This window comes from Photinus pyralis, unplaced genomic scaffold (genome assembly GCF_008802855.1).
Source record: "Photinus pyralis isolate 1611_PpyrPB1 unplaced genomic scaffold, Ppyr1.3 Ppyr1.4_LG7, whole genome shotgun sequence".
Taxonomy (NCBI): Eukaryota; Metazoa; Arthropoda; class Insecta; order Coleoptera; family Lampyridae; genus Photinus; species Photinus pyralis.
In genome coordinates, this window is record NW_022170738.1 from 861,630 (window position 1) to 932,110 (window position 70,481).

At 36.3% G+C, this 70,481-nt stretch overlaps 6 protein-coding genes and 1 long non-coding RNA gene across 12 annotated transcripts; 4 read left to right on the forward strand and 3 right to left on the reverse strand.

Annotated features, from left to right (window-relative positions):
* The first annotated feature begins 9,919 nt into the window (after window positions 1-9,919).
* LOC116176319 (juvenile hormone acid O-methyltransferase-like) lies at window positions 9,920-12,348 on the forward strand. Its single transcript, XM_031494818.1, has 4 exons — window positions 9,920-9,960; window positions 11,266-11,645; window positions 11,694-11,974; window positions 12,023-12,348. The coding sequence occupies exons 2-4, from the start codon at window positions 11,272-11,274 to the stop codon at window positions 12,193-12,195; spliced, it is 828 nt and encodes a 275-aa protein (XP_031350678.1). The 5' UTR covers window positions 9,920-9,960; window positions 11,266-11,271; the 3' UTR covers window positions 12,196-12,348.
* Window positions 12,349-22,731: 10,383 nt separating this feature from the next.
* On the forward strand, window positions 22,732-34,690 carry LOC116175439 (double-stranded RNA-specific editase Adar; the record flags this gene model as incomplete). Its single annotated transcript, XM_031493566.1, has 7 exons — window positions 22,732-23,317; window positions 23,369-23,519; window positions 31,852-32,114; window positions 32,171-32,430; window positions 33,175-33,326; window positions 33,399-33,711; window positions 34,105-34,690. Coding segments are annotated over 7 exons (1,830 nt in total), but the record flags the coding sequence as incomplete, so codon positions are not given.
* Window positions 34,691-38,362: 3,672 nt separating this feature from the next.
* On the reverse strand, window positions 38,363-42,136 carry LOC116176822 (inhibitor of growth protein 3). The gene is made up of 8 exons (XM_031495611.1): window positions 41,995-42,136; window positions 41,869-41,940; window positions 41,668-41,813; window positions 41,418-41,620; window positions 41,132-41,366; window positions 39,074-39,234; window positions 38,791-39,028; window positions 38,363-38,730 (listed from the first exon to the last, which is right to left on the reverse strand). Exons 1-8 carry the CDS (start codon window positions 42,020-42,022, stop codon window positions 38,614-38,616), a joined length of 1,200 nt encoding a protein of 399 aa, XP_031351471.1. The 5' UTR covers window positions 42,023-42,136; the 3' UTR covers window positions 38,363-38,613.
* LOC116176823 (peptidyl-prolyl cis-trans isomerase E-like) lies at window positions 42,027-45,824 on the reverse strand. Of its 2 annotated transcripts, none has more exons than XM_031495614.1 (5): window positions 45,410-45,824; window positions 45,259-45,354; window positions 44,997-45,172; window positions 44,674-44,948; window positions 42,027-42,461 (listed from the first exon to the last, which is right to left on the reverse strand). In XM_031495614.1, exons 1-5 carry the CDS (start codon window positions 45,689-45,691, stop codon window positions 42,211-42,213), a joined length of 1,080 nt encoding a protein of 359 aa, XP_031351474.1. In that variant the 5' UTR covers window positions 45,692-45,824; the 3' UTR covers window positions 42,027-42,210. The 2 variants fall into 2 exon arrangements, with proteins under 2 accessions (XP_031351474.1, XP_031351472.1); XM_031495612.1 differs by having other exon boundaries at window positions 45,232-45,354; window positions 45,410-45,821.
* A 2,630-nt stretch (window positions 45,825-48,454) lies between these two features.
* Window positions 48,455-58,472, forward strand: LOC116176949 (interaptin-like). Of its 2 annotated transcripts, none has more exons than XM_031495793.1 (11): window positions 48,455-48,587; window positions 49,267-49,355; window positions 49,411-49,695; window positions 49,755-49,855; window positions 51,121-52,571; window positions 52,626-52,965; window positions 53,011-53,072; window positions 54,104-54,167; window positions 54,218-54,264; window positions 55,679-55,793; window positions 58,339-58,472. In XM_031495793.1, the coding sequence occupies exons 1-11, from the start codon at window positions 48,539-48,541 to the stop codon at window positions 58,427-58,429; spliced, it is 2,694 nt and encodes an 897-aa protein (XP_031351653.1). In that variant the 5' UTR covers window positions 48,455-48,538; the 3' UTR covers window positions 58,430-58,472. The 2 variants fall into 2 exon arrangements, with proteins under 2 accessions (XP_031351653.1, XP_031351654.1); XM_031495794.1 differs by having other exon boundaries at window positions 52,626-52,944.
* Window positions 58,473-59,140: 668 nt separating this feature from the next.
* On the reverse strand, window positions 59,141-60,379 carry LOC116176950. 3 transcript variants are annotated; one of them, XM_031495796.1, is made up of 5 exons: window positions 60,294-60,379; window positions 60,159-60,242; window positions 60,039-60,111; window positions 59,853-59,969; window positions 59,141-59,809 (listed from the first exon to the last, which is right to left on the reverse strand). In XM_031495796.1, the coding sequence occupies exons 2-5, from the start codon at window positions 60,225-60,227 to the stop codon at window positions 59,586-59,588; spliced, it is 483 nt and encodes a 160-aa protein (XP_031351656.1). In that variant the 5' UTR covers window positions 60,228-60,242; window positions 60,294-60,379; the 3' UTR covers window positions 59,141-59,585. The 3 variants fall into 3 exon arrangements, with proteins under 3 accessions (XP_031351656.1, XP_031351657.1, XP_031351655.1); XM_031495797.1 differs by having other exon boundaries at window positions 60,304-60,350; XM_031495795.1 differs by having other exon boundaries at window positions 60,159-60,359.
* Window positions 60,380-66,477: 6,098 nt separating this feature from the next.
* LOC116177195 lies at window positions 66,478-67,677 on the forward strand. 2 transcript variants are annotated; one of them, XR_004146622.1, is made up of 5 exons: window positions 66,478-66,552; window positions 66,808-66,931; window positions 66,988-67,195; window positions 67,250-67,409; window positions 67,462-67,677. It is a non-coding gene; the product is annotated as an uncharacterized LOC116177195 (long non-coding RNA). The 2 variants fall into 2 exon arrangements; XR_004146621.1 differs by lacking the exon at window positions 66,478-66,552 and having other exon boundaries at window positions 66,559-66,931.
* Window positions 67,678-70,481: the final 2,804 nt, after the last annotated feature.

Here is a 70,481-nt window from a genome sequence, read left to right on the forward strand (position 1 = left end):
CTCAGCTCGCATTCGAAAACACGACTTTTAATTCGGCTCATAATTCAATAGCACTGATCCTTGAACTCATAGAAATCGATTGGCAATGGTTTGACATCGTTGTCTCTTTTCGTTTCTCGAGTTGGACGTCAAAGGACCCGTTTTTAAAAGGCTGCTGTAATACCAACCACTGTTTGTCGATCTGTGTTAATTGTTTTGTTCTCTCTTGTGAATACGAAAAACATTTCCCTTATGTCATGGTTTTGTCTGCCAGTCTGTCCATCAGTCTGTCACTGATTAGCGTAACTAGCATGAGTGGAGCAGCACCTCAAAAATAATCTACAAATACTTCGACCACGAATGGTCCTCGAAAGACTATTCAATGAATCAAAAGAAAAATTAAGCGTAACTACCCATGCGAATGTATATTTATACGTAATAATCCCGAAGTCCATGACATTTATTTCCAATAAATGTCAAAATAAATTAAGGAAGTTGCTTTTGATTTTCGTATTGATTCTATTCGATCTTTTGTGCTCCAAGCTAATTCGTTATGAGTGATCAAATTAAAAGATGTTGATAAGTCGGGAGAACAAATTGATTAACAAATTAAGAGGAATATTACGGTTAAAATACGAAAAAATTTCGCGAAATTTCACTGGTCGAAATGTGACAAATGTTAGATGAATTGAATAGTTATGCAAATTCGCAGGAAATCCTAGATTTTTTTAAAAAACGCAAAATTTCCTTCTCCACATGTTCGTAGGAAGCAAAATACCTTTTGTTTAATTTACCGATAGAGCGGACGCGCTTAATCAATAGCCTGAAGGATTTTCCATGCCTCTCACACGCTAAACAGCTGGTTTAATCGCGATTTCTTCCAATGGTAATTCCAACTCGGTAAACAATCCTTAAAGGATTCTTGGATGATTTTAATTTGTTGGATTGGAGAATGGACACATAATAAAGTAAAACACAATGGTGATCATGATATTAAACAATAACTCAAAACTTTCCTGCTGAGTTTTTAAATGAAGGTTTGTAACAGTTTTATTTTCTCAAGTACCTACACATAAATTATTATTCGTTGAGTATCACTGTAATTTTTGATTGAGGACTACGGCTATCGCAACTAATTTCGTTTAAAGCGAGGTTTAAAGAATGGGGCATCATTTTCAATGTGAATCTTTTATTTATTTATTTATTTATTTATTTATTTATTTATTTATTTATTTATTTATTTATTTATTTATTTATTTATTTATTTATTTATTTATTTATTGATTATCCCTCTCTTGTTCTGGGCCCTCAACAGGCATGCGCCCAATTACAGAGTGACCCGCATAATGCTATTTACTATCTTTACGCACTTCGTTTTCTTTTCCTTAAGACTTCACTTAAAACGCATCGTTTAACAGTTGTTGTATCCATTTTTGAAAAATTAAATGCCGGTTTAATTTAAGTATTATTTCTAGCGATTAACCGTATTTTTTGTGATCTCGAATTTGGTTTCAATCGAGCTACTCTTTTCTCCAGTGTTGGAGGCTATAATTTGAATACGGCCATCTTCTCTAACCACCTTGTTATCTTGTGTGTCATTTTTAGGATTTTAGCATTTGAACTTTGAACCGAATAAAATTTCAACCGTCGCCGTATTAGTATTATTTTCTAAACAATATTCCTATTAACTGGAGGTGGGTTAAATTTTTGTGCTCGAGGGGATTTGACATGTGATTTCCTTACAGGATTTTTGTTTTTGGTTTCAATTTTTAGTTTCAATTCTACGCTAATCAACCTTGATACCTGTCCAGTTGCACTTTGATTTGTCCGACGTATATCAATTCGAGTATATTAATATAGTCGTGTGTACGAAGACAACTCTTTATCTGAGATAACGGAAACAAACAGCGTTTGAAGCGGAGATATTAAAATTGGGTTAACTTATTTGTTATTCAATTAATCAAGTGTTTAATTATTGGATAATTCCTCTTCAAGGGATGATTACTTGGTTGCCGTTCAATGAATTGTTGGAGGAACTTATTTTTGAGCCGTCAAACACAACTCTAGTTCTAGTAGTTGTTAGGCCATAATGACGTATCACCTTATAGCTCTTTGCAATAAAATTGTGAAGAAAATTGTGGTACAGGTCTTTGAAGCATTCATTTCTCTGACAACGACGTTGAATAGCATACAACCTCTTTATAGCAATTGAATAGGTTGAACCCAGTTGGCTAGGAGATATTTTGAATTGAACCGTGAATCGTCCACTGGGAGAATAAAATTGGGCAAAAAATGTTGTTAACAATTGAAATCATGCGATTACGGAGATAATGACGAATCAAGAGCTTCCAAAATACTTGAGCTCCAAAGTATCAAATCGATTTTTCCTGATTGATGGAATGTTGTATCGGCCAATTGGATATTTTCTGGAATATTCAGCTGCTAGATTGCGATTGATCTAATTGGAAGCTAGATGAGTTAATAGCTTTTACTGTAACATTGCATCGGCTTTTAATAATGGAGGTGATGCCAAAAAGAGAAACATTTATCGGATATATGGACACTTTCAATTGGTCATCGGATTAGTCACCGACAATAGGAAACGAAAGCGAATGTGACGCATTCTTTCCGGGAAATACGATGTGCTTTGTGTTTCGTTTTCCGTTAACCGCACAAAATTTCTTATTTCCCAATCCATTTAAAATTTTGCGGGATCCGACAAATACCGGGATCCTGCGGGATTAACATATCACGATCCCGCAACTTCCGCGATTGAAATTTTGCTGCGGGATTGCTTTCCCTAAATCTTACTAATCATCGGTAGCGTTGCTGGGTGCTTCAAATAAATCTACGATATTCATTTCGATTTTCCACAAACGCCACTGGACATTAAACTCGTAACTCACTCTACAATATCCGACATAAATGTTGAGTTTGTGACAATAATATGTTCTTTTCCAATATATTAAATTTTTTCGCAATATGTTTAAGTTTTTCGCAATATATTCAATTTTTTTCCAATATTCTGGAAAAAATAATTTTATTATAAATTTGTGACCCTTAGGCGCTTTCGTATAAAACAATTGAGCATAAGATAACAAAAGAGAACATTTAAGCAAACATTAAAGAGAAACAAGAAGAGAGATTTCAAAAAAATCTTTATTAACATCCAACTCGTTGATTTATCATGTCAAAAACCGGGTATATCTCAAAACTGTTTTTCCAGTTTTTGGCGACTTTCTCGAATTTTTACTATAGGAATAATATTTTTTTTATTTTTGTTTATTAAAATATAAGTCTTCCCGTCTTTGCTACCCTCTGTACGATGAAAATAATTAGATTTTTCATCCCCTTGAAAAAGAGGTGGTTTTTTCAGAAATCGTGAGATCTTGAAAACGGTCAACTTTACGGGCCCAAAAAATTATCTCCTTTTTTATCATAAAACAGGCTGTTTCCTCCAAATTTCAAAACCCTATGAATTTTTTTCGCAAAAATAAGAACAAAAAACAAAAAAAAACGTTTTTCCAGTTTTTCTAGGAAAATTGGAGGTTATGTGAAAATAGTGCAGATACAAAAGTTGCTCATTTTTTAAATCTCTATAACTTTTAAATTGAACATTTTCGTCTAAAATTACTATTTTTGCCACATTTTGCAAAACACCACTTTCCACCCCTTTCAACTCGCCGAAAAATTCAGCTGTTTTAATTATTTTTTTCCAATTTCTAATCATTTCACCCGGTTTCGCCCGGTAACTTATTTTTTTTTTAAATAAATTATTTTATTAAAAGCGTGTTCCCTTAGAATATTTGCAGGTAACAATTTTACTACGGGCACGACTCACTCAGGTTTTACGCTCCTAGTTACGCAATAGGCATGTACAAACAAAAGCATCGCTCGTAAAAGTTTGTTGTTATTTTTGTATTATTTAATGCAGGTAGTACCTAATCTTTGCATTTCTTTATAATGTATTTGTGTTTTGTGTGCGGCATTTTATAGTTACAATCTTTGATTTTGAAATGGACTTGATTTAACCTTAATGGAGATTGATGTGTTTAATACAGTCACCTTCTGTTTGAGATCGCGTTCATTTTTGGTGCAATGTTTGCTACATTTTTGTTTGTGTTACGATTGGCCACCACCCTGGCCCCCAATTACATTTATATTTTTGATCACATTCTCTTAAACATGCGGGAATTATCGAATTGTTTGATGTCTGTACGTGTACTGACTTGTTTATAAACTAACATTTTCGCGACGGCCACGGGGGTGGCAAAAACTGCAACCAAATGAGTGAGACTGATCTTGACAATCAACTGTAGACTCTAAATCCCGAACGAGGGGCGCGTTACCTATTTCGGGGGCGAGATTCTGCTAATAAAACTCTTCGGTTTAGAATATATCGGTGATATATGAGTTGCAATTCACCGATTTCCACACATTTTGTTGTAATATTGAATTTGCCCTACAAGGGCATTTTGCTCTTAACAGAAGGATGAGGATAAGTCCCTTCCTGTGTATTGCACCCTTTCTCAAAATCTTGGTACCTGCTTACCTAGCCCATTGTTCCCAACACTTGTTTCTTTTACCTATATGTCACCTCTGGAAGCCTATTCACTACATATTTTGTTATCTATGTTATGCATTCACATCATTACAAATATTAAATGTTGCTAAACAATTGAACATTAATTTGTCGGCGGGTTTTTTTTCTGGGCGAGTTCTTTTTTTCCCAGCCTATTTCTATGTACACTATGGATAGAGAATTTAAGGAATTAATCTGTACTTTTTTTGTGACGCTATGTGTAGAAAACCAGTAGAGAGAAATAAAGGTATTGCCCATCCGAATAGAGGAAATGAAAATTCATCACTCATTCATATGGAGGTAAGCACCCAGAGTGGAACCACTTGATATACCTTGTTGAAAGGATATAAAAAGCATAAACTTGTTTCAGTTTGGTTTAAGTTTTCCCTTGGAAAAACACTTTCCATGGCTAATAATGGTCTGAGTAATAAGTAAACTTGATGTAGATACGTAAACTTTCTTTTCTAGTTCTCCACGTAACCTACTTCTTGTTGGTAGAAACTATAAAATCAATAACAATCTTTATGTTCACATTCACCGTTACTTTCCATTCTGTTTTTGTTTGTCAATTATGATAGCAATTTACAAGTAGATACACACACAAGCAGAATTCTTGTTTAAAACGAGAAGAAAACGAAAACATTTCCAACGTCTGACAAAGTTACAGAAATAGTTAACAAAGTAAGTCTTCAAAGTATCAAAAACCTAAATTATTCCAAGTCCAGAAGTTACGATCTGTAAAAGTTTTAAACTGTTGCTGAAAGTATAACAAATAGGGCTAAGAGTTGAAAAACTATGTGGGGGTATAACAGAAAGTACTTTTACACTCTTTTGCAGCAACTTAACCTGATTAATAAAACAAATAAAAAAGTTTTTGATTTGATTTATCTTCCAAACTAACAAATTATTAACTCGTTTAAACTTAACACTTACACCGCAGTAGGTAGGTAGTGCGATTACTACCTACTTACATATTTTATTGAAATTTTCTGTTTTATTACGGCGGGAGACTTTGCCGCAAAGTTCGATACGCCCGAATTACAAAAATATAGGTCGTACGATAGGTCTTCCAAATAAAGGCCATAAAACGAATATGGCGAATAATTTACGTCTGCGAAAGACAAACGAGAAACAATAAAAAGCTCCACAAAATAAAATAGATTGGAACACACAAACAGGTTAACAATAAATGTTTGCCAACATTTCAATGCGCGTTTGCCAATGGAAAACCGTCGCAATAATCCCTCGGAAACAATCGATGTAAACATAGACACAAAGTGTAATTTAATATCGTTGGGGTTAAAAGTCTTAGGTATTTAATTATCATTTTCGTCTACCTATTGTGGGCCGAAGGTAAATTTGAAAAGAATGAAAAACATTAAAGTGTAATTACGAAAATGGTCCATAAACCCGTACCGTAAAGCCTTTCTGCGTTCGTATTAAGTTGAAATTCCGCTATTATGCAAACACCTCTCACCTGTCCATCGAAACGAGGTCAGCGTCGGCTTTTTTTCTAGTTCAGAAAGTCGCGTGCGTCGACGTGAAACGCCCAGGACTTGAAGCGTCGGTAGCGCCATTGGCGTCGCGCAGCCCGCCTCCGAGACGCCGGACCAGCAAATATTTCTCGAAATAACCGTGGGAGTGAGTCTGATCAAGATACCGCCTTCCTTACTAGTCATACACACATTTTTCTACTTGTTTTAATCATTTTTAGCGCAAATAAAAAAAATATAGCATAACTTAACATCCATTCACGACTCCAAAGTTCAAATTTCGAGCGGGAAACTGTTTGGTACAGTTTCTGTTGGGTTTACTCCAAGTTAATCGACCCCTCGAAAAGTTTGCCAAACTTTTTCAACATTGAAATTTGTGGGGAAAGTTGCTTAAATGAAACGAAACGTTGAAAATTTGTACCGGTACAATTGAAATGACACTTTCAAAGTGTAATTTTAATAAAAAAAAAACGTTATTTTTGATTTTATTTAGAGATAATTACATGTATGAAAAATTTTGGACGAAATTAATTAAAGCCTTTGGAGAATTTCGCGTGGCATCCAATGTAAGTCAAAAGTTAGATTCTGCCGTTGACTTTTTTAATTAAAATTAGTATGTTATTCGATACTTACCTATACCGCTGCAAATAAGCGATATTCAGAACACATTTGCAGATATCAAATTTTAAAACTTTCTACCTACTTCATTTGCACGAGCTTACGGTGATCCAATTTTCTTCCAGCGCAAAATAAATATTGGGCATAAAAAAGATGTATTTAATTGATCGCAGCAACAGACTGAGAAGGAATAAAGTTCTGAAGCGAGAACTTGGAAGTTGCGCAACTTTTTCTTATTGATCGAGCCCCGAGTTCGATGAATAAGAAACTGACGAGTTTAATGTATCGAAAATTTACGCACATGTTGACGTATTTATTTTTGAAGACGATAATTGTAATTGGAAAACGCCTCGTTTCATTTCTTTTTCCATCTAAAAGTTTTAATTCGAGACGTAAACATTTAATTAAATGCCTTTGCTAGAAAATATTTTGTAATTCTCTCAAATGCCTTTTGACTAGCTTTTACTGGAATGGTAATAGCAACGTGCTAAATTACACTTAAATTCTGAAGTTTTAGAAGGTTGAAAGACACAGAAAAGCAGCATATCATCATTGCCTTCAAGCAATGCGAGTAGTTATTTACGGTAGTCTGTTTTTGAAATGCGAGAGGAAGGTGAGGCTGTTATTAATGAACGAAGCCGGGAACTTCCGAGTTCTCCAAATTAATAAACGACGCTATATTAGCTGTTATAAGCAACAGACAGCGTCGATTCGTCATTATTTTCCGCTACATTAAACACATACTTCATGCCGTTTCCTGTTCATTTTACCCAATCGAAAGTTTCTGAAGTCGGTCGCGGATCGATCGTCGTTAATACAAACTCTTATATGCTCTTGAATAACTTTGCTTCGTTTGTTGTTTAGTTCACTCTATCTTTTATATAAAAGATCCCCGATCATGGCTCGTCGGGAGGAAAAACTTCGGCTCGACCGTTTCGATACAAATTGAAAGCTCATTATCAGTACCCAGCTCGCTTAAAGCACAAAAATCAGATATTACTATATACTAAAAATTAAAGAAAGTTCGCGCTTTATATTGGGCAATTGGATAACACTATCATGGGTTAAAGACAAAATGACTGTTTAGCAAATACAATTTTGAATAATGGGCTGGCAGTTTTTCTTTCCAAATCCGAATCTGCTCATTGATAAACCGAAATTACCGTCTGGCCGCTGGGAGAACAGAGTTACTGGTTCATAATAATTAGTGATGTTAAATTACACGTTTTTTTTAAAGTGCGTAATATTACGTGTAAAATTACCAATTGTTTATGTTTTTTATGTATTTTATGTAATTTATGTAACTTACCATTTTTTTAAAAAAACCGTAATTTTACAGTAAAATTACCAGTAATTTATGTTTTTTACGTAATTTACAAATATTTTTGTAAAATTACCTGTCATTTATATTTTTATGTTTTTTTTAATATTCCATAAACCTTTTTGAATTTTGTGAGTGTTTGAAAACAAAAACACTTGTTAAATTATATATTTTGGTGTATTAAATAAAATACCCAAGCAGTAGGTATTTCGCCATCACGCGTCGTTTGGAGGAAGAAGTTCCAGATCGCGAATTAGATGCTGTATCATCTTCATTAAACCAAACTAGATTCAACGGTGAATCGTTTACGTTGGTAGTACCGTTGATGGTCTGTGGTAGTACCGATCAAAATGTATCAAATAGGTATTACATTTATGTAACTTACAAAAATTACGGTTTTTTAAATAAAAAACGTAAGTTACGTAAGTTTCATAAAAGACATAAATTACATAAAAAAACCGACCTCTTGTAAGTTACGCGTAATATAACCGTTTTTTATGTAACTTACAAATCGTTATTTTACAATCCACATCACTATTTCTGGATAAACCGTTTTCGTTCCAACTTCCGGAGGGAGTGTCTCTTTCGCATGGCACATTTATGGTTAATGTTTAACGTGGATCATAAATGAAAAGACTCCATTTTCAAAATGCTAATTAAGGAATTAACCTAATTATCTTTTTCATGTCTTGAATTTCCATTGTCTCTGTGTTACCTGAAATAACGAAACTTCGTAAACGATAATCATTAAAATTTTATTTCAAAATTCTTCACAATACACAATCTACTAGGGTCCTTAAGTACATGTTTTCTTGTAAGAAGTCCGAGACTAGGGGAAGGTGAGCAGTAAAATAATCAGTGCATTATGTCGGTATTCGGCAAGGTAATGAAACAAATTGAATTGAATTCATTATGGTTTACCACAGTATCTATGTATGATGATAAGCGACAATGTAGCAATCTTTTCTTGAGACATGTGACCTAGAAATCTCCTAAGCAACGGTTATCGTTAGGAACCTTTGGCATTTTATTGCAAGCAGCATAATTATGTGTATAAACATTTTGTAACATGGGGTAGCTTTTGCAAAGTTTGTCTTTTTTCCTCTTATAAGTAGTCGTATTAGATAAAGGTTGAAAGTTACGGTTCTTTGATGTTTCTTTCAAAATGATAAGATGTGCATACGCCTGATAGTACGCAATCTTGCTTTATATGTTACATCGGTTGTAAACTTTATAATTTTGCAGTCGTTAACTTCTTTATATGTATATTTCAATGTCCTCATTTCGATAAGAAATTTAACCTTTTGAAAACAACACACAAATGGTTTTACAGAATTACAATTAATACCTACTGTTTCTACTACCCTTTACATTACTAGTATTACACCTTTTTTATAGTTGAATAACGGTTTTGTTTTTTAAAATATAGCTAAACTGAAGTACAAACAATAAAATTGAATTCTTTTAACGAAATTGTTTTTTTTCCGTAACACAATTTTTATGAAATGTGCGCCTGATCTGGATTTATATGTACCTACCATGAATTTTTTTATGCGATTTGATCTTGCCAAAGCTGATTTATTGAGCGAAAACCATGATTTTTAGGGAATTTCTCTTTTATATTTTGAATAATCGTAAGTTCAACAAATTTGAAATTTTAGTACCTACGTAAGTGTTAGTTTGCCTTACTAGAAATTAACGTTTCAAGAATTCGTATGGTGCGATAGGTATTCTAAAAGCGCAATGTACGGAAGTTATTAATCAAAAAAATTAGCGATTATGAAGCGATAGTTGGACCCATATTCTTTAAATTTTGATTGGAATGCGTTCTGATAGTGTAATCATTTATTTTGAGTAAACTATTTCATAATGATTACATAAATTTTCGCTTCTATAAATGTATTTCCATACAAAAATCCCATAAATGTGTTAAAAGTGATCGATAACAGTAAGGAATACACTGTCTGGTAAGATTCCTAAGTTGAATAAGCGGTTGGGGTGGAATCGTTGGGTGGATATTCAATGGTTGGGTGAAGGAACTCACTCAACGGTTGAATTCTATTAGGGAATCGCAATCGTATGGCCATGTTTTTTTACCATGCCCTTTTTCCAAATTGAAATGATTAGATAATTTAGACTTGCCATTTGTATGCCAAAAACAATGATTGATGAATAATGGGGGCAGATTAGGAAATGTACTTTTGTAGTGATTTTCAGAAGTATGAAAAAATGATCGAATTTCAACTTAGAACTGACATTTGAGTAGCTTAAGTTTTCTAATGGCCTGAAGTGGGTGAAGATGGAAGGAAAATTGCAATTTTATTTGGTCAAAAGAGTTATTTGGAGAGGTTTAATCGACTTAATCTTGAGTAAAGACTTTGTAAAGAAGTAGAGTAGAGTCATATTCGTCCGTTTAAGTGGACCACTTCAAACAATTAGAGAATTTAGACAACTAGAGTATTTATCAACAGATGTTGAAAAGGAAGAAAAAAGGTTAATGGCAAACTGGGAAACGGTTCAATAAATGTACGTGAAGTGTATATGTGCGTTTTGAAAAAGAGATACCTCGACCATTTACGTGACAGTAAGGAATGTATTAAAATCTACCCTTTTTTATATGAATAACAGTAATTTTATATAAAAGACGGTAAAGAAATATTTTAACCATCGAGTAAAAGACGGTTAACGAGATGGTTAGTGTCTTTTTATCGTCGTGTATAATACAAAACTTTATTGTATAGCATAAGCCATATAAAGTATTATTAAATTTCTGAAAATTCTGTAGGTATTTAATTTAGACGTCAAATTGTGAGCTTATTTTCTCCCGTCGTTTCCATGGGGACAATATTGAATTTTGCTCTGAACTTCATTCTATATTATGCTCCGCTTCTCATTCATAATAAAATGACAGATGTCATTGCAATGCACAATGATATGGCTTTACTTATATAAAGATTTGAATTTAATTTAGTATTACTGCATACGGTACAGCCTATACTCATTCAAACCTACTAAAATGTCAATTTAACATCTGCTATAAAATAAAGTTTTATTTTGTAAACCTACCGTTTCAATGCGCGCTCGTGTTTAATTCAGAGATTGCAACAAAATAAGTGCCCAAATTTCTAAATTTTGGAACGCATTGGTTGCTAAGATCCAATTTCTAAATTAGTGCCATAAGAAATACATTGTCTATCTATATCTATATTGGTTTTCATATGATCTGTGCAATTTTTAAGGTATATTCCAGTAGTAATTCATTGTGATTTCAGGGCAAGATGAATAAACCGGCACTATATTCAAAACATGCAAGTCCTGCTATTTTCGACTATTACCAAAATGTGATGGAAAATTATTTTCCTCTTATTCGACATGGTACCAATGGCACAAGTGACAAGTTTATACTGGACATCGGGTGCGGCCCGGGTGAAACTACACATGACGTTATTCTACCTTATGTGGATAAAGAGATTAACACAATTATCGGTGTTGATATTTCTGCATCAATGATAGATTTTGCACAAAAAACTTATGGAAACGAACGGATTAGGTTTCAGGAGGTCGATGTAGCTGGATCTCTGCCCGAAGAGTTCGTAGAACGCTTCGATTACATAGTCTCCTTTATGGCATTCCATTGGATACCGGATCAAAGGTTTAATTAATTTTCAAAATGAATTTTTAATTAGGTTTGTTATTACAGAAAGTTATATTCCAATATCTTAAAAATGTTAAAACCTAACGGAGGCTTTCTTTCCATATACGTAGCTAAGAGCAAAGTAGTTGATATATATGAAGAAATTTCTAAGAATGCAGAGTATGTCCCTTACATCTCCAAGGCCAAATATAATCCTCCACCGTTTCAAAAGTCAAATGATCCTGAAAAAGAACTCCGTAGCATATTGAACGAAATTGGATTTGAAAATAGTTACTGCAAAATGGAAGAAGTTGGCTTACCTCATAAGACTAGAGAAGACTCGGAAGGTGAGGAATAATATAATTGGATTATTGATAACGTAAAGCAATTTTCAGGATATTTTGTTTCTCTAAGTCCGTATCATGACTACATCCCAAAACATATGCAAAAGAAATTTATTAGTGACCATGTGGATCTACTTGATACAGTGACGGGTGCGAATGGCGAAAAGGAGTATTACGTATCTCACAACCTGTTTTTAACACATGGTAGGAAAGCGAGTAGTTAAAAAGCGATTCAAGGACTACCCTAAAACCATTGCAGGGAGGTTTTTGAGATACCAACATGTTGATGAAGCTGTGTAGCTAACAAAACGTTAAAACTTTTATTACTTTTTATATTATGTTTGCGAGAATAAATATTGCACTGCATACAACCCTTACGAAGCATATTTGTTAACAGTGTCGAAATATAGGTTTTACGTACTGAGATACCTGATTCCGGCTCCACTGGGGTCTTTGCTGGTGTACAGTGGTGAGTTCAACAAGGAGGAACGGAGCTGAGAGGGAATTGTAATCCAATATTCGCCTTGTAGCATTCAACATAATGCTAAGTGTAACAGAGTTTCCCTATATTCAAATTTAAAAGAAGGTGGAATCTAAATTTAGGTATGCATGTCACCTTGAGCGTAGGAATCTCGGTGTATCTTAGGATTGGAAGAAATTTATAATTGCTTCATTTATTTGAACCCAAGTTGGTATTTTATTTAACCACGAGGAAGCAAAAGGAACTTAGAAACATAAAGTATTAATCGCGGTTAGAAATGCACTTTTATTTCACATGTAAATAGGATCATAAATACTGCTTTATGTATGTATATTCGGAAATATTCGGAATAAGGTAAATGTGTGAATCATTGCCTATTATTTTTATCTAACACTAACTTCAAATGATTTTAACACTCTCCCTTGTTTGATAAAGATTAATAATTATACGAGTCCCATCTTTACAGAAAGGATAATTATGTAATTTTGCTTGAGCAAGAGGCTTGGTCATAATGTCAGATACCGGATGTTCAGATGAAACCTTTTCTACGACCAATGTACCCTCACTAACGTGCTCACGAATATAGAAGTGATTCCTCTGAATGTGCTTGGTTCTGCGATGATTTTCGGCATTCTCAGAAAGTCTAACGACTGCTGCGTTGTCAATCTGGATAACTGGAATTTCCTTTAAAAATGTAATTTCTTGTAAAAGTCGTGTAAACCAAATCACTTCCTTTGCGGCTTCACTTGCAGCTACGATTTCTGCTTCAGCTGTAGACTCTGCTACGGAACTTTGTCGCTGACTAATCCATAAACCGCTCCATTGGCATACTTGACCAGTACTCCTGATGTTGTACGACCTGTTTTAGTACAGCCCCCGAAATCAAAATCGCTGTATTCGAACACTCCTTTCTTAGCGTTACTATGATATACTATACCAAGATCAATATAGTTCCATCTATATACCGAAGGACTCTTTTAGCTCTCGTGACATCGTTAACAGTAGAGTTTTCTAATGAACAGGATAAAAACCCACCATTGCAAGGCTAAATCTGGTCTCGAGCCTAACATAAGGTGCATGGTGGCACAAACGACTTGTCGGTATGGAAATGTGGCTTCTTTTTCGGAAGCTTTCCCTGAATTCGAACTTCCTGAACTTGAAAGTATTGGTGTAGAAACCGACTTGCATTCAACAAAATTGAAACGCTCAAGTAGTTTCTGAGCATACGACTTCTGGCTAATCTTGATATTTCCATTCTGCGATTTTTCAATTTCAAGATCCAAGAAATAGGTTGCTTCATTTGAGGTAATCTCGAACTCGGTTCTAAGTTGGTCGATAAATTCTTCAAGATCTTCTTTACGAGTAGCAATAATAAGACCATCATCTGCATATAATGCTAAAACTATCTTGGCACCATTTTTCTCTTTAACAAACATACATGGTTCTTCTTTACTTTCTTTACTGGCTCTAAACCGTAATTTTTGTAAATATTTTCCAATACGATGATTCCAACATCTAGGCGACTGCTTTAGTCCATATAAACTCCTCTTGAGTAAGCAGACTCTACCAGACCCATCATCGTATCCATCTGGTTGCTTCATAAAGATCTTTTCTTCCAGCTCTCCATATAAAAATGCAGTTGAAACATCAAATTGGGCCAAATGCATTTTCTCTGTTGCAGCAATACCAAGTATCAAACGAATAGTTTGCAACTTTGCAACTGGACTGAAAGTATTATTGTAATCAATACCTTTCTTTTGATTGTATCTGTGTAACTGGGCTCTACCACTCAATAAAGTAATGGGGTTTGTGTAGTCCTACCATTTAATAAAAGTGTATGCCTTTTACAGATGTGATAAGATTTGTTGAATCTATGTCAACTGCGTTAAGTTTCTTACATTAAACTTACAAAGTATCAATTACTGCATGTTATCAATACAAATATTTAAAGATACATAAAATATGTAAGTAAAAAAATTATCAAAGTCCTCGTTTGAGATCGAAGGGACTTCAGCGCATTTTTGTGTGGCAGATCAGTATTCTATTAGCCACTTTCGACTCAACCATCAATAACAGATCTTGTCGAAGGCTACTACATTCACTAACCGCTTCCCACTTTCCTCGTGCACCCGCAATTCGCTTTTAAAGATTTGACTCCACCATCAGTAAGATCGTGTCGGGGGCTACCACATTCCCTTTGACGGTACCCCCTTCCGACGTCCCGTTTACCCGCAATTCGTGTTTGAAGATTTGACTCCACCATCAGGAAGATCGTGTCGGGGGCTACCACATTCCCTTTGACGGTACCCACTTCCGACGTTCGGTTCACCCGCAATTCGCGTTTGAAGATTTGACTCCACCATCAGGAAGATCGTGTCGGGGGCTACCACATTTCCTTTGACGGTACCCCCTTCCGACGTCCCGTTCACCCGCAATTCGCGATTGAAGATTTGACTCCACCATCAGTGAGATCGTGTCGCAGGCTACCACATTCCCTTTTACGGTACCCACTTCCGACGTCCCGTTCACCCGCAATTCGCGTTTGAAGGTTTGACTCCACCATCAGGAAGATCGTGTCGGGGGCTACCACATTCCCTTTGACGGTACCTCCTTCCGACGTCCCGTTCCCCAGCAATTCGCGTTTGAAGATTTGACTCCACCATCAGTGAGATCGTGTCGCGGGCTACCACATTCCCTTTTACGGTACCCACTTCCGACGTCCCGTTCACCCGCAATTCGCGTTTGAAGATTTGACTCCACCATCAGGAAGATCGTGTCGGGGGCTACCACATTCCCTTTGACGGTACCTCCTTCCGACGTCCCGTTCACCAGCAATTCGCGTTTGAAGATTTGACTCCACCATCAGTGAGATCGTGTCGCGGGCTACCACATTCCCTTTTACGGTACCCACTTCCGACGTCCCGTTCACCCGCAATTCGCGTTTGAAGATTTGACTCCACCATCAGGAAGATCGTGTCGGGGGCTACCACATTCCCTTTGACGGTACCCCTTCCGACGTCCCGTTCACCCGCAATTCGCGTTTGAAGATTTGACTCCACCATCAGGAAGATCGTGTCGGGGGCTACCACATTCCCTTTGACGGTACCCACTTCCGACGTCCCGTTCACCCGCAATTCGCGTTTGAAGATTTGACCCCACCATCAGGAAGATCGTGTCGGGGGCTACCACATTTCCGTTGACGGTACCCCCTTCCGACGTCCCGTTCGCCCGCAATTCGCGATTGAAGATTTGACACCACCATCAGTGAGATCGTGTCGCGGGCTACCACATTCCCTTTTACGGTACCCACTTCCGCCGTCCCGTTCACCCGCAATTCGCGTTTGAAGATTTGACTCCACCATCAGGAAGATCGTGTCGGGGGCTACCACATTCCCTTTGACGGTACCCACTTCCGACGTCCCGTTCACTCGCAATTCACTTCTATTGGCGACACGAGAAAGAGAGACAGCGATTCGAGATTCACGAAACTTTAAACCGCGTGAGTTCGCAACGGAGGGTAAAAGGCGCCTGACTACTTCTCGAAGACGCGCGCGCCGCCTCGCAAAAGGTCGTTAATTTCGCCCCTATGGCAAAAAACAAAATTCCGCCACGCAGGAGTTGTGCGCGTTTACAACATCTTTCCGACGACACCAATTTCAAAAGAATCGGACCAAAACTGTAGTAGAAGATAGGAAAAAACTGAAAAACCTTCACGTTAGTATACTACGCTCGAGGATGACGCTCAGATGTCGCCAACCCCACATCATGTAGCCATGTCCCTAAGGTTGACAAATTTCACGGCCCTGTACGTGCACGTACACCCGTTGCCTTTCTACAAGAGTTCTTCTACGCGCCCACATTTGCTGCCCGCCAGCCAGCCAGCCAAAGTGAGATTAAAAGCTACTTTTTACAAATAAATTTGCAAAAATGCGTTAAAAAGGCCGGAGATTCTTATATGAGTATTGGTTCCGAGATTGGTTCTATGGAAGCGTTGAAGTAAAACAAAAAAAGTTCTCTACTTACATATAACGTTTGTTATTGTTAAAAATCCTTATTTTGTAAATTGAGTAATTCACACGCGAAGTTGATACAGTAATAATAATAATACGTTAATGTTAACCCGCGTGCACACAATTGGCGATTGTTTTGTAAATGGTTAATATTTTCAAATAAAAACAAATGATCACGTAGCTTATAGTACAGATCTTTAAAAACATGTGTGAAACGTAAGACTGTACATAAGGAGCATTTCCGCGTATTGGCATTCTGTACTATTATTCAGAGCAGGTCTGGTCTGATTCGCAGTATACTATGGCTTCACGTTATGCGTAATTTGATAATACATTATATACTGCGATTCAGAGCACCGATATGGTTTAAACTTTTGAGTTCTGAAACACTGTGTATAATGGGTTTCTATAAAGCACATCATACACTTACAAAAAGTGTGTTTTTATTGTTACCTTTGCCAGAATAGTTATTTGTGTACCAAGGCCGTAAAAGTGATCTTTTTTGGCCGAAGCTGCTGTTTGTGGCCGAGGCGGTAGCCGAGGCCGCAATTCAGATGAGGCCTAACAAATCACTTTTGGCCAAGGTGCACACAACATTTTTTAGGCGATCATCAAAAAAGAATTCAAAAATTTGCTCATAAACATATTTTTTCTGAAAATCATAGTTATCTTATACAATTAAAAACAAAGCATTTCCTGTCATATGTAATTATAATTAGCATCTTTGCGTGTGTTTTGTGCGTATCAAAATGGGTGATAGCGACAGTTCAGATACCCCAAATGAAATTTTGGAAGCTGCAAGCGTTGCGACCCTAAGTCATATATGATATAAGAGCATGCGTTTGAGAGTAAAAGTACAATCGCAACTTCCTCCGTTGCACAAGATTTTAATAATGTCAAATGCAATAGGTCCTTCGTAACTGTGGCTTCCAAGACCTTATAGTTAACATGCTGTACAATTATTAGAAACCTGATTACCTACTTTGATGGTAGGTATAGGCAGCTACTTGTGTTCTCGGTTAATTGCTGCTGATTCTTCGTATAATAATGTAAGCAATAACATCTTCCTCATGTTTTGGTTCTACACTTCAAAAAGGTCTGCAAGCAGCAAAGATTGAAACGTCAAACTATAATTTTAAATGTGAACATTGTGATTATGCAAAATAGTGTGAAACATTCTTACAAGTCCGAAAATGAAAAAAACGCACGTGGATGGCCCAATCCTTGATGGAGCTAGACCAGATAGACGCTTTGTATCAAACAGATTACTGTTTCTCACACATCAGTTTCAAATAAGTAGGTACAGTTTGACAGATGTGTACAATAAAGTAAAGTTTGACAGAAGCGTACAATAAAGTTAAACTTTATGGCCGCAAAAGCGACCACAAAATCAACGTTTTTGTGATGATAGCCTAAAAAAGTATATTTTTTGTTGTTTGTGTGTAATCAAGGTTCTCAAACTGCACTAAAATGATCTATAAACAGGTATTGGTTGAAATGTGCCACGAGAATAAGTTTTCAATGATCGTATATTTGGAACTAGTAGAACATGGATTTAAAACGAAATTTAAAAAAAAACGGGTGTTTGGTGCGACAAGTGCTTAGCTGATTTTAGTAATAAAACAAACACGAAAGCGAGCACTAAACCATATCGGTGCTCTGAATCGCAGTATATAATGTATTATCAAATTGCGCATAACGTGAAGCCATAGTATACTGCGAATCAAACCAGAGCTGCTCTGAATAATAGTACAGAATGCCAATACGCAGCATTTCCCCACTTATACAAAAAAAACTTGTACAATAAGTAAAGTAAATAGAAATATTGTTGCTGAAAACCCATTTTTTTGAGAAAAGCCCTTTTGGCATCCTATAACGCTATCTGCTAAGGTGCTCATTTGACGACCTTGCACCACTCATTGCACCACAACCTTCTATGTTGAAAAAATGCATTTGTCATTCGTACAAAAAAGGTTTCAAATTCTAATTCTATCCATAAGTTTATTCCGTAACGCGTACTCAGATCGAAGCGGCGTGCTCATCAGCTGACACTTTGTATGACGCACAGTTCATTGACAAAGACAAAATTTTATTTCGCAAAGCATAAAGGAAATCAAAGCAGCAATGCTGGAAGAAAGAAAGGCATTTAGATGTTACACATGCCACGTACACAGGCGTTGGACAGACAATTAAATAAAGAAATTTTGATAATCCAATAAATCTGGTCGTAAAAATGATGCGATATTCAGGCGCACTTAGAATTGACACAAACAACTCTCTGACAGCTTCAGCAAACTTTACTCCTTTTTAGCGCATTTTTGCAAAAAATTTTTTTTGTAAAAAGTAGCTTTTAATCTCACTTTGGCTGGCTGGCTGGCTGGCTGGCTGGCTGGTCTGGCTGGCTGGCTGGCAGTAAATGCGCGCCCGTAGAAAAACGCTTGTAAAAAGACAAGGAGTGTACATGTAACTATCGGGGCCGTGTAATTAAGAACGTTAGGGATGGGGCTACAAGATTTGGAGTCGACGACATCTGGACGCCATCCCCGAGCGTATTATACTAACCTGGAGATTTTTCAGTTTTTATCTATCTTCTTCTACAGTTTTTCTCCGATTGTTTTCAAATTGGTGTCGTCGGGAAGATCTTGTCAACGCGCACAACTCCTGCGTGGCGGAATTTTGTGTTTTTTCCTAGGGGCGAAATAAACCACCTTTTGCGCGGCGCGCTTCGAGGGGTAGTCGACTTTGGGCGCCCAAAAGTTTCTTACAGCGCGAATCGCGGTCTCTCTTTCTCGTGTCACTAATAGAAGGTCGAGCTATGTGAAGTACCCAAAAGTTGAATACGATTTTATGCCGGCATTTTAGCGAAATCTACCAAAACGTGAATTACGAATGAACGGGACGTCGGAACTGTGTATCGACAAAGGGAATGTGGTAACCCCCGACGAGATCTTACTGATTCAAATCCGAATTGTTGCGGGTGATCAGAAGTGGGTGTCGACAAAGGGAATATGGTAACCCCCAAAGGATTTTACTGATGGTGGAGTCAAAACTTCAAACGCGAATTGCAAGTGCACGGTAAGTGAGAAAATGGTACCGACAAAGTGAACGTGGTAGCTTTCGGCAAGATCTTATTGATGGTGGAGTCAATATTGGCTAATAAAACACTGATCTGCCACACAAAAATGCGCTGAAGTCCCTTCGATCTCACACGAGGACTTTGATCATTTTTTATTAAACAGGATGTTGATGACAAAACAAAACTGGCTTGTTGAATGAAATGATCAAATTTGGAGGACAGTAGAGCGCTTTTACTTTTAATAAAAGGCAAACCTTGTACAAAGGGATGACTATGCAACAACACCTTGGTTGACTCTCACTCGCATGCGTTCTCCCAAACCTTACTAAATCACATTACAAGAACTTGAATCTCTCAGCACGATTACGCGAGCGATTACTTAACTTCATCTGCAAACTTTATGATCACGACAAATATAACACTGTAACAAATATCACGCAACCAAACTGTCACCAAACTCCGTTTTAAACATAGTCTCCAGTATTTAAAGGATTCACCACTTCCACTATAAAATAATCTCCTTTAAGAATTTCCAATAAACCGCCAATTACAATTAGAATAGAATAACGCAAACTTCGACGGAACGCGTCTAACGTCCCCACTTATAATATATGAACGCACACATGCAACCGAACGACCAAATAGGTATAACCTTTTATAATCACATAAATTCGACCTTATCTAAATTGACCAATTTACAAAAGCGATAAAATTAAAACGAAAAATTACGCATCTAAACAAATTTCTAAAAGGAAAACCAAATACTGCAATACAAATCTAAACGAAACGAACACACTTTTTGTTTATTCATATAAACAACTACTTTTAGCGGAATGGTCCCAGAGTGGAATTTTTTTGCAATATGTAGCCTATACCTTGAAGGTGTGCCAGATGGCCATCAAATTTGGCTGTCTCAAAGGGGGGCTCCCCCATGAATTATTTCCTGAGATGCTGTTTCACATTCGACAACCAAGTGTGGTCTCAGAATTTGCATAATACCCTTCATGGTATTTTAATGAATTAATTTCAACCAAACATATCCTCTTCCATGACTTCTTATCATGATCGGACATAAATAATATTCCTTCTATCTCAAGAATGGATTGTCGGAGGAAGGTACTCACAAAGGACGATTGGGACGTCTGGAAGAAATATATCTATCAGTGATGTCAACACTTTACGAGCATATATCTCGAAAACTCTATCGGCGGAAAGGACCCACAAAGGCAAAATGAATTGTTTGGACGACATGCTACTACCTTATAACGCAACCATTTACTAAGTTGTTTTAATTTTAAAAAATGCGCTTTATCTGCGCAATTTATTATAAGTTTAGTCTGGAAGACACAACATCTATGGTTAAAAATTGTTGAAAGTCAAGTTGATGTCAACTTTGGCCACTGACGGCCAAATAGGCCATTAAATAATTATAAAGTTTGCATCTAATAGAAATTGATGAAACAAGATTCCAAAATAAAAAAAAAATGCGCTAAGTGGCCACCACTTTGTCCGTCCGTCTGTCTGTCCGTCCGGGCAGCGTATTGGCATTCTATACTATTATTCAGAGCAGCTCTGGTCTGATTCGCAGTATACTTTGGCTTCACGTTATGCGCAATTTGATAATACATTATATACTGCGATTCAGAGCGCCGATATGGTTTAGTGCTCGGTGTCGTGTTTGTTTTATTACTAAAATCAGCTAAGCACTTGTCGCACCAAACACTGTTAATATCTTCACCCGTTTTTTTAAATTTCGCTTTAAATCCATGTTCTACTAGTTCCAAATATACGATCATTGAAAACTTATTCTCGTGGCACATTTCAACCAATGCCTCTTTATAGATCATTTTAGTGCAGTTTGAGAACCTTGATTACACACAAACAACAAAAAATATGCTTTTTTCTTGCAAAGGGAACACTTTTTGTAAGTGTATGATGTGTTTTATAGAAACCCATTATATACAGTGTTTCAGAACTCTAAACCATATCGGTGCTCTGAATCGCAGTATATAATGTATTATCAAATTGCGCATAATGTGAAGCCATAGTATACTGCGAATCAGGCCAGAGCTGCTCTGAATAATAGTACAGAATGCCAATACGCGTCCGGGCATTCGTTGGGACGCTACTAGTTCTTGATCTTAAGAGCTATTGTTCTACTTTTTTCGCTATTTGGTTCGTTATGGTGTTGAGGCTTGCACCAAGGAAGGAATTTTGTCTGCGTTTATTGCTAAAAAAGTTATTGTAAAAAAACCAAAAAGCCATTTTTTACATGTTCCAGAATTTTACACTTTTGCCGTTTGTAGGATCGTTCATAATTTTGTATTGCTGTATGTCGTCCGTCTGTTGGTCTGTCCGTCTGTTCCTTTGTGTGTCTGTCCGTGTGAACGATAACTTTGTTTAGAAATGTCCGATCGCTTTGACATCTCCGTTAGTTATGAACTGAATTGCATGAAATTCAATATGGGCTTAGATTTAGCCATATAATACGCAATGCCAAAAGTTGGGTCGAATCGATTCAAAATTCACAGTGCCCTTTTCGCATCTCGACTATTTATAAACCGAATTGCAAACTTTTTTATTTATAAAAGTATTTAAATGAAATTTGATACATAAGCACTTGGAATAAAGGAAAATCTAACGCCAGTTTCAAAATTTGCTTTTGTGCATGCGCAGTGCCAACTTTTTTATCTATGGAACCATTTAAATGAAATTTGATCAATAGGTGCTTGCATGGTACAATAAGACAAGGTATGCCTATGCGTGACGTCATTGGGATAACTGGGCTCTGGGTGCTTGGAACAAAGGAAAATCTAACGTTAGTTTCAAAATTTAGGTTTGCGCATGCGCAGTGTCAACTGTCTTATTTATGAAAGCATTGAAATGAAATTCTTCTTATAAACTGAAATTGAAGTAGGACGTCAAAAATTGATTGCACCTATGCAACGCTATCTTTCATATTTGTGGCCCGATGTTATACGATTTTAATAGAAGCTGCATCTTACAATAATGGGAAATGAATGCAAGTGGAAATGTGCTTTTTGTAAATAGTTTACGATTCCTTTTTTAACTTGTTGTTCTTTTTTTGTAGAACTTGTGAATTTGTCATAGCAAAACAGGATTAAAGTGGACTTCAGTAATAAGATTTTGCATAAATACTATAAATGTCGCCCAGAATTAACGTCTCTGTTCTCATTTCTTCCATGTGTTTTCACTAACGTTTTACGTTTTAATTACAGACACGGCAAATATAATACCTATATCAAAGAAATTGAAAAGTGAACTAAATTACAGCAGTCCGCAGAATAACCCCGTGTCTACCCTGAACCAACTGAAACCAGGCCTTACATATGAGACTGTTGAACAGATTGGTCCTGCGCATTCGCCTATCTTTCGTATTGCGGTGACCGTTAATGGACGTACATATTTAGGAAGCGGAAGCAGTAAAAAGTTAGCGAAAAATAAAGCTGCCGAGCAGGCGTTACAATCTTTTATACAATTTCCAAACAATGTCAACCACTTCCCATCTGCAAATGTTACCAATGTTGACTTCACTAGGGATCATTTTGAACAAAAGAAAGTTGTTAAAGAACCTGTAAAGGAGTTATCACCCACGCAACCAAATCTAGTGAATAATACTGGACAACCAAAAAGCTCTGTTATGGTTCTAAATATGTTATACCCACATGTGAAATACGAGTGTGTAGAAAATGGAAATGACGCAAGTTCACGTTTTAAGGTGATCGTTACTATAGGAGAAGATTTGTTCACTGGGACAGGTACGTGGACCGATTTTTTAATTTGGTTATTTATCGTCGTTACCAATTTAGGTCCCAATAAGAAAGCTGCCAAGAATGCTGCCACGACTATTGCTCTATCGAAATTGTTGGGTGACACTGGAGCTGTGTTGGGTACAACGTCTCCATATCGGAAACAAAGTGTAACATCTGAACAACAGCATCTTGCAGATTGCATTTCTAGGTAAAGTGTTTTTACATAAGAGAAAAAAAAAGGTCAAATTGTCATCCATGTTCTATACTTCTAGTTCTATAACATTTATTACATTAATGGAAGGAAGCATTGTTGTTGTATTCCACAACTTGAATTGCTTATGTTGCTGGCATCCAAAAATTTGTATTTTGAAAGCGTCAAGTATCCTCACCTGGAGTAATTACCGTTACATCACTTACTTATCACCCTCTAAATTGAGTATTTGAGATCTGCTCGGTAACTCAGTAACGCACTGTACGTTTTTGTATGGGAGTAAAATCATCTGATCCGTCACGCTCGGATAATGCCGTGAGAAAGATTAAATGCGAGGTTAATGTAACAGTTTTTCGCAATCGCTTATCGCACAAATTCCAGTTAAAACAAGTGAAAAGTTCAATTTACCTTTTATCCAAGTATGGAGTTTTTTTGCAACACCGCCCGTGTTACAAGTATCATCGATAAGTCGCCAGTAATAATTTCCCTGCAAAATCACACATGCGCAATAGACAACTTCTTTTTTGTGGAACAATTTGATCGAAAGGTTTAGGGTAGGTTCCGCTAATAAAAGCAAACAAAATGGACTTGCCAAAAAGCGTACCGCGCATGCGTTATTTGTGGATCAATTTGATCAAAATGTTATGTTCTTCATTTTAATTAAAAGTTAACTGTTAATCTTTATAGCTACGTGAAAGATTTAATCAACTAGTTATGTGTTCTGGTTAGTGAAATTGAACCACCAATCTTCACCAATACACGGAATGAAAATGTTCGCACTCAAGTAGTACTCTTTTAAAGTTCAACCTCGTCTGCCAGGCGGCCCTTGACTTTTAACCGTTAAATTTTCATCAATACGAGGAATTAACAATTTCCTGCACACAAAGTGGCCCTCGCCTGCTCTTATAACTTCACCGAAAATGTAATTTTCGCACAAAAATTAATCCACAATGGTTCGCGAAAAACAATGTATAGTAAATCTTCGACAGAAAGAAACCCAGCCACAGTGTATGCAGTCGCTCGCAAATTCGTCTTCGAATCTAATTTTTAATGCAACCAAACAGGTATGTTCGGGCTCTCGAAGTCGAGCAAGAATCTTTCTTTCTCCCGCCTCCTTCACTATTTTAACCTCGTTCGGTAAAAATGCGGCAACGGGCCCTATTTCCTGAACGAAACAATGTCAGGGGCTCGACTTTCCGCACAACGGACGAAAATGATACCTCCTAAGCAATTGCGGCAACCGTGCTCGCTTACTGCAATACATTTCTTGATATGGCTCGTTATCGCCAGACATATCTTTGTTCAAGTTCACTATAGAGTGGTACATGTGCTTACCAAAATATAAATTCGAGAAATTACTTTTCTACTTCAAAAGCGACTACCGGGACAGTGTTCACAGAAATCTAGACGGTTATTCATTCAATTTATTCTTAGTTTGGCATAAACATTTAAACCTATTACATAGTTTCTTATTATATTGTAATATTATTACCTACAGTTACTAACATTTATAAGTGAATATTGCTAACTCATTTTGCTAGAATTATTATGTTGATAGTTTGCGGATGACAAATAAGTGTTAAATAATGCAGGAGTTCGCTCCCATAAAAGTTACTAATCCGCTTTGACAGTTTTCATTTATATATGGCAATAGTTGTTAACCCTTTTCACCAAGAAAATTAATTGAGCAACTAATAAAACATCAATTTTAAACACACATGCTACATACGCTTCACTGTGTGCCCTTTCTATGTTTGGAGCATTCCAACCCTATCTTATCCCACAATTAAACATAACTTGAGGATGGAAGGAGGGAGTATATTTTCTTACTATGTTTGACTAAAATTCTGCCATCATGGGTTTCGATTTGTTCAGAGGGCACAGAATGCGATGAGCCATCTCCATATCCGTCAGATGTTTTTATATGACTCATACGTTCCCACTGTACAATAGTCATGTACAAGCGTTGTTGTATGGTTTTTTACATGATCGCGTCAGACGTCAGACACTGAGTTAGTCCCATGATGGTATCTTTCACATGAAAACATGTTAACTGCTAGTTTTATTTGACTTTGTGTTCATCTAATGTAAAATGTACAGCTGACACACGGAGAAACAACGTTTCAGGTCGCGCAAGTGACGTCACGCGGTCGGCAATGATCGCGTACTTTAATAGCTTATTAAATACCCGCTTTAGTGTAAATGGTTTATTGCTCTTTTAACTAATTATGCAAAATTCACGTTAGTTTGACAACACTAACAACTGTTTACTAATGTATCTATGATTCAGCTACTCAATACACAACACTCCTCCCCTTCTAGTAGACACCACGAAATCTCGAAAACGACAGGGCATTCCGGCGTTCCTTTGTGGTCTTTGCATACCGGTTGTTACTGTCATATTTTCTTTTGTATCTCCTAATGCGGTCTCTACTGGTTCCTCCTCCTGAAGTCTGTTGTCATCAGTACGTAGATTGTCCGTTATGACTTCATCGGTCTCTGATGGTCCATTCATAACGTTTCTACGTAGATGGTCTACATGTCGCTTCTGTGTTTTTCCAATTTCATCCACCGTTTCGTAAGTCACTGGACCCAACTGCCTCACTATCTTCTCAGGTTGCCATCTTGAACCTTCCCCTCCACCGAATTTTCGGGCCATCACAGATGCTGACTGTTCAAACACTCTGGTACTTTTAGATCCAGCTTCCATCATCTTCTCCTGCGTTTCTCGCACTTTTTTTGTAAAACTAGGCCGAAGCAGGTCAAGACAAGTGCGTATTTTTCTTTTGAACATTAATTCAGACGGTGATGCTCCTGTTGTGGTTGTAGGCGTAATATGTTGGGTTATCAAAAATCGAGCGATTTTTACTTCCCAATCTCCCGTGCTCAGTTTCTTTAAAGTTCTTTTGGTTTCTTGTACCATTCTTTCCGCTTGGCCATATGACGCTGGGTGGTATGGTGAAACTCGAGTATGTCGGATTCCATTCTTTTTAGCCCAACATTCGAACTCTTCTGACGTAAACGAACTTCCATTGTCACTTACAATTACCTCTGGAATTCCATGAGTTGCGAAAATTCCACGTAATGCTTGAATGGTGCATTTAGATGATGTAGACGGAACTCTTTTTACCTCTAACCATTTACTATAAGAGTCAACAATAATTAAAAATTGTTGTCCACAAAATGGTCCTGCGTGGTCTATATGTATTCGACTCCAAGGAATCTCACTCCATTCCCATGGGTGTATAGCTGCTTTAGCAGGCATCTTCATTTGTAATTGGCACTCTTGGCATTGTCTTACAGCACTTTCAATGGCTTGATCTATTGACGGCCACCAAACATAGGATCTTGCCAGTGCCTTCATTCTTACTACTCCTATGTGTGCCCCATGAAGAACTCTCAGCACTCGTTCCTGGATTTTCGGCGGAATCACTACTCTCGTACCCCATAGTATGCAATTCTTGTAAATTGATAACTCATTCTTTCTAACCTTGAAAGGACGTACTTCATCTTCCGCTAATCCCTCTTCCAACTTATTCGGCCAGCCCAATTGTATAAACTCCCGAATCCTGCTATGAACTGGATCGCTTCCTGTTAATTCTGCAACTTTCTCGTCGTTTAAAGGTATTTCGGGCATATTCTCCATCATGAGTACGTCGCCAATATGTTCTACGCCGCCGAGATCAACTTCTGTAGACAATGGTATGCGGCTCAGAGCATCCGCGTGACTTATGTCTTTACCTGGCCTATGTATTAGCGAATAATTATAATTACTAAGAAATAATGCCCAGCGCACTAATCTCGGAGATGACATCTGTGGAACCTGAATGTTCTCGCTCAATATTCCTAGAAGCGGCTTGTGGTCCGTAATGATGTCAAATTTCCGTCCATAGCAATAATTATGAAACTTTTTAACTCCCGCAATTATTGCCAGAGCTTCCTTGTCCAATTGGCTGTACCTGCGCTCTGTCTGGTTTAATGTTTTTGAATGAAACGCGATGGGAGCTTCCCTACCATCTTCTTCCACATGACTCAGTACTACTCCAATTGCCCAAGGAGAAGCATCGCACGAAAGTCTTAAAGTTTTCTTTGGGTCATAGTGAACCAGCAATTGTTCCGACGAGAGCAACTCCTTGACCTTTTCAAATGCTTGTTGGTGTCTTCTTGTCCACTTCCACGGAACGTTCTTGTCCAGAAGTCGATGCAAGCATTCAGCAACATTCGCTTTATTTTTTAGGAATCCGTGGTAGAAATTTAACAATCCCAGAAATGATTGTAATTCCCGTTTGCAAGATGGTATAGGCGCATTTTTAATATCTTGAACTTTGTCAACCGTAGGACGTACTCCCTTTGCGTTGATGAAAAACCCCAAAAATTCAATGCCCGTAGTCCTAAAAACACATTTAGATTTCTTTAGTTTCAGTCCATCTTCTGCAAATCGGCGTAAAATTTCTTCGATCCTTTCACACAGTTCCTCATCGTTTTCCGCGGCAACCAAAATGTCATCGAAGTATGGAAAACATCCCGGAATTTCTGCCAAACGATTGTTAATGAAACGTTGAAAGATCTGCGGTGCCACCTTGATTCCGAAACAGAGTCTGTGGACCGTATAGGTACCTCTCTGAGTGATTATGGTCTGTAACTTTGCTGAATCCTCATCCACCTTTAATTGTTGATATGCCTGAGCCATATCCAATTTTGCGAATACCTTAGCTCCATTCAACGCAGTTAAGATTTCTTGAGTAGACGTCATCGGGTATGGATCATCCTGAAGAGCCCGATTAAGTGTACATTTATAGTCGGCACAAATCCTAATAGTTCCATGTCCCTTTACTACCGGCACTATCGGTGTCGTCCATGTAGGGTTATCACACGGTTTCAAAATCCCCTGTCCTATTAGTCTTTCAATTTCCTCATCAATTTTGGGCCGTAGTGCAAAAGCCACATTACGCGCCTTTAAACGAATGGGTCGTATTGAAGGATCTACTTGGAGTTTTACCGGTAGCCCTCGAAAAGTACCGAGACTGTTATTGACCACCTCACTATACTTTTGTAAAACCTTCTCTAGTTTAATGTCCACCATCGATACAGAGTTCATTGACAGTCTGATACCTAACTCTGCGAACCAATTTCGTCCTAATAAACTAATGTTATCGCCCTTCGTCACTACTAATGGCAAATTCTTAACATGTTTATTAAATACTACGCGCACCAAGCATTCGCCCAGAATCCCAATGTCCTTCTTTTGCCAGTCCCGTAAAGTTAATTTAGTATCCTTTAATCGCGGTTTGTTATGGGGGAATAGTTTTTCAAAACATGATTGTGCCATCACTGTAAAACTAGCACCCGAATCTACTTCAAATTCACATTCCCTGTCATTAACAGATAAGAAAACCCGATATGGCACTTCACCTCGACCGATATTGTGAAGTCCTGGAACAGTATCGTCGTCGGATACATCGCTGTCAGTACTAACATTTGATTTTACTAAATATTGTCCGCTCTTATTTGCTTTCTTGATTTTACCTACCCTTTTATTTCCGCTTGTTTCGTTATCTTTAGCACGATTCTTCTTCATCAAGCAAGCACGCTCTAAATGCCCCTTCTTTGAACAGAATCTGCACTCAGCATCCTTCCAACGACACGTCAATGGGTCATGATTAGCTATGCACCTCCAACATTTTGTGGTATTCAACTCCTTAGAATGTTCCATTTTGTTAATAGTAGCACTATCTGGAGCTCTTCGCAATTCCACTAGCTGGCAGGCTGCATTTTCGGCCGCTATCGCTTTATCAAATGCCATTTGAAACGTCAATTTTGCTTCCGTCAATAAGCGTCGCTGAAGCGATTCATCTCGCGCACCACACACGATACGGTCTCGAATTTGGTTTTCAAGATCATTGCCATAATTGCACAAACCACCAATTTTGCGAAGTTCGGCAACCCACGCGGAAATTGATTCAGCCTCTTTTTGATGCCTTCGATTAAATAAAAACCTCTGTACGATTTCCGATTGTTTAGGATTAAAATGGGTAGTCAACAAATCAATAATGCGGTCGAAAGTAGTGTCGGCCAATTCATTTGGTATGCACAAACTTCGCGCTATCTGAAAAGTTTGGTCACCACAAATGCTTAAAAAAACCGCACGCTTCTTATTCGCATCCGTTATTCCATTTGCTTCCAAATAAAAATTGACCCGTTGTATGTACACAGTCCATGTTTCCGGCGCTGCTACATTAAATTGTTCAATACTTCCCAAGCCTAAGGAAGCCATTGGTGTTTGATCCTCGTCGCCAATATTAAATACCCGCTTTAGTGTAAATGGTTTATTGCTCTTTTAACTAATTATGCAAAATTCACGTTAGTTTGACAACACTAACAACTGTTTACTAATGTATCTATGATTCAGCGACTCAATACACAACATAGCTTCAGATTACTTACCAGCGGCGGCGTAAATTATAAAAAAAAACGAAAATATTTGTACTTATGTTATTTTCCATTAATATAATAAGTTATATACGTACACATTTTTATATTTCTAAGATAGGCGTACACATTTTAACTAAGTAAGATTAATTAATCTCTAAATTCCTCGTGTCAGCTGTTATCGTCCCCTACGTTTATTATAATGTATGTCTAGAACTACGCCACTGGAATTTCCTAATTACAGTGCTTAAAATATTTGAAAAAGGACGAGTGCGCATTCGACCATCAAGCGTTCTTGCTCTGTGACAGCGGTATTTCTTACGCAGTGTCCTACGTGAGCGGCTAACGCGACCGGCGCGGTCGACGCTGCAGTCGCTGCGTAAACGGCAAACGCAACCAGAGTGTCCTACATACAAGCACCGAACATAAAGTAGTGCAGGCACATGTTGTTAGGCTGAAGCGGCAAACGCGGAAATATCACATATTTTGACCTGCTGAGCCGCCTCAAAAACGCTTCAGCAGTCGGTGGTTGGTAGGTAATTCATACCAATAAACTATCGTGCTTTGATATAGCCGCGACGACCGCGTGTTGCCGCTCACGTAGGACACTGCGTTATTGGTGATTTTTTAACGGCCCTGTGTTTATAGAACAGGCGCTCACACCTTAAATTTATATTACTTATTTTACTTGGCATTTCCTGCATATACAATTCAAGTTTCTGTGTATCTTTCTCCTCACCCAAAGTACAGAGTGGAGAGACCCAGTACTAATTGCATCGTCTGCAGGTGCGGTTGCACGTTTATTATTAGATCACTGCTTTAAGTCACCATTGGGATCTAGTTCTCAATGTTCCTTGTAACACAAAACATGCAGTAGCTTCTATAATCAATAACCCAGCTCTTCTAATGCAATTCAAAGTTCTTGAGCATGTTATTTTTCGAGTTTATATCGGCCTCTAAACAACAGCTCCGTAACTCTTTTATGTCAAACATAAATTCGCAATATTCTCGTTTTTAGCGCATTTTTCAACGAAGTTGGGTGCGCTATTGCAGTCACTTTCTCTGTCCGTCCGTCTGTTCGAGGCCTTAACTACTCCTACAGTTTTCAAGATATTTAGTTCGTTCTTTTTGCATTTCGGTAGCATATCGCTCTGGCACCTGAGTCAAGGAAAATCTTGACGCTTGAACTGCGCATGCGCAGGCTGCGCAATGTTAACTTTTTTATTTATAAATATATCGCATAAGTAACATGCTAGATATGACGTAGACAAAATAGCCGACAACAACCTCCCCCCACGAAATACTGCATTCTGATTGGTGTGACGCGTTTTCTGGTCCCGAAACACCGGAAGCAAAACAGCCAAAATGTGTCGTCACAAAATGGCCGACTCACGCGCTCCCATTGGCTCACACGTGACCACGTGACCGAAATACTGCATTCTGATTGGTGTGACGTCACTTCCTGGTCTCGTACATACATTGCTCATCTACTCGCATATAGTAAAAATCAGATGTGCGCATGCCAACTTTCTTATTTATGGAGATATTTCTTTGAAATGTTAACCAAAGATGCTTATAGTAAAAGCAAACGTATTGCATATTGTAAATATCAGATTAATAAGCGCGCGCAATATCAATTGCGCAGTAAGTGTTAACTTCCTTATTTATGAAGATATTTCTTTAAAATTTTAACCATATATGCCTCTAGTAGAGAAAATCACAGCGCATATAGCTATGGCCTTTGGGGAAGTATTGATCAATTTATGGAAAATGCGCGGAAGTTACTCACCTTAGGGCGAAAACCTTTTTACTTGTTTCTGCTATCACCTATTCAGACTAAAAAATTGAACTGCTTAGATTAATTCGCAAGTCCAAAAACTGACATTGTGTTTATTTCTAGTTTAATTATGGACAAATTCCACGATGTTATGAAGAATAATAGTTTTCATACCAAAAGAAAAGTCTTAGCTGGAATTGTTATGGGAAAGGGACCAGATCCATCTACCTTAGAAGTAATTGCAGTAACCACAGGTACAAAGTGTGTATCAGGAGAACATATAAGCATAACTGGTGTTTCTTTGAATGATTTACATGCTGAAATACTTGCGCGAAGATGTTTATTACTATATTTATACGATCAGTTAGAGTTGGCGTTCAGCAATGGTAAGCTTGATTAAATATGCTATGTAGGTATTTTTAATTATGTTACTTTTATGCAGAAATCGAAAACAACTCAGTTTTTGAGTTAACATCAGATCAACAAAGATTCCGATTGAAACCAAATATTCAGTTTCACTTGTACATCAATACAGCCCCTTGCGGCGACGCAAGAATATTTTCCCCGCATGAAGACAGTGAGGATGTAGATTCACATCCTATGCGGGCGTCTAGAGGCAAATTGCGAAGCAAAATTGAAGCTGGAGAAGGTACCATTCCATTACCAAAACGTGTAAATCAGACTTGGGATGGCATTTTGCAGGTGTGTATATTAATATTAATAAAGAGTGTTTATAAAAAACTTAAATAAACACATGGTGCAATTCTATTTCAATTACCGCATGTCTGCCAAGAGAAAAAAAAACATGGATTTGTCAACAAAGTCCCTAATATTGCGCAGTTCATGCAAGAAAAATAGCCCTGGTTTTATAAAAATAGCTGGCAAGTCTCTTGCAGCATTTCATCAGCTGACTTTGAACTGCGCATGCCTTTCGCAATTTCTCTTGCATGCAATTGCAAATTTTTATTGCTCCATGTCAAGCAGGATTTATGTACCTATAAACGAAAAAAGTAAATGTCATGAAATATTATCTTCTCTTCTGCAATCGCTATTTCAAATCGAAGCATCTTTAAAACTGTGGAAGCTGCAAAACAAAAAGCATCTCTGTTTGGCTGAATCGGCGCTCAAATTCAAAGATAACTTTCTCTTTTAAGTTCTATAGATGCTTTGTAATAACAGTTAACATTATTTAATTGTACACGCCCAAAGCGAATAAGAGGGATTATTTGGCATAAAGTCGCATACGTTTCACCATGTTTGTTATTTGCTAAGATATTGGAAGATTGAGAAACTTTGTACTAAAAGTAAACATAGGCAGTTATCTGACCTATGTCGATGCAAAATCCAATCTGTTTTGACATTTCCAGGGACAATTTTAAAGTCATTTCAATTGTTATGTTATAAAAATTGTGTGTATTAAATACGCTACTACAACAATTTTTTTAGGGTGAAAGATTGATGACTATGTCATGTTCTGATAAGATAGCTCGATGGAACGTATTAGGCTTACAAGGAGCACTTTTATCTCAATTTATTGAACCTATTTACCTGAGCAGTATTGTTCTTGGAAGTTTATTCAAAGAAATGCATCTGCGTAGGTAAGATATCTAATAGTTATTACTTGCAGTACTAAAAATTCAATTTTGAAATTATAAGTACTTAATTTTCAGAGCACTTTACGGTCGAATTGAAAATACACTTCAAGGTCTTCCGCCTCCATATTTATTGAACAGACCACTCATGCTTTTGACAACATCGCTGGAAGGGAGGCAGCCTTCAAAAGCGCCCAGCTTTGCTGTGAACTGGGTATTAGGATGTGATACCATTGAAATTATAAACACTACGGAAGGAAAACCAGATAATGGGTACTCAAGACTCTGTAAACAAAACTTATTGAACCGTTTTACCAATCTATGTTCAACAGTTGATATAGAGCAACCACATTACTACTCTGAAGCGAAATCATTAGCAAGTAACTACAACGTGAGTACTTTGTATAACTGGTTCAGTTAATGTGATAGAATGAACAAGATTGTTGTCTGTCTGAAAAAATGTAGTTTTAATCAATGATCTTTTAATTATTTAAAACCAGCATGCCTAAGTAAAGATCTTTGTTGACGATAGGTTTGCTGTGAAAACGCATACGATTTGTTAAAGTTGTATGGAAGCTCTTTGTGTTTTTGCCTCAGTTCTGTTCAGACAGAACAGCAATAGGTACATTGGCTAACAATACCAGTTTAGTCGTTTGGAATTTTCAATAATGTTTCATACCTAAGGGGTAAAACTAGTTATTTTAGTCCTATGCATTACAAATCTAATTTTCTTTCTGATTTTGTGTTGTACATCTTTAATAATTTAATTTGAATTTTTTTCAAGGTTGCAAAAGCTCGACTGTTTGAGGCGTTTAGTAAAGCTGGAGCAGGAGATTGGGTGAAGAAACCCATTGAACAGGACGAATTTGAACTAAAGGCTCAAATGTAAATACTCGATTACTTTTAAGAAAAAATTTTTCCAAGCAACCGTTGTAGATTTTAGTTTTATTCCATAATGAGAATAAATTACGTTTCTGGACATTTGTTTTAAAATTAAATATACATATTGTAATGTCGTTCTACTATGTTTTGTTTTAAAAACATAACTGGAAGTGAAATGAGTATCCAAATTTTTTATATTGAATTTTGTAGACATGACATAATACACATAATTAGTACAGTTCTCACTTGTAAATTGGATTTGTGTAGAAATGCAACACTAAATTAGGTTACATATAAAGACTCATGCCCACATATCATAAGCAAGTGGAAAAACCTCTGTTGTGTCATGCCTGTATCAATTCAAGAATATCAGTATTTTTTAGTTACATGACTATTTCCTTGTAGACCTGTAAATATGTAGACTATTTGTTTCATTTCACAAATTTGTGGTTTTATGTAACTACATCGAATTAAACTTATTTAAACAATTTCGAAATTATTAAATTGGGAGTAAACCTTTAAGGACACGGAAGCGCAAGAACTCAAAGCTCAATTCTTGATAGATGGTGTTGAATATGTTGTATAAATTAAATATTGCAGCGCAGCTCTTTGGTAGAAAGCGCTACTAGCACGAGTATACGCGCACAACCTAGTTTACAGAATTTGTGTTTTCCTATATCTCTACCTCGATTCATTACTTTTACGACAGCGACATTACAAGATCGACAATTTCGTGTTAGAGTAGGTAGTACGCTTTCTACATCCAGAACGTTAGAAAATGGAATACCGCAAGCGCAAGGTTCTACCTTAAGTGTGGTATTATTTGCTATTGCAATCAACTCCATTACTGCCTCCATTTCTGACGATGTAAACACATATCTGTACGTCGATGACCTAACTCTTTTGTATTCAGGACCGAGTATGGGGGAAATTAATAGAAAAATGCAACAGGATTGACAGTGTCGTATTAAACTCACATAAATGTGGCTTTAAATTATCAGTCGATAAATCTTACTGTATGCACTTTTGTCGATTAAGAAAACCACATGACGGCCCAATGCTCCTCTTACAGGACAGGTATATTGAGTGCAAACCAACTGGTACATTTCTTGGTGTGCTGCTGGACTCTGCACTAACCTGGAAGATGCATATCGATAATTTAATTACACGTTTTAAGACAGCCCTTAATATTTTCAGAGTGCTAGCCAACCCCAAATGGGGTGCTGAAACAGAAATTTTGTTACGAATGTACAAAGCACTCATAAGATAAATTATGGTTGTGAAGCATACTCTTCTGCTTCAAAAAGCACTCTAGCGTGTACCAGAGCTTAGGGTGGGTGAGTAAAACCACAATGCCAAAAAACCCAAAACTGATTTTATTGCCGGCCGTGAACAAGAAAACTAAAATAACATTGCATAAACAAAAAAATCTCTCTACAAACCTAACAGCCCCTTACCTAAAACCAGGCAGCGCGTTACCAAAATTAAAAATTTTGTCCCAGCCGCAACCCACAGGATTTAAGTAGTCTTAACCGCGACGCAACAACAACTCAAAATGAGCTCTCTCATAACCAAACCAAACACGCATGTCACCTGAACATCAAACCTTATCAACATTAGTCCACGGGCGTAATTTTAAAGCTTACAAGTGGCGTTCATTCTCAAACGAATAACTAAAATAACTATTAATTCTAACGTGCAAATTAATATCCTGTACAAGCGCGGTTGGACTCAATACAGGACAGTGCTATTCGGTATTGTCTAGGTGCATTTTATACCAGTCCTAGTGTTAGCTTAGCCTGCGAATCTGGAATTCTACCTCTAAGCCTGCACCGACAATACAGAATTTTAAGTTATGCATGTAGAATAAAAGCACAACCAAATCATATTATGAACTATGATATCATGTTCAGTAACGTAAGACCACTAAATGACTGGAGAAGATTACATAAACCCATTTGGTGAAATATTCAACACATCCTTGAATTAATAAATGCTTCCTTACCACACATGTTACCTTAAAGCCACTTGAGGTTTCTCCCTGGAAAGTGCCTGATATTAACATCAGAATAGATTTAACAGTCTATGGCAAGGAAGAAACTCATCCATCTCTTTATCTTCGAGAATTTAACAAAATTGTCAACTCTTATCAAGATTATATGTTTCTCTACACCGATGGCTCAAAAACAAATATGGGTACTGGATCTGCCTTTTCTACTGATGACGCTGAGTATGAGTGGTCAATGGGAATCTACGCATCTATATACACAGCTGAACTGTATGCAATTTGGCAAGCTCTCCGATATTGCGAATTGTATACAGATAAAAATAAATTTGTTGTTATAAGCGATTCATTGAGTTCTCTAGTCAGTTTGAAAAATCCATATTCAAAACATCCATTAGTGCAGATGATACTGTCAACACTGAAACATCTTGCAAACCTTGATAACCTTGTTACATTCCTATGGGTCCCTAGTCATGTAGGTATAAGCGGCAATGAAAAAGCTGATCGAGTTGCACATCGAGCAGCTATAGAAGCGGGAAATGAGACAACAGATAAGGTTTGGATCTCTAGTTCTAGCGACATTAACAAATATCTGAAAAAGAAAATAAATGTATCATGGCAACAGTACAATACTCACTTAAATAGAGTTTAAATGACAATTAATGGGTGGAGAGCACCACTATCACTTCCTAGAAAGGACATGACCGTTCTACATCGGTTAAGAATAGGACATACAGCAATAACACACAAGCATTTATTAACAAAAGACTCACCCCCAGTGTGTGCCAACTGTACGGTACCTACCACTGTTGAACATATTGTCTGTATATGTCCACTATATGCACCTTTACATCAAATGTACTCGATCTTTGGTAACTTACCTGATAATATAAGAAACAAAGAAAACATAAGTAATGTTCTACAGTACCTAAAGGCTGCGAATCTCCTTGAGAAACTGTAATAATGAACTAGGTGGCGCCAAAGACCTCAGCAGTTAACGCGCCGTAATTCATATTAAAAAAAAAAACATTTTGCGGTTATGAATCATAATAACTCTTGTTTACTTGATCACCGTAAAATGAAGTGTTCCAACAAAACTGAAATTACCAACCATTTGAAACTAGTTTCCAACCTCACATGCACAGTAGAAGCAGTTTTCAAACTATCACAGTATGTATGTATTATAGGACTAAACCTATGTGGTACAATAAACGAATGAATTTGATTTCAATCACAATCAGCCATGGAATTATTGTCGGAGGTAAATACACAAGAGCTTGATTTTTAATCCGATTATTTTTACACGAAAGTTTTGTTGCAAGGGAAAAAACTCGAGACCAAAAGCATGATAAAATCGCGACAGCTTTAACTGGAGCGGTTTTATCTCATGCTTTTGATAGAGAATTTTTTCCAGAAGGCAACAAAATTTGAGTGTATGAAAAATAAAAGTATCCCGATTTAAAACCAAGATCGACTGTATTTTAGTGAGATTTATAAAAGACAGTATTTAGATTTCACAACCACTATTATTTTACGCATTCATACACGCATTTTTATTGCCGATAAAAAGCTACCTATCAATTAATCACCTAAAAAAATCATCTGATTGGTTAGAATTTGAAACACTCACCAAGCTGGTTGGTCATATATTAATGGAGTGTATTAATCATAAGAAATACATTGTAAATTTCAAGAAAGTTGATATGATTTACTCTCGGATTTACTCAAAACGTACAAGAAATAAAAACTTTAGCACTATTAGAAAGTTTAAGGGTCTGTTAATAGTATATTATTATGCAAGTTTAATAAGACGCTGTATTATCACACAAGTGTGTTTGAAGCACGACTAGAGAACTCACTATTAATAAATATTGACAGTCTACCATTTACAGAAACTTGAAAATACAGTCGACAACGAATTATGCAAGCAGGTAGCAAAAAAAAAACTGTAGAATTGATAATATAACAACGTAAAATACCTACATTATAAGAAGTACACAGTTTAGTAATAATGTAATATCATTGTTTATTTATTACAAAGGCAATACCAACGCCAAGTGAGTTTGGACCCCAGGACACAATTCCTGTAGCAAGGTTGGAAGTCAACTCCTGCCCTGGGGCGACACCCAGTGCTAGATTAAAAATAAACAAGCTATCTTAGTTCAAGTTGTAAAGTTTATTTACACAAATTCGTTTCACCTCCTAACCAGTAACATTCCCTTATCTGATCTCTCGCATGCTCATAAATAATGTTTAACAGTAAATTAAAAAAATTCAATAATTCTTGTATGATAAAGAGCAAGCATTACATTCAATAATAATCAGTTTCATCTACTTCTAATATAATACATTTTTTGTACATAAAATGTAATAATGAGTACTAACATTGGATGGTATTTACCATAATTAATTTTTCCTACTTCCTCTTCGTCTCATTGACGTAGTGCATTGTGGACAGTACCACTTTCCCTTGGGAGGTGCCGTAATACCCACACACGGGTAATGAAACCATTCCGAAGGGCACTATTATGAAATAAAGACAACGTGTAACAACATGCAAATGTAATCAAAGTTATAACTTACATCTTCGTTATCACAGGCAACCATATCTCCATATGACACTTGATTACATATACAGTAGCGAGGCTCGTTAGGATCATATGTCCAATCCGCTTCGCCTCCATCCGCCACTTGCACTGTGGTCTCTACTTGTGGGGAAGCAGGTGCCGGAGACACTACCGGTGGGGTGGACAAAATTGCTTGAACGGTTGAGACTGTGTTTACATTATTACTCGTGCTAGAACCACTACCAGTCCATTTCCTACGGGCATTGTCATTAGACTCGAGGCTACTTATGGACACTTACTTTTGTTTTTTCTTGTTATTGTGATCTTGTTGAATTGCTTGGATAGCAGTTTGTGCAGCACCGGCTAATTCTCGTCCTATTCCAAATTCATTCACATGCACTCCAGTATTAATGGCCTCATATGACGCTTTTAAACTTGCAGTTCTCCGTCCTTGCTGCATCTGAAAAGATTTTCGATCAGAACTTAAGGGGTGTCGTTAGTGAGGTTGACACAAAAAAGGGGACTGCAAAATTTGTACCTTTCCTGTTTTTTCTTACATCCTACTAGCATCTATATGCATACCTTTCCATTGTACCTCTCCGAAAATACTGCCTTTTCATGTATGCCAAGCGCAGCAAAGGTAGGGTGTTCACGTGCGGGCGCACTGGAAAACTTTTTCCGTTGCACTGCGAATAATCAAGTTTGCTATAGCTATCCCTATCCCCCTATCCCATGCGTTTCTATGCATACCGCGACTTGACTTTGACATATATAATTATCAACCAATTTTTTACCATTTGTGTTAAAAACGGATCTTGATTAAATCGAAATTCCCCTGCAGAAACCTGTTCCCAACTATTGCCAGCGAAATCAAAAGAGAGATATTGATAAAAAAAAAAGGAAACACGTGAAAAAAGTTGGCGAGAATGTTTTGCTAGTATATTTATCGAAAAAGGGAAAATCTATGAAACCAAGTACGTTATGCGAGTAGGTTTTCAATAATTAAGAATTGTCTTGTGAAAAAAGAAAATGTGGACACTTGCCTGTGAATTTCTTTAGACACAATTACTTTAGAGACGGCCATTATTTCATACGCTTACCCTCGTGACAGTTTGACGCAAAATAAACAATCATAATATACCAAATAAGGCAAAAAAATTAAAAATTAAAAGGATTAGACGTCCCTAAGTGATCTTTATCTAGCTTAGATGTCAATATTGTCTAAAAATCGCATTAATTTTTTGACGATTATACATTGAAGGCGGTTCAACTAGAGCAGAGGTCGGCAACCTGCGGCTCTTTTGATATAAAGTTGCGGCTCTCCGTATTTATCTAAAGAAATTAGTTCATTTGTTCGAAATTCCCCTATTTCATTAATTTTATTTGTTTATTTGTGACATTTGTTTACTTTCTGGTATTCTTTTGTTTTTTTTTATTATAGCAGCCTACTCCGATGTATAAACACGTAATTAATTAATGAGTAGGTACTTTTGTGAAAAATATTGATAACATAAAAACTGCGGGGTTTAAGCACAGGGCACCCCTTATAAACATTGAAGAGAACACAAAAAACAATCGAATAGCGAAATAAAATAGTGGTAGTTCCATTTGAAAAAGAATAGTTATAGCACTTTGAACAAATGGCATTGAAACAAGTAAAAATATGCAGGATGTTCTATTTAAAAAGTTCAGTTACTTATTGGCATCGTAAAAATGTGACACCCTGTACATTCAAAAATAATATCAGTAGATTCGCAACCACCAATATTTTTTATCATGTATCAGCTATGTAGGAAAAACCGGCGCACTGTTGCATGACCCTGTATATAGCCAAATACTATAATATTGAATCAAAAATTTTTTGTGGCTCTTTAAAAACTGAGAAATTTTGTAAATTGTAATGTTTGGCTCTTCCGTTTTCACAGATTGCTGACCCCTGAACTAGAGTAATTAATCGACATGTGACGATTCAAATCGAGATTTTCAAAAAGTCAGTTATATAGGTGATATTTCCAAAAAATCAAAAATACCTCCCAAAAATTCAAAAAAATTGCTGATTCGATTCAAAATGCCATACAATGAACAGTGTGAGGTGAAACAGAGCTATCGACACTATGTGAGTAAGGCGAGGAGGCAAAGCCACCGGAGCCGAACGTATAACTTATCAAAATCAAAAAGTATTACCAAAATCGTTACAATTTCTACACATTAAATCGAAACTAATAAGTTGTCTGCATTCCAATGTTATAGTATGTATGTGTTAACAAATAAAAAAATGCAAACAAAATATTACTATAAAGTAATAATGAAAGAATTAGAGTAAAATTAAAACAGAGCCGACCAGATACATTACATACCTGTTGGGTTGCAGCGATGGCCTGCGATGCAGCAGCGGCAATAGCGGGACCTGCGCCAATGTGACTTATATTATAACTAACAGTCGGTTGAGGTGTAGTCGTGGCAACTTGTGGTGTCGTGTTATGTCGGGTTTCTACAACCGCAACAGGTGCAATCGCCTGTCTCTTTTCCGCAAAAGATGTTTGTAAAGAAGAACCGCTATCACGGCGCTTTTCAGCACGAGGTCTTGTTTCTCTAGAGCCACGTATAATGTAATAATTGAAAGAATCGAAAAATGTAAATTACCTTTCAAATCTATTTTCCTTCTGTTGGCTTGAAGATAAAGTTTGTCCCAACTGTGGAGTGTCTAATTCAAGTGAACGTTTTTCGAGTACTTCGGTTATTCCTTTATTATCTGCTTCTAATTCGCATTTGAACTTATGCAATTCAGTATCAAGCCTTCTTAAATACTTATCAACTAATTCGTACATTTGATTAGCCAAATGAACCTGAAGAATAAATGAAATCAAAATAAAAAACACGATAGACCAAGCACCTTCTCATCTGCTTCTTCTAATGTTTTATAATATTCTTTGCGTATATCTTGAAATTCATTATCAGAAGACTGTGGAATCTCACTTTGGTAACGTTTACAATCAGAGAAAAAGATTCTAACTCGCTTTTCTAATTCTTCTAAATTATCTACGAAATAAAATAGAATAACATTGATGAATTTGATTAAAAAGTTTTCTTATACTTTGAACAGATAAATCCATTTCGCGCATTTCTGAAAATCTGTCCCTTAATTCTTGTGGCAAGTGTTCGATCACTGCAAGAGCGAAATTTAAATTTCCCGCTTAGAAATTTGACTTGACTAACTTACTTTCAAGATAATCTTCTAAGTACAGCATTTTATTGGATTATAGTTATTTATTACCAAATAAATGTTACAAGATCGATTATTATAAACGAATTATACAAAATAGACGATAAAATCACAAAAATCAGTTCTTTAAAAGTACAATAAATGTCAATTTGCTATAATGAAATTTGGTTAGGTTGTACCAACTTAAATTCTATTTCAGTGGTGCTCAAAATGTTAGTACTTAAATTTGCGTAAAGTAGAGGGCGTTTTTCCCTTCGTATATTTCCCGCAATTATTAATGAGGATCGGAGCAATGGGTCTACCGAATGGTTTTCCTAAATCGTTCAGTTTGCACAGTGTAGTATTTCCTTTGATTACTTTTCCAAATACCACTCTTGTATCATCAAATTTTTCAATGGCGGTAAATGTAATTGAAAACTGAGAATTGTTCAATCCATTTCTCACAGGAACCATTGACAAAACACCTAAAAATAAATGTATTGTAGTAGTGATATAATTATTTGTATAGTACTAAACTAATCGTAAAAGTAAAAAAAATCGACGGAGAAATTACTTATGTCAACCAACTAATGGCCGTTTGCACCGACAAATTTGAGCTTAAAATCCATCCCAACCATTGTTAGGAATCTATTACCAAAGAGTAATTATGGTTACTCTTTGGTATTACCCAAGGTTAGTTGTGTATTACCAGTATTACCATTGGTAATACTACATAATTAAAATGCGGTAATAGTTATTTGTACAGCTAGTTTTGAAAGTGATACTTTTTTTGGAATTATGGGTTATTAAGGATCACTATGCAAAAAAATTTCGTGTACAACACGTGTTGAAAAAAAAAGACACTTTCAACACGTGTTGTACACGAAATTTTTTTGCATAGTGATCCTTAATAACCCATAATTCCATAATATCATTGACATTCGCCATTTCCTGTCACTCAACAATTGAGCTATTGGTCATAGACAGGACGAAACGCCATCGAAACGCATAGCAAAAATCGTGAAAAAAAAGTATCACTTTCCATACGATTTTTCACTTATAATTGCACAAGAGGTTTGTATTTTACCGAGTAAATTTGGGTTGTTTAGGTAATGAAAATCTGTTGCCTAGCAATTAGACGAGAAAAACTGTCAACTAATAAAAATGCGACACCGCAGGTGGAGCATTTTTAGGTTGACAGTTTTTCGAGTTCAATTGCTAAAAGGAAACAGATTTGAATTGCAACAACCCAAATTTACTCGGTTTAAATACAAACCTCGAGTGTAATTCGGCAGGACAATTTAACGAACAAGAAATTCACCAAACTAATCAATTATTGACAGACGTCAAACTAGTCATATGGGAAAGGATAATGCGATAATTGGTTCGAAAATGAATAAGTGAAAAAACCACTAGTGCATTTGTCGCTGGAAAAGTTGCAGGTAACTTTTGCCGCTGTCAAAGTGACAATTACACTGCGGCTTATGCGATTTTTTATACATGAGTTGAATTGTCGTTAAAAAAGTCCGGTAATTTGATAACTATGCAAAAAATATTTTGTATTGAATTAGTGCTAAAAACGTTGCCATCTTTAATAAAGGAAGACGTTTAATTCTTACAAACAAATGAAATTGATCTTAAAGAAATGTAGATTCAGGAAAAGAGACTGTCACCGCACACTTTGCTGACTACAACTACAGTGACTTAATTTAGAACAGTGGCGACAACAACATGGTATCTCGTTTTTGATTGGCCGTTGGCTCCGGTCGCCATATTGGAGGTAAATTCCAAACTGACCAATTGAAAACCTCCCAAACGACGCGGTACACGTACACTCCATGCTATAATTATTAATTATACTGTTTTGACAGTTATACCGTTTTCCAAATATCTTTTTGAATTTGGGAGGCAGTGGTTTTTCCATAGGTCCTCCTGCAAAGTTTTAAACGATTATTTCTGTGCTACAATACATTTTTTAGCTCCAATATGGCGGATTATGATAAGTTGTCGCCACTGTCCTAATACAGTCACTGTAACTACAACCATAGAAAACACACGCAAATAAAAATCCGACGAGATAGGTGTTCATATAAAATTTCCATAAAACTGGCGCCATCTGCAAAGAACTTCGTTCAGAGTACGGTGATGTGGTTCAAGATGAGACGTCAAATGACATTTGCAGGAAATTAACCGCTAATTTACTATATTTTGTTCTACGAGTATAGAAGCGGCAAGAGAAGCGGTTGATCAATGCAACCACTTATTTTTTTAGTGCCAGATTTATGCAACACACTCCTCTTGATATTCAATGATATATGGTATATTTTGTGTTTTAAATAGAAAGTTTGCAATTTACGTTAAGCAAGCCGTAGCACAGCACAGTTTAAGGATCAGAGTCGCACGTCTACCAGACTCACACGCCCCTCCTATTGTGCAGGGTGGGATACGAAAAGCTTCGCCGAGTGAGATGGGGAAATGTATCGCAATTTTACATTATACCATTGTATATGATTATACTTAGTTGCGCCTTTATTTCTCACTGCTCACTCAACGATTAATTTCCGTTATGGTAACTCATTTCAATGCTACATCAGCTCTGATTGAGCATGACTTCAAAAATAGAGCCCCCGATCTTTAGTTGAGAATTTCCACAAAAGTTACCTATATTTCTTTAATCACTTGATTGCTTGTTCTTACCCATCTTTGTATGTTTCAATCGATGATTTTCTTCTGGAAACGTCTCGCCGTATATGGACGTACCCCCCTTTCCGTTCCCTTTCGTAATATCACCAGTTTCAACATATTTTCCAGGAGCAACGCGATGCACTTGGCAGTTTTTATAGGTAAGTCCGTCAAGTTTGCAACACAATGAAATGAAATTTTGTACAGTAACTGGTACATAATCACTGTACAACTCTATAATTATTCTTCCTAGGTATGCTCCATCTTTTACTCGAAAGTCCATGAAAACTCTATTAATGTAATAGATTAATAGATTAGGTACCTATACTAATACTCACTTCGGCCTCTCATTTTTTTCTAAATCTTCAAGACTAGATATTGACGGTTGTTGGCGTATGTGATAATCCAGAGATTTCTTATCTAACAATACACATGGATACTTAGAAGAGTTCCTTAGCTTCTCAACAACATGTTTCCAGTTTTCATCCAATTCTTTCGTTTCGTATTCCGATTTCTGCAGCAATAGATCTTATAGGTAGGTATATATATGGGGGAAAAGAAAAACCAATTTACCGCATTTACAATTTTTTGGTACGTAACTATATTCGTGCGTTCTATTTCTTTCATATTGAGTTCATGCGCCCTCCATCTCGATCTGTATGAGTATGCTATAGGATTAAACGTATCGATCCATCCCTGCAGTTTGAATCAGACGTGAAGGTATCGACTTAATACCTAAGTTAATTTTTACCCCGTTTCTGTTGATGACGTTAATTTTTTGAATCATAGCTCGATTTTGCCTATTGATCTCAGACATTCTAAATCTGTCGTTCACTAGTCTCTGGGAATTGACATATTTATGCGGATTCATGGGAAGCGGTTTTGTGTCAATTCGAGGCTTGGCAGTAAACAACTGGTAACGGTGATTGTTATAATTTCGCAAGTCACTAATGATTGTGTCTTGGTCTACTTGTCCTACTAAGTATCTAGGACTTTTTAGAAACGGCTTAAATTTGTTCGATTTCTTCTTCATCGCTGCGAAAATTTGGATTAGTTGCCTTTTGTAAATCAACAAAATAATTGTTTTGACAGTTGTTCAAGGAATATTAGATTTTCTCGCTTTCATTCTGAGCTACAATCAGAGAATAACGGGCGATCAAAAATGAGTTGCTGTCGAGTCGCCTTTGGAAGTTTAAGTTAAGTACGATTTCCCATGTAAACAAAAGTTCCAAAGGTGACTCGACAGCAACTCATTTTTGATCGCACAGTACCAATAAACTAAACAAATATAGAAAAGAGTTCCTGGGTATGGCTATAGCATGTGCAAAACCAAATTTTGAAACTGGCGTGATATTTGCTTTATCGTACTTCCGAGACGAAAGTGACAACTTCACTCCATTATGACAAGGACTGAAATGTCACTTTTTATCCCTCCGGGATTAAATTTGGACGAAAATCCCGGAAGAATTAAATTAACAAAGCGCATATTCAGTAGGTTGTTCCACATTTTTTATGCGGCACCACTTCTTATGCGCCCAGCTTTGTGAAAAAGAAGACTGTGTCGTAACTGGGAAGTCGGGAAGAGTTTTTGGAAGTGAAATAAAAGTTGTTGCAAACACGGAAAAATGACGGCCATGCCTTTGCAAGTTGGAAGTAATGTAGTGTAGCAATTTGATGGCACCGGATTCTCAAACTGGGAATTTAGAGTAAAATTGGTATTGGAAAAAAATGAAGTGCTAGAAGTTCTTGAAGAAGATTTCCCAACCAATGAAAATGACCTGGTGATGTGAAAGCGCGAAATGCTAGGCGAAATGTTACTGTGCAGTGGTTGGCAGATAATGTGTTGCAAACAGTAAAGCATAAGAGAACGGCAAAAGAAATGTTCCATGCTCTAAAGGCAACATACACAAAAAGAGGGTTATCCATACAAGTTGATCTACAAAGGAAGTTACGTAATATGAAATTTAATGGTGACACTTTGAGTGATTTCATCAAAGAATTTGAAAAAACTGTTGCAGAATTGAAGGAAAGCGGAGGAAGCATGAATGATGAGGAAATAGTGTCTCAACTCTTGGCAGCTATGCCGGACAGTTATCAAGCAATAACAACTTCCATACATGTGATATTTAGTACCAGTCCGAAGGATATAAACATAGACTTAGTGAAGAGTAAGCTCCTGCAGGAAGAATTAAGACAAGAAACTGTCAATTAATAAAAATGCGACACCGAAGGTGAAGCATTTTTAGGTTGACAGTTTTTCGAGTTCAATTGCTAAAACGAAACAGATTTGAATTGCAACAACCCAAATTTACTCGATTTAAATACAAACCTCGAGTGTAATTCGGCAGGACAATTTAACGAACAAGAACTTCACCAAACTAATCAATTATTCACAGACGTCAAACTAGTCATATGGGAAAGGATAATGCGATAATTGGTTCGAAAATGAAAAAACCACTATACTGTATTCATTTTAAGAAGGTAGCGGTAGAAAGCATAGGGAAGCTTTGACCTTCACTGTGATTGGTTAAAACATGAGTCAGTATTACAGTGAAACATAAAACGACTGGTGAATTTTGTAAGGTGGTAGTTTATGTTGCCAACTAAACTGCCGAAGTGTTATTAGCTGTTATTGTCAAAGGTTTATTTCTGTTCACAGTGCTGAATATTTCTACTTTACAATAATTTGGTGCCGTTTTATATTTTTCCTGTGTGTGTTTATCTTCAAATACAGCGCCATCTACTACCTTCTTATAATGAATGTAGTATAGTGCATTTGTCGCTGGAAAAGTTGCAGGTAACTTTTGCCGCTGTCAAAGTGACGGGCGATCAATAATGAGTTGCTATCAAGTTGCCTTTGGAAGTTCAATTTGCTTTTATTCCAAGTGGCTATGTATCAAATTTTATTTAAATACCTTCATAAATAAGAAAGTTTGTAATTCGGTCTGTAAATGGTCGAGGTGCGCAAAGGGCACTGTGAATGCTGATCGATTAGGCTCAACTTTTGGAATTGTGTTTTATATGGCTAAAGCTATGCGCATATTGAATTTCATGCAATTGGGTTCATAACTAAGGGTCTACTTTATTTTGTGGTCTACATTGCCAATTCACGAACCCCGATCTACAAATTTGACAAAGAATCCACCTGCAAAATTTCATCGTAATCGGTCCATCCGTTTATGAGTTATCGTGCTAACAGACGGACGGACGGACAGACACCGCAAAATTATAAACTCGCTGGGAGCTCGTTAATAAATACAATGTTGCGTATTTTTTTAATATGGGATTTATTGTGTATTCGAAAATAAAACAATACAAGGTTTTCTATTTAAAAAATTGTTGGCGTTATGTCCGGACAAACGAAGTGAAAAAATGTAGGTAGTTGTGAGTTAAGACAAATGAATTCTTTGCTTTCTACTCTAAAGTTTTACTCTAAAAAAATCGTTTCATAGATTACCGATATCGGTATTTGACCAAAAGAGTTTATTGATAACCAAACTTTTCTCCCGCGCGATTTGAGATTAGTGTAAATTTGCTAAATCGCAGTACCTATAATTTGCCTGAGGCACACGTGCTTTATATAGAAACCCATTAAATACAGCGTTTCAGAACTCTAAAGCTAAACCATATCGGTGCTCTGAATTGCAGTACATAATGTATTATCAATTTGCGGATAACGTGAAGCTATAGCATACAACGAATCAGACCAGAGCTGCTCTGAATAATTCTTTGATAGTACGTACAGAATGCCAATATGCTTCCGGAACTTGTGGCGCACTCTGTATAGGTAGTAACGTCAAAGTTGACATAGTAGATAAATTATGACGTATCGGTGATACTGATTTTGGTAGCGAATTTCTGTATTAAATAATGATAAATTATGCGTTCCTCGTGTAGTGAAACGTCACCAGAAGAACTGGAGTTCCGCGGTAAGTTATATTTTTTTATTACTTCTACACTTCTCTGCGTTTGGTACAATACAAATCTTTATGTCTTGCAAAAACTCCACCTTGACCGAGTCAATAGTCGTGTGGCGAATACTCTGCATCTTTGATTATAAAATACACTATATTTAAAGCTCTGTATTATTCTTATTGGATAGCATACTGCGTGAGCACCATTATAAGCAATGCGATGTTCAGGAAGGTATAGCATACTAAAATTGTTAACGTTCTCTCCGCCAGATTTGTAGTGGCAAGTTACGTAAAAAAACAATTTATTAATCAAAGTTGTGCATCTAATTTGTTCATTATAAAGCACGAACAAAATGCTAGACAAAACGGCAACCGGTAAAAGGGTTAACGACAATTTAATATAGACAATGAAAGATTGTTTATAGAGCAATGCCCATACACATACATGTCTGTCCGACGGCTGAGATGGGTATCAACTTTGTGAAGTGATCATATTTACTTAATAAGTAGATTTTAACGCGCGAGAAAAGCTTCGTGTGAATTACAGTCAATCACATTCACATACATTTTAAAATTAATGCAACTCTACCGAATTGAATATGTAGGTTCTGAGTGTCTGACTTGAAAGGGGGGGATTTTGCGGACTATATGTTTTATGTTATGTTTACTTAATGGGAACAATTGCACTTCACAGGAGAGACGTACATAACTCATCACAACTACGGTTCTTATCCCTGTGTATCAAACTTCTGCAAGAAGATACAAACGCAAGAGAATATCAAGGTAAATTGCATTATACGACCGTAAACTCTTTAATGCTGCGGTAAATTATTTCTAGGTTGCTCATACAGTTTTAGCAGGTTCGCCATTTCCTGATAGATGGTCATCGGAAACCATAACCAATGAATCGCAATATGAAGAGATAATACTTCAGTACAAGAGACTACTTGAAGAAGCCGAATATGCGCTTGCAAATAAAGACGAACTAATCGAGTTGCTTCAGAATCAACTTTTAAAATTAGAAAACTTATACAAGGAATCGGTGAACAAAATGGAAAATTACAGATATCAGTTTGTCGTCGCTTCCAAGGAGCTTGAAAATTTAAGGAAGATTTGTGCACAGGTAGGTTCCTTTTCGCGATCAAAGCAGAAATTTGCTTTTGAAATGTTGTTTTTCAGTAGTATAAGCAAAATAACGATAAATTGTTGAGAGATAGCGAAGTGCCTGGGTTGAAAAAGGGAATCTCTCAACTGGAAAAGGAAAACAAATATTTAAAAAATGTGTAAGTTATATCATTACTGCCGTAGTTATCATGTAACCTAAGTAATTTATTTATTTATTATCCCTCTCTTGTTCCGTGCCCTCAACCGTCTTGCGCATAACTACAGAGTGACCGGCATAATGCTTTTTAGAGGGTAATAAAATGAAACCAATAGCATATTTAAATGATAATGGCCACTCACTTTCGAGACAAATATAAAGTAGCATTAGATCAATGACAAAATTTTCATTAGCCTTGACTGGTTTGTTAACCCAAGAGCAGTAGCGTACTAACTTTTTGTTTGAAATCGAAAAGTATGCTTTCAATATCCCACGACAGCAGAACAAACATCTTCCCTCCCTCCCCCGGTGGGACAATTTTGCCCCCCTCGGTCTGGGGTGTCGTAACCTTGGGGTTTCCTAAGGTCATGTGATGTCACATAGCCTTGGGTTGCCTCAAGCTCATGAAACGTCACTAGGTATGACCCCGGGGTTTCCCCAAGGTTATGAGACGTCGCAAGATCGTGACCATGGGGTTTCTTAGGGCATGCGACGTCAGAAGACGTCATTTAAGAAAAGAGCCGAAAATTTGCTGCGTATATCATACGCTACTTCGACGTTGTACGTCAATGTAAATCACCGATTCTGTACGGTTTGCATCAAATTTGCTTCGTACACTCAACAAATTAATATTCCGCACGAACTCATCAGTAGTATACGAAGGCAACGTTTTGTTTCTGCAAGCGCACAGCTTCCTGCAAACCTGGGGATAAAACCAACAACATCGTTATCATCAGCAGCAGCGGTGTCTTAATCAAATTATCGATTATCGATGCATTTGCTGATATTTCTGAAAAATATCAGAATACCTCCCAGAGTATCCAGACCGATAAAGATAAAGAGTTTATTGTAAGATGTATAGCAGTTTTTTGAGAAATATCAAATGCACTTTTAGAGTAGATGACTCACAATCTTGACGTTAAAGCCTCTGTGATCGAGAGATGTAATAGAACGCTGAAAAAACGAATGTGGCGATACTTTACATATTCTAATGTGCCTGGACTAATACCCGTACACGGAATGTCACGATCTTGTGACGTCACATGACCTTACGGCGTTACATGGGAAATCCAAGGTTACGACCCCCAGACCCGTGGGGTAAAGGTGTCCCACCGGGGGGAGGGATAAGGTGGCTCTGTTCTACTCGCGACCTACAGTTGCGTACCGTCAACTTTGCTATAGTATCTATACCTATATATTATTTAACATTTAACATAAAACTTTCAGGTGCAATGAATTATCAAAAAAGATAGATGTTGAACAACAACATTCCAAATCTTCAGTGTCAAGCGGTACGCAATCAAGTTCAATTTACGACCCCTTAGATAACTTGAAAGATTACTGCATCAAAATAGAAAAATTATTGCAATTCCAAAATAAAAAAATAGAATCGCTTACTACGAAATGGGACGACGAAAAGGAGGTCTCAGTCACCTGTACAAATTCATGTTGTAAATGTTCAACAAATCTGGAAGAAATACTAATTGATATTTCCAACAAAGCCAGTTTCCACAATGAAAATCTTATGAAGTTGCTCAATGAAAATCAAACCATTAAACATGCCGTTACCAATTTAGAAACGGAAGTATTGGCTAGTATTCCAAATACACATTCAACTATCAATGACGTAAATAGTACTAAACGTAATGCTAAAGTTAAAAAATGTTCATGCTCTGACAAGGTTCATGTAGAATCGAATGGGTTGCTAGAAAATATTTTGTCAAAGGAACTAGACATTGAGAAAATTGAACACGAAAAAGAGGAATATAGAGTAAAGTTTGAAGAGTCGTCTAGAAAAGAACGTTATATAAACTCTGAATTGCGAAATAAAATTAGTGAATTGAATATGAAGGTTCAGGAAGTAGACGAGTTGAAAGCTCAAGCGACACAGTTCCAGAAACTGCTCGAAACGCTTAAACAGGAAAATGAAGCGTACTTGAAAGAATTGAGAAGCTTAGCACCTGCAAAAAAGTTGGAAGAGGAACAAACAAGTCAAAGCTTGCGACAACTTAAGGAACAGCTGGAGTTTAAAACGTTGGAAAATCAAAAATTGCTCGAATGTGAAAAGGCACTAAGAAAACACGTTCAAAACCTAGAGCATAAAATCGAAGAAATGGACCGCGAGTTTGTGTCTGAACTAAACAAACGAAACGTTCGTATTGCTTCACTACAAGACCAATATAGTCAATATAAGACGGAATCTGAAGAAAAAATACGTGTACTCGAACAAAAAAATGCAACATTCCAAGAATTAGTACTTTCGAAATCTCAAGAAATTAGTACCTTAACTGAAAACCTGCGGCAATTAAATGAAAACTTAGAAGTCGCCAAATTAAGAAATAAGAAGATTTTGCAGGGTAATGAAAAGTCGATCGGCGAAATTTCTACGTTGTTTAAAAATAAAGAAAACCAATGTCATGAGTTAGCGCAAAAAGTGAATGTTTTAGAAAATACTGCGCCAACTGATGGTGCCTGTGATTATGACATAGATCATATACGGTCAGAATTTAGGATCGTTTTTCGTGAAGTCTTAGAGGTTTTAAAAAACGTGCAACAACGAATCGCGAATAATTCTTGTGAGATTAGTGTGCCACCTACAGCAGTAGAAGACATCACTTTTCATATGCACCGATTTAATGTCATTTTGGGGAACGATGACGTGAGCGGTAACTACACGAGTATTACGCCGATACCGCGAGTAATGAAATAATCCTAAACATTGTTTTTTCCAGGGAGGTCTTATACAATTATTCCAAATACTTCATCAGGCTCACATAGAGCATTACCACGAAAAGGCTTCGAAACAAAGGAGAAGATATTACACAATTTGCCGATGGTGGAAGCTAAACTAGACGATGGAAATACTAGTGAAAATGAAAGGGAGTTAAGCAATGAAGTATCACTTTGCCCATCTCCATTCCATCCTACAGTTGCAGATAACGTTGGCGATAGCAGTTTTATACTAACTATGCAACAAATGGAAAATGATTTGAAAGCATTAAAAGATCAATTGAAAGAGGCCACTGCCATAGAACACAAAGCAGAAAAACAGTTCAGTAATTTGGTTTTTAAGTACTTCCTTTTTTGTTTATAGTGTTTACATTTTGATTTTTGTAGAACTAACAAGCACGAATCTCCCACCACACAAACGAAAAATTTCCCTGGAGTAGAGAGTAGAGGTAAGTAAATTGTCTAAAAGAAACAGGACTGCAAGGATTAGGAATCAGATATTTATTTTTCAAATTGAAACCATATTTATAGAGAAGGGATAAAATAATTTTGTATAAACTAATAACTACAAAAGTGCACATAAGGGACTGTATAGGAAACTTGGATTTTTGCATATCATCCTTATGGAGAGGTTCTATCAAAAAAGCCTTCCAGGAAAAGTAATTTTTTCTTTGGGTATTTATCGGGGGTAAATTGTGTAAATACACATGAACTTGATTTTGAATCGGATAATTTTATTTTTACACGAAAGTTTTGTTGCAACGGAAAAAACTATAGAGATCAAACGCGTGATATCTTATGCTTTTGATCGAGAGTTTTTTCCAGGAGGCAACAAAATTTGAGTAAATTAAAAATAAAGTTATCCTGATTTAAAACCAACATCGAGTGTATTTTAGGGAGATTAAGAGAAGATAGTAAATTGCGCAACCACTGTTTACGCATTCCTACACGCATTTTATCGTTGCTATCTAGCGTCATTGAAAACTAGCGTTTTAGAATTTGAAACAATCACCAAGTATATTAATATTAATGGGGTGTATTAATCCAACAAAACACTGATTATATTAATGCCAACAATCCGTAATTGTGTTCCGATTCGAGCATTGTTGTCCAATTGACACAGTTACGCTTACGATTATTTATCAGTTAGCTATATTTCACTTGTTTGTTTTTCAATTAGAGGAAATTTAACCTACATTTATGTGTCAGTTTAGAGCTAATTGACACATATACCTGATGCTGGTCTAGCATTTATCCTTAGATAACAGATATGTCACTGTGTGAAGTAAAAAATATGCCTGCGGCATTTCTGCGCCTTTGTGAGCAATAGTATAGGGCCAACGAAGTAACCCTGCGGCTCGCTATATAGGAGTCGACAAACGTTATCGGATCATTGCTATGCTAATGACAGAAACATTAAGCGAAATAATGTTACCTAAGTATCTAAATTTGATGTTGATTACATGATGAATAATTGCAGAGTACGTTGATATTGAGATTACAGTGGCGGTCGAAAATAATGGCGATGACAAGATAACAAACACGTATGTATACAGTTGGAAAAGCGTTTGTGTTAACGTTAAATTAATTTCAGAAAAGGCAGTCTCATTCCCTTACCAATTCCAACATGTAAATCTAATCGTAAGTATGTCCATACATCTCTATTTATTTAGGGACTTTTCGTAATAATGGTGCCTTCACACTAAGTTGGCCCATCGTAGTGACTTACTTATCACTGCGTACAAGATTTAGTAGTTTATTGCCACAAGAAAAAGATATCTCTAACAATTTTATAAAAAAAACAGTTCTTCAGTTGTCTGTCTGCCGACTATTGGAAACATCTTGATGTCTCCGAAAAAGAAACTGTGATCATATACAGTTGAAAAAGTGGAGTGAAAGAAAATTTGAGAAAGACAATACTATCCGTTATTTATCATCCCAAATAAAAGATGAATTCCACACTACAGTAAAAAGCCATTTTTTTTCTTTACAAATCAACAAGTTCCGCCAAAAAAATAACAAATTAAAAAAAGTAATCGTAAACGATTTACATAAACCGCATTTCTACTTGCATTCATTTCCCATTTGCAAGATGCAACTTCTGTTAAAATCGTAAAAATCCGGCCACAAATATGAAAGATATCGTTGCACCATAACAAAACCAAATAACGAAAAAAGTAAAACAATAGCTCTTAAGATAAAGAACTAGTCCCAACGCGATGGACGGACGGACAGACGGACGGACAAAGTGGCCACAATAGCGCATTTTTTATTTTTATTTTTGTGGAAATGCACTAAAAACAAAACGGTGAATTGGACGTAGTATGATAATTAGTTTTGCCATATACAGGGTGACAATTTGAAAACTTACCACCCCCCATATCTTAGTAAATAAACGAGATATTTAAAAAAATCAAAATCCGTTTCGGTAATTCGGAGGGGGAATCACAATGACATAGTTGGCGACGCACCCCCTCACACCCCCTGCGCCCCAGCCATTTAACTTGGACTTCCAAAGCCGACTCGACAGCAACTCATTTTTGATCGCCAGTTATAATCTATTCTCAAACTCTTGTCGAACGTTTCCTATGTTGGTTTTGCAATATTTCGACATTCTTGAATTATTCTCTCTCTTAGTTCGTCTAATGTTCGCCGGTTGCGTTTTAGATACGACTGACAGATTTCAAATGTATCATATTAGTTTATTTTTTGATTTGCACGATAATTACTAACCTAAATGTAATGCTATTTGGTATGGTTGGAAAGCATTTTTTCAGAGCTTTCCAACGACATATCACACATGGGGGGTCACTATTTAAGATTTAAAGTTGGGGTGGCTGGGGCGCAGGGGTTGGAGGGGGTGCGTCGCCAACTATGTCATTGTGATTCCCCCTCCGAATTACCGAAAACGGATTTTGATTTTTTTAAATATCTCGTTTATTTACTAAGATATGGGGGGTGGTAAGTTTTCAAATTGTCGCCCTGTATAGTTGATTGTGTTATTTCACCTATTACTACAGAAGTACTTACATACAGAATTATTTTCTATGCGTAGATGGTGAATGCAGAGGGCGTTGTAGGAAACGAGGCACATCGGTACCCCCAACCCAGCAACTAGATTCAATCACGGATTCGGCGGATAATGAATATATATGTCCCTGTTCTTGGTGGTAAGTAGGTTGATCTTAGTGATAATTTACACTCAATTTTACATGACAGAAAGTTCGATTATATTCAACCACGAACTTATAAATTAAGATGGACTGCTGATCAAACAGTTGCATAGAGGTAGAAATGGCCCTAGCATTGGCGCGGCCATGATGTGCACGTTTTAGTTATTTTCTAGGGGAATTTTTCCTAGTGCTCAAGTATTGAGACTATTGCAGCCTTGGAAAATGACATGTGTCACAGTAATTTATTTAGAAAACGCGAGGTTAATGCTTGTTTATTAGTTGATTTGAATTTCGCGCCAAGTGAGTGCACATCATGACTGCCCCCATGTAGGTGTCATTTGTCAATTCAGCATTAGCAGTCCATCTTAATTTATAAGTTCGTGAATTCAACTAGATCCTAGCTTTATTGAAAATTATTTTTTACGGTTTTCTTGTATTCACATCTTACTTATGTAGGTAAGTAGGTATATAATCTAAGGATTCTAAGGTTTAGCTCTATACGGGATAGTTGACTCGTCCGCCATATTGAAGGCAAACGGCTAATGCAACGTTTCATAAAATTGTGGCACGCACCTCCCTAGGATCGAGACGAGTTAACTTGATGATGTTACGTTAACGGCGATTTATAAAGTGTTTACCAAATGTTTAAATACTAAGGTTTTTTTAGACTTAAATATGATCTTATACCCCTATACATATACAGTTGGCATCATTAGGGAAAAAATACAAGCAGAGCCAACTTTCAGAATGACGGACGTTCCGCGCCAATTTCAAATTTCGGTAACAGTCGACTTTTGGGTGATATTATGGAGATTCTTCTAGGTGAATGTAAATTGAAGAAAAGGATAAGAAAATTTCTACGGAGCAAATCCAAACCGAAAAGTCAAAGAAAAAATTATCAGCAAAGTAACCCCCACCCCCCCCACCCTTCCCGCCCCCCCCCCCTCCCCACACAGCCACAAACAGAAGAAATAAATCCACTACTACGGTAACAAAATGCAAAAACGAAATACCAAATCAAACATTTTAATTCGTACAATGAAGATCAAGTAATCGAGTCAGATCCAGTTAAACAAATTATTAAAAACGAAAACACGATTAATATAAATGGAAAACAAATCAATTTAGCATAAAAAACACATTTACCTACATCTATATGGTTTAATTTAGACAAAACAATTCTTAATGATAAATTGCATGTACCTAAAAAACATCAAAATGGCATGGTTTTATTAATTTAACACGAAAAAGTGCAGGTGCGAATTCAAGAAGTAGATACCTATTCAAATTAAAAGTTGATTATCACACAAACAGACCCATCTTTGAGCGGCGATCACGAGAGAGTGAGGAACAGACACAACGAAGAATCGGAATTGTATTAGGCGCTTTCTTCACGGTATACACGATTAAGAGAATCATACCCTTGCCTCTGTCACGAATACATCAATAAATACTTAATAAAGCAATAAATATAAAGGCATAACCGCATGTGCATATAATGTATATTATGAACAAAAACCATGATTAAATCAATAGCTTAGAGCACGGCATGCTTAAATAAACAGATGTCGGAATTAAATGCCAAACGTAAATAATGACTCGAAATTTAATGATTGATGATAAATACGAGAAATAATGAAATGATTAAATGTGATATTCATCTGTAAGGCGTGTTGCCTATCCGTAAGGAACACAACAAGTCCATTTTGGATATTCAAATTTCAAAGGTTTTAGACAGTCAAATTTCTACTTCTACATGTGCAATCTTCCGCCTAGTTTTAGGTTTTGAAACATTCTGAAGACGGTTCATAGTATTATAAACAATATTTATGTGCATTTGTTAAATTTATATGTAGGAACTAGGCAGCACGTTTGATATCAAATTTAAAAAATATCAATTACATTGTTTATGATGTCCCGGGATGAGTGTGACGAAAAATAAAAGTAGCGGAAAGTTGGTTGTACCGAGAGAACCGTGAGGTAATTAACATTGAGGTGAGAGAGAGAGTGCGCGTCGGACCGCCAAAAAAAACCTGATCCGCGAGACAGAGGGCGAAGTTAAAGTAACCTGCCATTCACCGAGAGGTGGTCTTGTGTGTGCGAAAATCGCGTTGGGCTGCGATCGAAGTGAAGTCAATCACCTGTAATTTACCATAGGGTGGATTTTATATTGTGTTTAGAAATTTTACATGGAGCCTGCAGCGCAGTTAAGCCGACCACCTGCAATTTATCGCAGAGTAGTCGTGTGATACTCTAATAATCGAGAAGTTGTTTTATTTTGGAGAGCTTGCGGGTATCTCGGTTTGCATATTAGAAAGTTCATTGCAAAAATTCACGTATAAAAAATAAAATCACAAACGTCAATATCGTACGCGTGGCCGTCGTTGAATCGACAGTCGAAACCTTTGATTATGGTACTACTATAGTTGAAACCATAACATGTAGATACAGTGTCTATTGAATGTTAGGTATATAGCCTATACGGCAGATACCAGGCAACTTTTATTTTATGTTGATAATTATTATCTTCTTTTGCTTACAGCGTTCAGCATAGGCTACATTCTCAGATGACAGCGACACGTCCATCAACCAAAGGAAAGGATTGTAGTGCAACTTGTTCTAAAAAAAAGTGATATACTTACTTATATGCAAAGTCAATAAAAAATAGTGTGGGAGTCTAAGTGTTAATTGAGTCATTTAATTTTGGATTAAATTTACCTACCAGAGTTACCTAATATGTAGTTCCGTATTAAGAGACCCGATAGCCACCAAACTTTAGGTGTCCAATTAATCGAGTCTGGACCTTTATGTAACGTACCCCACGGATATATGGGTCAATGGGTGTCTAAAATGTAGGCAAAGGCGCGCGGCGGCGTAACTTTCAAGCGTGTGTGGTACCGCCATGTTTACAACAGCGACACCATTTTCCGCTTTTCGAGTAAAAAAACTGAACCCAAAACATTTTTTGTTTGTTTACTTTGATTTGGTTCATTTTTAGCTTCCTGGCATGAGCTAGGGTAGCTATGGCGATCACCTACAACATTTTGCTCTAAAATTTTGACCTAAACAACAGAGAAGTTACTTATATTGAATTTTTACAGAATGAAATATGTTGATTTGTATTATATTGAGGTGGCAGTTTTTTCTGGAACTTTAGTTCCTGTTGAACCAGCTTCCAGAAAATCAATAGCGTCCGTCCATAATGTCCAAAGTACCCATACATCCAATTTCACCACAATCACTCCCTTTTAAAAAGAGTTATAGCGCACACGGACGGACAAGATACAAAACTATAAATGATATGAGGCTCCTTAATAAAATCTACCCTTATACAAACTCATAAGTAACATGACTGTATGCTATTGTCATTTTTTATTGGAATATATACACATGTACACAATTGCAAGTCATTTGTTGTTTACCAACAAAATATCTACTACTACCCACATACTACTATGCGATCAAAATTGAGTTGCTATCGAGTCACCTTTGGAATTTTTGTTTACATGGTAAATCGTACTTAACTTGAATTTCCAAAGGCAACTCGACAGCAACTCATTTTTGATCGCCCGTTAGTTGTAAAGTGGATTTATTATGTGGGGTAGGTATTGCGCAAGATTATGACTATATACTTACCATAGCCCTTAAAGTATGTGTCTACAATAATGTATTTTGTTAGGTGGCACATTAAAGTATATGGAAGATATAACAATTTATGGGAATAGGTACTATGTCCGGGTTCACTTCAAAGTGAAAACCATATAAGTATAGATCATTTAAAAAATACCGCTACTTAATATTAGACAAAAATTTTGAAGAAAGTATAGTTTGCAACTTTTCTTTAATCATTGCAGAGTTAAGATGTAACGCCCGCAGTGATGTGACAGCGGTTTGTAAAGTATTTTGAGACTTTAGTAATTCTTGATCAATCGCAGTTAAATTTTTTCCAGCTTGTGTAATGACACTTTGAGAAAATGCATCAAGATCAGTGCATAATTGGTCATTACACTCTCCTAAAATCAACATGTGACGGCATTCATTAAGCACTTAACTTACTTAGTTTTTTATGCAGTAGCGAATCACTCTTATGTTGATCGCTAAGACCACTTTTCGTAAACTCTTGTGCTGACTGTGTTAAAACGGATACTGCACTTGCAATGCTGCCTGGGTTTTCTATAAAGAAAACCATCACTTAATACCTAACATACACAATGCAACTGCTTATAGATAGTAAGTTATTACCATCGTCAGACTCCGAGTCTTCGCCTGTTACGATTGCAGCTTGAATAGAAGTACTTGTAGTCATATCTTTCACCTAAATTCCCTATTTGTATAAAACTACAGCCTTAAGCCAGAATTTACCTTGCAGTTATCATCATCACTATCCGTTTCAGAAGCCTCTCCACTGATAATGACGGATGAATTAATCATTTTCCTATCTCTTCACTGAAGTACGATAAACAGGAATTGTATAATTTCTTATTTATTCTAGCTTACACTGCCAAACCTTTTCGAAGTAATGAACAGCTGTTTTTGAAAGATAAATAGAGAGTGGTTGCGTTCTCCCACGGATACAAATTTGAGAACGATTGAATGCGGACAGAAAGAAAGGTGGGGTTATTCATAGCGTTTTCGATTGGCAACACTCGTGCTGCACGAGTGCAATTTTTACGTTCTATTGGTAAATTTAGGGCAATTTTCTGTGTTCCATTGGCAAATGTGATGCAACAATTACGCACAAACAAAACAAACGTGCCACAATTTGAATTTATTTCTTGCGTTGGAGAGTTTTTTGTCGTCATCTAGCGATAGCGAAGATGATGAACTACCCAGCAAACATGCATATAAATGATATATAGCATGCGAAGCTCAATCATATTACACTCGTTATATAACGATTTTCTGTACATGTTACATAACATTTCTTTTATTTTGAAATGTATCACACATCCTTTGAGAACATATTCACGGTATATATTACTATACAACTTTTATGATACATTGCAACTTGTCACTTGAACATATGCGATATATCGCAAATACAATCTACATTCACAAGTTTAAATTAATGACACTAAGCACATGCGCAAAGGCACGGTGAATTGTGCACATGTAAAGTCCCTAGATTACTTCTAGGGACTTTATGCACATGCACACGCTTCCGAAAATTTGATGCAATTAGGGTGGTTTTAATAAAAGTTTAATTTGTGTTTATTATTATAATATATATACAAACAGTTCTGTGGTGAAGTTTTAGTTTTTGGCATGCTACCAATTGAGTTAGAAAACTAATGGAGGGAATATAATGGTAGAGGGGGTAAGAATTTTTGTAGACGGAAGTTGCCACAGATAGAGGCCACTCGCGTGGATAGGTTCCCGTGAAGGTACATTTTGGCCGACATTATTGACATATGAAAACGCGGGTCCTGCCTGTTATATATATTTAAAATTACATCATAATTGCGCTGGAAAAAAAGAGTATCCTAGTTACGAGAATAGCAAGTAGGAAAATTGTCAATAAATTAAGTTTGTTCCATTCTGTTCCATTCATATAAATCAGAATCCACGAAATACAAATATAACAAGTGGCGACGAGGATAAGGAAGAATATTACAAAGTACAATGAATACCACACCTACAAATACAGTACAGCAGTCATTGAATACAGTACAACATTCATTTATAATTGAAGCGTTCAACCCAAGTACAACATCATGGGCCAGGTGGGTAAAACGTCTAGAAGGTGCTTTCAAGGTATTTAATACTACGGATGATATGAAAGTGTACTACATATTACACTACATGGGTGCGAGTACGTATGACATCCTCGCAGACAAATTATCTCCGGTGGAACCAGAAAGTAAAACGTATATAGAAATTATACAGACGTTGGAACATTTCTACTCACCATCGCCGTTAGAAGTAGCCGAAATATTTAGATTTCAATCTCGTAAACAAGTAGAAGGTGAGTCGATCCAAGAATATTGTCATGCATTACAAAAATTAAGCATCAATTGCAAATTTGGTAATTATTTGAATAACGCTGTAAGGAATCAGTTAGTGTTCGGGCTTCAATCAAAAAGAATACAAACTAGACTACTAGAAACAAAGGACCTGACTTTAGAAAAAGCCATGGAAGTCGCTAGCAGCATGGAAATTACCGAAAAAGATATACAGCAGTTACAACACAAAGGTACAAATGTGCATGCCATCAATTACAATTTCAAGAAGGATACAAAAAATACACACAAGGGAGAAGATACAAGTGCAGCCGCGAAGAAGACCAATTTTCAGGAAAAGAAGAAAATCAATACAGGAAATTTTAATTCTAATACTAATATACATTGTTTTAGATGCGGAGGCAATCATTTTGCCAACAAATGTAAACTAAACAGGAATATCACATGTACATCCTGTGGTGTAAAAGGTCATTTGAGAAAGGTTTGCATGAAGGATAAACAGGTAAATAATGTAGAGGAAATTTTACAAATTACATCGGAATCTACTGAGTACAGAAAGAAATATTCAATTACGTTAAAGCTTCAAAATAAATCAGTAAATTTCGAAGTTGATAGCGGTTCAGCCGTTACGCTTATAAGTTATAAGTCAGCAGTGTTACAGAAAATTGTTTGCTACACATGCTCTTCAATGTACAGATTTAAAGCTATTCTCATATTGTGAAATGCCTGTACAATTAATTGGATATATTACAGTGAACGTTCAATACAATCACCAAAAGTACGATTTGAATTGCTATGTTACAAAACTAGATAGACAACCACTATTGGGTCGCGAATGGATTAGACAGTTAAATTTGTTACAAATAAACAATATTTTACAAATTTCATCCAAAGTAGAAATAGGGTGGAATGATTTATGTAAATGTTACACTACAATTTTTAATAATGACTTTACTAAGATTAGAGGTATACAAGCCAAGCTTCAGTTGAAACCCAACGCAACACCGGTATTTATTAAAGCGCGCCGAATTCCATTTAAACTAGTACCATTAGTTGAAAAAGAAATAGATAAGTTAGTGGAAGCAGGAGTGTTAGAAAAAGTTAATACGTCACAGTGGGCTACACCGGTAGTGCCTGTTTTAAAAAGTAAACGATTCGATTATGTGGTGATTTTAAAGTCACTGTTAACCCCAACTTACAGATCGATGAATATCCTTTGCCAACGATTGATGAGTTATTATCTTCGATGGCAGGAGGAATATATTTTTCAAAAATTGATTTACGAATTTCGTACTTACAACTTGAGGTCGTACCTGAAGACAGACCACTCTTAACATTAAATACACATAAAGGTTTATACCAATGTAATCGATTACTTTACGGAATTGCATCTGCTCCAGCCATTTGGCAAAGAGAAATTGAAAAAATTTTGTGCGATATTCCAGGTGTTACTGTTTTTGTAGATGATATTAAAGTTACAGGGTTGTCATACGAGGAACATTTATATACACTAAAAACCGTTTTTGAAAGATTGAGCAAGTACAACATTAAAATTAACAAAGAAAAGAGTGAGTTTTTCAAAGAACAAATCGAATATTGCGGGTATGTTATTAATAAAGACGGTATACATAAATGCAAAAAGAAAATGGATGCCATTACAGAAATGCCTCGACCTAATAATGTTTCAGAAGTACGAGCATTCATTGGCTTTGTAAATTATTACGGAAAGTTTATAAAGAATTTAAGTACAATTCTTTATCCACTAAATCGATTATTATGCAAAAACTCTAAGTTCCATTGGTCAAAAGAATGGGAAAATAGTTTTCAACTTGCAAAAACAGAATTTCAAAGTAACGAATTTCTTGTTCATTTCAATCCAGAAAAACCAATCATAGTTGCTACAGATGCAAGCTCTTATGGTGTGGGTGCGGTTCTTTCACATGTTGAACCAGATGGTACAGAACGAGTCATACAATATGCATCACAAACATTAACAGAAACCCAAAAGAAGTATACCCAAATAGACAAGGAAGCATATGCCATCATTTTTGCAATTAAGAAATTTCACCAATATTTGTTTGGTAATACTTTTACGTTGTACACAGATCATAGACCTTTAACACAAATATTATCGCCAACAAAAAGTTTGCCATTTTACACAGCAATGAGAATGCAACACTACGCATTATTTTTGCAAGGGTTTAATTACACTATTAAATACAAAAATACAAATAATCATGGTAACGCAGATGGTTTATCAAGACTTCCAAGTAGAGCAGACACATCAAATTACGATGTAATTGATATTTTCCAAATTGATACAATTGAAACTTTACCGATTACAGCACAAAAATTAGCTGAAGAAAGTAGGAAAGATTTAGGTATTTCAAAGCTTATCACATCCTTACAAGTACAGAAAAATATTCCTAAAGATGAAAGATGGAATATAGAACAAAATGAATTTAGCATTCAGCAAGGTGTTTTAATGAGAGGACACCGAGCAGTCATTCCTAAACAGTTACGTAAATCTATATTAGACGAGATTACATGAAGGACACTTTGGGATGGCTAAGATGAAAGGGTTAGCACGAGGAATTTGTTGGTGGCCGGGTATTGATGCAGATATAGAAAATACTGCTAAAAAATGTGTTAGTTGTAACCTAGTCAGAAATAATCCCAAACAAGTAGAAAAGCATATTTGGGAACCAGCTGATCAACCGTTTCATCGTGTACACGCAGATTTTGCAGGACCTTTCATGGGTAAATATTTTTTTATTTTAGTTGATAGTTATTCAAAATATCCATTTACATACGTTGTTAATGATATCACAGCGAAAACTACAATAAAAGTTTGTAGAGAAATTTTTGCTGCATTCGGATTACCAAAAGTTTTTGTAACCGATAATGGCAGTACATTTCATTCAAGAGAGTTTCAAAACTTTTTGAAACAAAACGGAGTTAGTTCCAAATTTACAGCTCCTTACAATCCATCAACAAACGGGCAGGCGGAACGTTTTGTTCAAACTCTAAAAAAATCACTTTTGAGTACTCGATGCACTAATAATGAAATAGACCAAAATGTACAAAAAATTTTAATGAAATACAGAATTATGCCTCATAATGTTACACAAGTATCACCATCAAAATTAATGTTTGGAAGACAAATACGTTCTCGTTTAGACAGTTTTCTTCCTGACAAAGAACAAGATCATGTAGTTAATTTTGAAAAAGAATGTGTGGAATTTCAAAGGGGTGATAGAGTCCAATGTAGGATTTATGTTGGTAAAAACAAGTGGACTTTTGGGAAAATATCCAAAAGAACAGGTAGATTACATTATGAGATTACATTGGACAATGGTAAAATATGCAGAAGACATATAAATCAGATGATGAAATGTCACAGAAACGTACCAGTACAATCCGATGTAGAATTAGATCATTTTGATTATGTAAATCCCGAATCAGACTCAAATGAACCAATTCAACCACGACAGGAAAATTTACAAGAACCTGAACATGTAACACAGAATGTAAGACCACGAAGAAATGTTAGATTTCCACAATACTTACAAGATTATGATCTTAATTAAATGTACGTTTCTTCATGGTTGTGAATTTAAGGTATTTTATTTAGCGAGGGAAGTGTTATATATATTTAAAATTACATCATAATTGCGCTGGAAAAAAAGAGTATCCTAGTTACGAGAATAGCAAGTAGGAAAATTGTCAATAAATTAAGTTTGTTCCATTCTGTTCCATTCATATAAATCAGAATCCACGAAATACAAATATAACACTGCCACTGTCAGTTTTTCACCAAATTCAAATTTTATTAAATTTGCCATTTTAAAGTACCTAATAATTTCGGATCGGTTTGTGCTCTGGTTTATATAAATAACTAACTGCCGCATGTGTTTTTATCACACGCAATTTTGTGAATTGAGAATGATTAGCTGCGTATCATGCAAAATTTCTCATAAAGGGAAGAAACAGGGCATTTCCTTTCATCGGTAAGACCTGTCATTTATCATGTTGTAGGCGAGGTTGTAGGTACCTAGTTTATGTTTCTTAGTTTTCCAAACGAACCAGTACTTCTAGCAAATTGGTTACCTAACATTTGTAAATATATCTCAAGAACAGCTCGCGAAATTTGCTTTTGTGCTCACAACGCTTCATTGACTGTGATTTCGACCAAAAGTTGCACCGGAAAATGTTCATCAAATATCTCGTCAAATATGCAGTAGGTACTATCAAAACTTGTTTTTACAGCTAAACGTGTGAGTTTATAATATGGATATTTTTTACGAGTGCGAATACATTTTGAGACCAATAAACAATAAATTCTTATTGAATCTCTCTGCCGTTGTAATAAACCTGAGACCAACCAGTCAATTGTAGCTATTGATCAACACAGTGAATTTAATGGGAGTTGTCAAGTTGTAGTGGCTATAGTAAACTGGCCTTAATAATTATACTACTGGAACACATCGCTGTATATTTAGATTTGTAATCCATGATTATATTAAATCTGCATACTTTCCCATCTTTGTCTATTTTGTTTACTTTACCACGAGCATGTATTTTACTCCTTCTATACGTTTTTTTTGTTATTATTTCTATTAGTGGAAAGAAAATTATACCTCTACGCCACTGAAGTGAGACGCTAATGATAACGGAAGTGGTGTGGTACTTTAATCACAGCTAGAGGCCACTTTTGGTTCCCGTGGTCTACGTCTGGCCAAGCATTTGATTCCCTCTATTAGTTTTCTAACTCAATGCATGCTACCCAGCGACATGTAAGTACCTAGAAAGTTTTTATATTTGATTAAAATTTGTACATTAAAGCGATCTTAACCTAACTTTATATGCACTTCATGTACGATTCTTTTTAACATATTTCATTAGGGCGACGCTCAAAAATACACTTTGTGGTTTGTTTAGTAACCGACGTTCACAAGTTTGCAAAGGTATATTAAATGAGTAACCTGGCACTTACCTAAACCTTGCGATAGTTACCGCATCACTGATCGTCAATTAATATTTGTTCGTAGCAAGTTTTTGGACCTTACACAACAAAACAAAATGAAAAGAAGCAGAAAAGATTTGGTGTAGAAGAATTCATACAATCACCAGCCACTCCTGTAGCAATCGACGTAGAAGTTAACAAGAAGTTTGGTAGGCGATAAAGGCTTCTTGTTTTAATAAATATAATAATGCTAATATTTTTTTAGACAAAATTTTGGAAATGCTGCATTCTGTCCATTTATATGTACGTAGCATTGATGAAATTTAAAAAAATTACACTCGGTGACAACTGAAGAACGTAATCAGCCTACAGCTGAAACAAAATTTATAAACGATCTACTGCCAATCCCTAATATTGATGCTCTCAAACAATTTGAAGTTTTATTAGAGAATGAAGGCCATACTAAACAGTTTGTAAGTAATCGCTATTAAATATATGCCGCTTTTAAAATTTGCTTGTTTTTTCAGCACATAATTTTAAGTAACATTGGTGGTAAAAATGGAAAGGATAATATTCACCGTCTTTTAAAGAAAGTTTATTCAAACCAAATGTCTACAAAGTGCTCTTGGTTAGGACAAAGAGGAAACTTTAAAATTAGCACCACAAAAAGTATGCAAATTATAAAAGGTAAATCATTGATGCTAATTAGCTTAATATTTATATTGATTATCGTTTACAGGTGTCACAATAAATTCATATGTTGATGTCAAGGAAAGCGATTTCGAACGCATTTCCAGCGAATGGTTCCGGTTGGCAAAATTACGAGCAGACCGAGAAAGATAAATACCTATTTTGATATTCTTATTACCTTTTTATTTAACAGATTATTAATTACCTGTACGAGTTGTGTTACGTTTGCTATGTATATTTTACATAATAAATTAGTTAAAAGATACGTCTATGAAACATATCTATACATGACAATAAATATATCACAGATATATTTATGTATATATGATCTATATATCTCCAATACATTTATGTATATATAATCTATATATCTCAAATACATTATTGAAACATACCATTTATGTTACTAATGAAATATTATATACATAGTTGATACATGTCTATGTTGCTGACATAGAGCTATCCTCGTGTAGGAGTATTTTATATATTTGATACTTAGGAAGGAAATAATCTATACAGCTTTGATACATATCTTTGTTGGCTGGGTAGCCATAACTTCTACTTTACAAAAAGTTGCACTTAGTCATTAAACTGAACGCCAAAAATTGGTCTTTTTCAGGAATTTCAAATTTATACTCCTCATCGTTTATCATAAATAATACTGAAATCATTTCAGTCATTTTTTAGAATAGAGATTTGTCGATTATCTAAATCTATAATGAGGTTATGGACAAATGACAACAAATATTTGCAAATATTTATGTTCTATTGAGAACAATTTTCACAGGATTTCTTCAGTTTCTCGTGCAGCACGAGTTTTACCAATCGAAAACGCTATCAAATAGACGTATGTGTCAGGCCCGGATGCTCCGGTGTTTCGTTAGGCAGGGGCCCTATTCTTGACTACGTATTTATCAATGTCAATGTCGAATTTATACATTGTAACCTAAAATTTTAGGATAGGTGCCACGTTTTGTATACCTTGACGTAACTTGATTATATCAGAATGGATAGCTACACTTATTTACATAACTTTACAAAATAATGAACATGTCCACCGTATTCAAACTGTGTAAAAATCAATTTGAGGAATGGGGTTTTACAGTATAGTTGAGTTCCGCAGTTCTAATTTAATAAGGGTGTACCTGAAACCATAAGACATTCTTTTGGACAGTAAAAGTTTATTTAAAAATAATAATAATAAATCGTTTATTGGGTTTAACATGGAATACATCATCAGGTACATGAGCATGATCATTACAATTTCTTAGTCCTTCCAGTTTCCCCCAAGGGGTTAAGATTCAGATTGGTCAAAAATATTAACCATCTGGTCTACCACTCAGCCCCAATACCCCATAGAGAGGTAGGTATACTTCAGTCATGGAAATAGAGGCTGATTAGCAAAAAAAATAATGAACATGTGTGGTTTTAAGAGTTTATTCAAAACGATATGATTGTGGCGGGCTCTGTGACGTAATAAGCCCGACCAATCAGCTCCTAGAACCATTCAGATGACATAACGACTTGGCAATATTGCAGGAGAATGTCATTTGTAACTTGCGTCACCTATCACAGGCACTTGTCACTTGAAATTGAAATTTTACATTACTACGAGTATACGATTTCGGGACTTCGGGTATAATTTTATACAAAACTCTTCAGTAAAATGACATTACCTGACATTACTGTCGCCAGTAATGTGTCATTTTCCTGACTTTTATGCAAATATCCATTATACCTACCCATATATGGGTGCGGAAAAGTAAAATATTCAGTGGTTTTCTATAGTATATGAATTGAGGGATGAGTGAACCCGATTGCCCTTCTAGGATAGACCAGAACTCGAGAGTGGCGCACCTCATAAACCTCTGCTATTCAACAACACTGACCTGTATATTTCTGTGTTCAACAACCCCTTATTTTTTAAACGCAAGGATGCCAAAATGGCCTGCATTCTCAAGTGGAGGCATTCCTTAAAAATAGGCCTCGCCGATTTTGGCATGTGAGCTTTCAAGGTGGACGAACAAGATGTCAAGATAATACTAATAGTACCACTTTTTTGCGAGTTCATGCAGAAACGAGAAATATGTAGGTACATCTCATTAGTTGCTATTTCATCAACCCGCGGTTATCATTTTTAAATTGTTTTTTACATTCGAAACGTATAAGAGTTTTTATTTCTAACTTATAGACACGACACGTATTGTCTTTAATGCATAAGTAAAGCTCTAATGGCTTTCGGATTAATTAAGCAATTTTAAATCCGGATACGTCAAGATCCAAAGACCACTGACACCGGGGCATAGTAGTACCTACGACGTATTTGGTACAGAAAACAGTCATTAAACGTAGGGACTAAATTGTTTTGTTTAGATACGCAATGGGGTAATAGGCAATACCACAATATTATTACATTACATAAGTTATCATACAATAGAAATTATTACATATAATTAAACGGAATATATAGCTACTTTAATTAACCGTATTGTTTTCTAAAAAAATTGGACTATTCAAAACTCCTTTAACTATTCATTTAGATAATTAAAATGTATATGAGGTACAATAAGAGGAAGCAGTGCAAAAATAGATAGTGAAAGTGGCGTTAACAAAAGGGTTTGCTTCGTGCATACGGTAACAGCGAAGAAAGTATATAAGTATAACATATGCAAAAATGTACGCGAGTGGTCAATTGCCCAAGAAAATCGAATCCCCTTCTTGCGAACTAGACCTGTAATTAGCAAAACATTAATCTTGTAGGTTGCGGAAGTAGGTAGTCGGGATCGGTTTAATCTTCTTTCGAGTCTTCTTTAGTAGCCGTTAGCAGCGTGTTGGCCTAATGAACATGAGCATAACCAGGTTGACAGTGGTTAAGTGTAGGTCAAGAAATGGTGTAATTACCGTTAAAAAACATTAAACAGCAATCTTAATTCGTACAATTAAAAATCACCGAAAATGACTGTCGCGAACTTTTTTTTGGTTGTTATTGAAGTACTTTTTCTGGGTGTATTTATTCGAGCAGATACCTTTTCTAAAAGTGAGTACTTATATTTTGAAATTTTTAGGCGT

What these genes read in the sequence shown, in the direction of transcription:
- LOC116176319 (XM_031494818.1), top strand. Translation starts at nt 11,272, where the DNA reads ATGAATAAACCGGCACTATATTCAAAACATGCAAGTCCTGCTATTTTC. An exon ending in CATTGGATACCGGATCAAAG is followed by an intron (nt 11,646 to 11,693) that starts GTTTAATTAATT and finishes TTGTTATTACAG; the next exon opens with AAAGTTATATTCCAATATCT. An exon ending in GACTAGAGAAGACTCGGAAG is followed by an intron (nt 11,975 to 12,022) that starts GTGAGGAATAAT and finishes AGCAATTTTCAG; the next exon opens with GATATTTTGTTTCTCTAAGT.
- LOC116176822 (XM_031495611.1), bottom strand. Translation starts at nt 42,022, where the DNA reads ATGCTGTACTTAGAAGATTATCTTGAAA. An exon ending in CCATCGCTGCAACCCAACAG is followed by an intron (nt 39,235 to 41,131) that starts GTATGTAATGTA and finishes AAATCTTTTCAG; the next exon opens with ATGCAGCAAGGACGGAGAAC. An exon ending in TTGCCTGTGATAACGAAGAT is followed by an intron (nt 38,731 to 38,790) that starts GTAAGTTATAAC and finishes ATTTCATAATAG; the next exon opens with TGCCCTTCGGAATGGTTTCA.
- LOC116176823 (XM_031495612.1), bottom strand. Translation starts at nt 45,691, where the DNA reads ATGAAGAAGAAATCGAACAAATTTAAGCCGTTTCTAAAAAGTCCTAGA. An exon ending in ACCAAAAAATTGTAAATGCG is followed by an intron (nt 45,173 to 45,231) that starts GTAAATTGGTTT and finishes CTATTGCTGCAG; the next exon opens with AAATCGGAATACGAAACGAA. An exon ending in GAAAAAAATGAGAGGCCGAA is followed by an intron (nt 44,949 to 44,996) that starts GTGAGTATTAGT and finishes TTACATTAATAG; the next exon opens with AGTTTTCATGGACTTTCGAG.
- LOC116176949 (XM_031495793.1), top strand. Translation starts at nt 48,539, where the DNA reads ATGCGTTCCTCGTGTAGTGAAACGTCACCAGAAGAACTGGAGTTCCGC. An exon ending in TAAGGAAGATTTGTGCACAG is followed by an intron (nt 49,696 to 49,754) that starts GTAGGTTCCTTT and finishes GTTTTTCAGTAG; the next exon opens with TATAAGCAAAATAACGATAA. An exon ending in CCCTGGAGTAGAGAGTAGAG is followed by an intron (nt 53,073 to 54,103) that starts GTAAGTAAATTG and finishes GAATAATTGCAG; the next exon opens with AGTACGTTGATATTGAGATT.
- LOC116176950 (XM_031495796.1), bottom strand. Translation starts at nt 60,227, where the DNA reads ATGATTAATTCATCCGTCATTATCAGTGGAGAGGCTTCTGAAACGGAT. An exon ending in AGACTCGGAGTCTGACGATG is followed by an intron (nt 59,970 to 60,038) that starts GTAATAACTTAC and finishes TTTTCTTTATAG; the next exon opens with AAAACCCAGGCAGCATTGCA. An exon ending in GCTACTGCATAAAAAACTAA is followed by an intron (nt 59,810 to 59,852) that starts GTAAGTTAAGTG and finishes TGTTGATTTTAG; the next exon opens with GAGAGTGTAATGACCAATTA.